The 60,948-nt window shown below is 38.5% G+C and overlaps 1 protein-coding gene and 1 non-coding gene across 2 annotated transcripts; one reads left to right on the forward strand and one right to left on the reverse strand.

Annotated features, from left to right (window-relative positions):
- Positions 1–33,386: 33,386 nt before the first annotated feature.
- On the reverse strand, positions 33,387–34,103 carry LOC138892350 (uncharacterized). The gene has a single exon (XM_070176057.1). The coding sequence runs from the start codon at positions 34,101–34,103 to the stop codon at positions 33,387–33,389; it is 717 nt and encodes a 238-aa protein (XP_070032158.1).
- Positions 34,104–45,722: 11,619 nt separating this feature from the next.
- On the forward strand, positions 45,723–45,829 carry LOC117279511 (small nucleolar RNA R71). The gene has a single exon (XR_004509930.1). It is a non-coding gene; the product is annotated as a small nucleolar RNA R71 (small nucleolar RNA).
- Positions 45,830–60,948: the final 15,119 nt, after the last annotated feature.

Raw genomic sequence — 60,948 nt, forward strand, 5'->3', positions numbered from 1 at the left:
GCATACTTCAGTAATATTTTTTTACATGTAGGTGTGGGCAAGGATGTGGTTTTGAGGCCCTCTTCTACCGAGGAAGAGGCTTCGGCCTCTGTCCCAATGCCGGTCAAAGATAATAAGAGGAAAAGAGCCCCGTCCTCAAAAATCAAAAATTAAAGAAGAGGACGGCTCGTAAGCCGAACAAGAATGCCATTCCTTTGACCGTAGAATCAGTTCTGTGTCTGAGGGATGAAGAAAAAGAAGAAGAAGAAGAAGAAGAAGAAGAAGAAGAAGAAGAAGAAGAAGAAGAAGAAGAAGAAGAAGAAGAAGAAGAAGAAGAAGAAGAAAAGAACGATGGGTCCACTCTAGCGACCCGAACAAAGAAGACCACCGACGTTCCACAGGCAGCTGGATCGATGGTGGTTTATAAGGCTCCGCCTCAAATTGAGGATATATCGGAGAGAGGTTTGGGCAGAGTCCCCGAGTTGCTCGAAATCAAAGATGTTTCCCATCCAAGCCAATGGATGGGGGATATGTCCGAAGGGTCTCTTCCCGAATCTTTTCGAACCGAAGAGAACGCCCCAAATGACTCATTCGGGGCAATAGCAATCGAAGGCACGCCCACCTTCCCTCTTTTTCTGCGAGGCCCAAGCTTTGGGGGCCCTCGAATTAGATAGGCCTCATGATGGAAAGGATCCTTTTCGTGACTTGTTCATCGGCATAGAAGACACTGCTGGTACAAGTGACGCATCTGATCTTTTTCACGGAGTGCAGCAGGCTTTGAATTAGGTAGGCCTTAAATCATATGGCGTTACCTTTAAGTTTGCTTTTCTTTTCTGACTTCATTTCTTCTTTCTTTGCAGGTTGCGGCAGTTCATCAAAAATCATGTTCTCGGTCCCGAACTGAGCTGCGTCGATACAAGGCCGAGCTTCAACGGGCTACGGAGGAGAGGAACTCCTTAAAGCTCCTTTTGGTCCAAATAAGAGAAGAAATAAAAGACCTCCGAGCTGAGCTGGCCAGGGCTCACTAAGATCAGATCGATTTCTCCGAGCAGGTAATAATGCTTTTAAAAGCCTATGGGCTTGATACCGGAATGATGGCTAACCTTTCGGTCTCACAGCTGCAACAGAAAATCGAGATGATCGGAAATCTCCGTGAAGAATTCGATGTGATAAGAGCAGAGTCTTTGAAGTGAAAAGAAGGAATGGACCGCTTTGCTGCAGAGAAAGAAACTGCTCGAGCCCAATTGTCATCGGCTGAAAACCAACTTCAAAAGATGAAGGAGAAAGGCTCCGTCCAAGCAAGAAGGATAGAGGAGCTCGAGGCTCGGTTGGCCTCTATACTTGCCAAGGCCGAATCTGACGCCGAGAAGGCAATGGCCAATGAGGATGCACTTGTGGCCATCTATCGTGCCGATGCTAAAGCTGCCCAGGTCCAAGTAAGAGAGGTGAACGAGACCACCGATACTCGAGCACATTGGGTCGCTGAACTTGCTAAGTGCCAATCTCGGAGGGAGACCCTCGAGGAGATACATGCTCGAGGTTTCGACCTCGCTGAAGAAATAAAAAGGGCCAAAGAACTCAAAGTCGATGCTGAAGCCTTGGTTTCCGATGAAGATTGATGATGACAATGATGATGATGACGGGGGTAAGAGCAGTTCCGAGAATGGGGGGAACCCGATAGAGAAGAGACCCTTGATTTGATTCTAGATCGATGTTGGTTGGTCTCTGAATTATAAGCTCGATAACTTTACTTTGCATCATAGCTCAATCTGGATTCGGGCTCGATAAGGATATCGGCCCCTTGGACCCGAAGCTTGTTTGTACCATCTTCAGAACCCGACTTGAAGTCTCGCTTCGATCGATTATGTTTCGAACTCGATTGATCATACGAAGGCCGAAATCTATTTCGACCGCATACAAGGATAAAATTGGTTCATATTTAATACTCGAATAATAGAGTGACTTCGAGGATGTGTGACTTAATGTTGTATGAAGTTAAAAAGGTCTTTCACCTGATACTGAGGAATGTTAGTTCTTCTCTGTTTCTTCCTGCATAAGTAGAATTCTGCTTCTAAAGAAGGATGAAAGATGTCCTAATAGAGTATAATACATTGATAAGAATTGTGAAATATCTGCTGGTGTATCTTGCCTTGTGTTTTGGCACTATAAAAAAGTATTTTAATTTACAGAACATTGAGATGATGAGAAGATAATATGATTCTTTTCTTTATCTTGTGATTTACTAGAACAAATTTCCTTTGTTAATGTACCTTCTTTTTCTTTCTCTTTGTTTTCATAGAAATATTGAAGCTGAAGAGTCTCACATTGAGACTCAATGCTTCCACACACGGAGTTAATACTGCATCTTCTTTCTCGTCGACCCTTAAAGCTTGTAGAGTGGCGAAATCCTGGAAGCTACACATGTCTATTCGTTCTATCTAGCTTTTTAAAATTTTTTTGCTCATTTGCTGGTGTGACTTAACATTTTTATTTTTAGCTGTGTTATTACTGTTATTTTGTTAACCTTGGAAGTACTATAGTCTATAGCTAAGCCCTGATTAATTATTGAGGATCTTTGCCTTTAGATGATAGTGAAGTACTTAGTTGAAGCACGACTGGTTGCTTCTACTTTAAGGACTTAATTTTTCTCAGTAACTAAATAGCTTTTTTTTGCCTATACACAGTTTACGACGATAAAGAGCAGTACTATCAAACAACTTCTTCGAAATACAAAACTTCTTTTAAAATTCTAAAATCTTCAAGATAATAGTTTTTCTCTTTCAATAGTAGTTACTGAAAAGGGTTTTTTTGGCTAATATACCACTAAGATGTGTGCTTAGTGGTGTATAGGGTAAAATATGTTATGCTACGTAGCCGCTCAAAAGAGAGACATGTGAAACCTACGACGGGGGATAGCCAAAACCAAAGACAACGGTCCCGTCTGTCACCGGAAAGAATAACGCTCACAAGGATGCAATAAATACTCTTCGTCCGGTAGCATTTAATGGAGAATATTTCACAGCATTAAGTACATTGTCCGTTACAAGGAATTTGTCATTTATGCTCACCGTTACATATTCATCAATGGCCCTCATAATTGACATTAAAGAAGGGAACGGTCCTAGGACCTCCTTTTCTAGAAGTAGTTATAAATAGTGAGCTCTGTTATCATTGTAAGGGGACGAATATTCTGGCAAACTAATATTACAATCTACTCAAAGTTCTAATCAATTTTACCTTCTTATTTTTTGTTCTTCTTCTTATTACTATTACGCCCGGAGGCTTCACTACCAGAGTCTTTATTTGTGTCATTTCGTCTTCCTATCAAGGCTAAGTGTTATATATTTCTTAAATTATCTTGTTATTTCAGGATCGAATAAATTTACATGTCGAGATATCACGTATAAATTCAACTATACCACTTTACGGGTAAACAGTTAGGCGCCCACCGTGGGGCCTAGACAGCCGTGCAATTAAGTTGATCCTTGCCTTTTTTACTAACGTGTTTTGATTATTTTATCTTGGAAGAAATCATAAGAAATGGTATATAACGGTGTTAACAACACACACAATCCCGAGGTTCGAAGGGATCAACCTCATTTCGAGGACTCAATCAGTGACACCCACAACGAGGGGAATGACGCCACGCCGGTGCATAACGCGCAATATCCTCGACATGTTTGAAAGACAACTCCCGATGATGCTGAGGAGGAACATGTCGTTGACGCGGTAAGGGTCCTACTAGAACAACGTGCGATCATTCTAGGACATCTCACGCGACAGGATAAGGTTATGACGGAGTTGAAGCAAGCGCTGTCGGGAGATTCGAATAATGCGAATAGACGATATCTAATTTGTCTCGGCGCTCCCATGAATCAAACAAAGCAGAGAGTCGACAACAACACCCCGAGGGGCGAAGTTGGCTCCGATGGGGCTAGGGGGAGTAGATTCGGCCCCAAGAACGAAAACGATCCCTTCAAGAATGAACTCTTACAGTTTATGAGGGAAGTAAACGCCCGCATGGACAAAATCATGGGCGCACCATGGGTGTTGAAAGGTCCAGGCTCAAAGAAGTATACTCAATTGCCATACAATCCAAGTGCGGCACCAGAATTAATCCTGAGGGGAGACTCAGGAGCATATTACCACCTATACAATGGCGGTGAAGGGAAATGATTTACCTCATCATGAAATTGAATCTGTTTTGCTGAAGATATTTCGAGAGACTCTCACGAGGGGATCCTTGATGTGGAATTCACTATTACCCGAGCATTCCATAGACTCCATTAAGATGCTCACGGGCCCTTTCATCAAGGCTCATGCCAGGGCCCAAATAGTACAGGCCCGAAAGACTGACATATTCAGGATTGCTCTAGGACAGTCCGAGTTGCTATGAGAGTTTGTTACCCGATTCCAGAAAGAGATAATGTTGCTCCTAGTTGTCCCGGATAATGGGCGGCTTAAGCATTCACCAAGGGACTGAATTTGAGAAGTTCAGACGCTTCCCGAAAAATGAAGGAAAGCCTGCTTGAGTTTCAAGCAACGACTTGGGCGGATGTTTACAACCGGTACGAATCAAAGATAAGGATCGAAGATGATCAGGTTGGCTTTCCATCGTCGATAAAAGAACGGGAAAAAAACATAGAAAAATCAAAAGACGATTTCGACACGGACGAACGCTTTTTGACAGGCCAGTTTTTGCCCTACGAACGGTCTTCGAGGGGCCAGTTTTTGTCCTTTGAGAGGTCGCGGCAGAGGCTTCCGGTCAGCAGACAAGTTTGCCAGCGACAGAAGGACTGATCGCGGTCAGAACAATAGATCATTGTAGGATAAAGAAGCAACAGGGGCACGGGATCCTTCCTACCCCAAGCTGTCAGAATACAATTTCAATGTTAGTGTAGTGGAGTTAGTGTCAGCCATGAGAAACATCAAAGAAGTATGTTTCCCGAAACCAATGAGATTTGATCCCAGCTAGAGGGATCCCAACTTGTGGTGTGAATACCACGGGATAATGGCCACCGGATAGGGGACTTCTGACACCTCCGGGGAGAAGTGGAAACATTGTTGAAGAATGGTCATCTCAGAGATATCTTGGTTGACCAAGCTAAGAACAATTATGGTCGCAAACGGGACAACGCGGAACCCTCGAAAGCAGTAGAAGATCCACCACGCCAAATTATCAACATGATCTTCGAGGGGAACGAGATCAACGGGGTCACCTTTTCGGCAGCAAAAAAGATAAAATTATCAATAACCCATAGCAAAAGGCTTCAGGAAGTCGCCGAAGATGATATCACTTTCACGGAGGAGGACGCAAACAGATTGCTGCTGCCGCACAACGACGCACTAGTAATTTCTTTAAATGTGCTAGATTTTAAGATTAGACGTGTTCTAATGGATCCAGGAAGTTCGGATAATATCATACAATGGAGAGTATTGGAGCAAACCAAACTCACCTGAAGCATCATTCCAGCCACAAAACTCCTCGCCGAATTCAACCTCGCGAGCGTGACAATTCGAGGAGAGATTTTATTACCCACAAACGCCCGAAAGAGTTTGTGGTGAAGTTTCCAACGCCTGAAAGAGTTAAACGGATAAGGGGTGACCAACCGGCATCAAGGGAGATGAATGCAATTTTGATCTCCAGTAGCAAAGTAAAGAAACATGCGACATAGAAATTATAGGAACAGGTGCTCGCTCCCGAACTAGATGAAGTTAGCCCCGGAGTAGAAACATTAGAATTTATTCAGGTGCCAAGATATTTACAGGTTCTAGAACAGACGGATGAAATGAAATCAATGGCGGAAGAGTTTGAGCAAGTTGCGTTGTTCGAAGAATTATTAGAAAGGAAATTCCACTTGGGGACAGGACTACATCCCGAGCTCAGGTCTCGCTTTATTAAATTTCTTAAGTCTAATGTTGATTGTTTTGCATGGTCGCATGCGGATATGATAAGTATCCCGACGGAGATAGCCATACACAAGTTAAGTTTGGATTTCAACATACCTCCGGTAAGACAAAAGAAATGCCCTATTGCCGAATCCAGGAATAAATTCGTCAAGGAAGAGGTAACTCGCTTACTTAATATCGATTTGATCCAAGAGGTAAAGTATCCAGACTGGCTAGCTAATGTAGTAGTAGTTCCTAAGAAGAAGAATAAATTTCACATGTGTGTAGATTATAAAAATTTGAAGAAGGAGTGCCCGAAAGACTCATTCTGAGTGTCAAATATTGATCAAATGATTGATGCTACGGTTGGGTACGAGTTAATGAGTTTCCTTGATGCTTATTCTAGGTACAATCAAATTCAGATGAAATTTATTGTTCTTCTTCGGGGTCAGCTCTAGTATGTTTCTGGGATTTCTGGTATCGCAAAGGGGAATTGAGGTAAACCCCGATAATATCAAGGCCATCGAAGACATCCTAGCCCAACCGTCAAGCGTGAAGGAAGTCCAAAGTCTCATGGGGAGATTGGAAACTTTGAGCAGGTTCATTTCCCGGTCATCAAAAACATGTCACTGTTTCTTCGCATTGCTCAAAAAGAAAAAAAAATCCGAACGGACCCCGGAGTGCCAGCAGGCTTTGAGAGATTTGAAAAAGTACTTGTCATGCCCTCTATTTCTTTCAAAACCAAAAAAAGGTGAAATGCTATTAGTCTACCTCGCGGTCTCGAAAGTCACAATAAGTGCAGTTTTAGTCCGTGAGGATGAAGGTACGCAATCTCCCATTTATTACGTTAGTAAAATTATAATGGGAGCAGAATCTCACTACCCCCATTTGAAGAAATTGTCCTTAGCTCTTGTAGTCGCCGCTCTGAAGCTGAGGCCCTACTTCCAATGTCATCCAATAGCCATGGTGGCCACTTTCCCTTTGCGAAAAATTCTTCAAAAACCTGAGCTCTTGGGTAGATTGGCCAAATGGACTGTCAAAATGAGTGACTTTGACATAGAATATAAACTAAGGACTGTAATTAAGTCACAAGTATTGGCTGACTTTATGGTTGATTTTAGTCTGAGATTACTGCCTCTGGCAACCAAATAGGCAGTAATGGTGTCGGAATCGACATCGGGGGTTTGGACCTTATTTACGGACATAGTTTCCAACGTAAAAGGGTATGGGCTGGGTATAGTATTAATCACGCCTTCGGGGGAAACCCTAATGGAAGCCATTAGAACGGTTACTTTACCTAACAATAAAGTAGAATATGAGGCTTTAATTGCAGGGCTCGAACTGGCCCAGGGACTTGATTCCGAGGTCATCGAAATCGAATGTGACTCACAGCTGGTGGTAAATAAGGTCTACGGGATATTTGAAACCAAAGAGAAGCGAATGCAACAATATGTGGTAAAGGTCCAAGCTCTATTGGCACAATTTCGGGAGTGGTCGATTAATCATATCTCGAGGGAAGATAACGCATAAGCAGACTCATTGGCTAACCTTGGATCATCAACAAAAATAAAGGGATCGGAGTCCGGGACAGTAGTACAACTGATGAATTTGGTCATGGATACAGATAGCTAATATGAGGTAAATGCGACTAATTTGGTATGGGACTGGAGAAAATCATTGTTTATATCGAGCACGGGAAGTTGCACGAAGACTCCAAAGCGTCCCAGGCGCTGTGCGCCAAAGCAACACGATATAGCTTCAAGAGAGGCCAATTATATAGAACATATTTCCAAGGCCCACTGTCCCGATGCTTGGGGGCATCCGAAGCTAACTATGTTATGCAAGAAGTCCACGAAGGGATATGCGGCAATCATTCGGGCGCAGATTCCTTAGTTCTGAAATTGTTAAGAGCAGTATATTATTGACCCCACATGGAACAAGATTCCAAATACTTCGTACGAAAGTGTGATAAATGCCAACGCTATGTACCACTAGTACATCAACCGGCAGAATCATTGCATTCGGTTCTGTCCCCGTGGACGTTCATGAAACGGGGGATGGACATCTTCAGGTCATTGTCGTCGGCCGCCAGAAAGGTAAGATTGTTTTTGATTTTGACTGACTATTTTTCTATGTGGGTGGAAGCAGGTCCTTATCAGAAGAATGATGAGAGCGAAGTGGTGGATTTCTTGTGGGAAAATATAATTTGCAGGTTCGAAATAAGAAAAGAGATAGCAGGCGATAATGGGCCATAATTTATCGCTGCAAAAATCACAAAGTTCCTCGAATATTTAAAAATAAAGAGAATCACATGTTCACACTACCATCCGAGCGCAAATAGTCAAGCGGAGTCAACGAACAAAGTGATTATACAAAACCTCAAGATAAGGTTGGAAGCGGCTAAACGTGGACCGAGGAAATACCCGAAGATTTATGGGCATACCGAACAACGGCCAAATCGAGCACAGGAGAAACTCCCTTTTCCCTTGTGTACGGGGCAAAAGTTTAATCCCGGTAGAAGTAGGGGAACCCACCTTGAGATATTTCGAAGAAGATAAAGAATCAATCAATAAAGCAACGTTAGTTAACTTGGAGCTACTTGATGAGCGCAGGGACTTGGCGCATGTAAGAGTGGCAGCCCAAAAGCAGAGAATGGAGAGGTATTATAACCGAAGATACAATCTCCGTTATTTCAAAGTATGAGACTTGGTCCTAAGGAAAGTAACTCAAAGCACCCGGGAGCACAACACATGGAAGCTAGGTCCAATATGGGAAGGCCCCTACTGGGTTTCAGCTGTCAACAGGAAAGGTTCATATGAATTAGAAAACCAAGATGGAGAAAAGTTTCCTAGCAACTAGAACGTGGCACACCTCAAAAGATATTATTACTGATGAACATCACCTGAACCGAAAGTATGTGCTGTACTCTTTTTTCCCTCGTCCAGTTTTTGTCCCAGTTGGATTTTTCTGGCAAGGTTTTTAACGAGGCAGCAACAGAAAGCATACTACAAAGAAAGTTCCAACAACAGAAAGCCCCATAGAAACAAGTTGTACAAGTTAGCCACAAGTAACGGCAATTTCCTTTTTCAGCATAACAAATGCTTATGTACTTTTTGAAAATAGAAGGAATAAAATGAAGTCCTTTTTGTTTTTATCTTATTTCTTGTCTAAACGATGAATTAACTTTGTCATTTAAAAGTTAAACAAGTATTTCACATGCTAGTGCTGTATTGAATAGGAGACGTCCTTTTGAAGAGCACCATAAACATAAGAGGGCCCTCTCTTATAAAAACCATCACATTAAAGGGATGATTTCAGAAGAACTCATGCCCAGAATCATAATGCTTTCGGGAAAAATACACCCAAGGCTTCACATAATAAGACGAACAAAGTAAAACTTGCGCAAAACTCTTAAGCAAACAGAAGAGAATGCAAAGATTAAAACTTGCATAAATGTTCAAACGAAGGAAAGACAAACAATAATTGAGCAAAAAGATGTTTTGATTTACAATAACATGCCAAAATGGCACAGATACAATAATTGGAAAAAGAAATGAAAAGCTAAACTGCAGCATCTCCGAAACCCAGAGGAAGAGAAGTGTTCGCGCCCCCAGGGAAAGTGGATAGATCCACCGATTGCTCAACAATTTCGCCAGTTAAGCCTTCAACATCTTCATCTTCTGCTTCCTCCTCAGTTCCCGAAGTTTCGGAACCAAACTGAAAGTACTGGAAGCAGCAGGCTCTACCGGGAGATCATTTTTAGCAGCCAACTCAAGCTCACGGGCCTTAGCAATTTCAGCATCTAAATCAATGATACTAGCTTTGGACTCTTCTAAGGCTTTTATCCTAATGATGTACATAGCATAAGTTTTCTCAACGACAAGGGAAGCCACTCAGCACTAAAGTTCTTTTTTGAGTTGGGTTACTAGGCAGAAAGGCTTTATCGGGCGGATCTAATGGATCTGAGGCTAACATCAAGGTCGCGGATAGTTGAACTAAAGAGCCTATTATGCTTGATGGTTTTCCTGTACTTCTCCTCCAGCTGGGTATGTTTCACCCCCGCACCAGCAAGTTCTTCAGTTTTGTAGTTCAAGGTGACCTCTAAGTTAGTCAATCTTTCAGCGGAACCAGTCTCACGATCGGAGTTACTCTTTGGCTTCTAGTTCTGAGAGGCGAGCGACACTTTTCTCCCGCTATGTCAAAATCTGATCCCGTGCGGAGGTAATTTCTTCCTTCTCATGAATCAACCTCTAAAATCCCTTGGAAGCAAGAAAGGAATGTACCGCTGCAGCATTGTGCATGGTGTTGCTCAATAAACACTCTCCCGAGAGTGCCTTAATCTTTTCCCAATCTTTCTCTGAAGCCAAAGGCTTCAGATAATTAGCAAGCTCCACTGGTCGAGATAGCAAGTTGCATCTAGGAGAGACCAAAAGAGAAACATCCCCTCTCCTTTGTGGATCTTCAGAAGGGGCATCATAATTTTGACCCAAATTCCCATGAACTGGGGACTAGGAAAATAGAACACCTTCTTCTGGTCAGGTGTGACCGATGGAGATGATGTAGCAGTTGCTGGTGGATGAGTGGATGAAGGTGAAAATGATATAGTAGTTGTTGGTGTTGGTGAAGATGGAGATGAAGCTGATAGAGTTGAAGAGTGAGAAGCAGCTGCAGCAAACACAGCGCTGGTTCTTAGTTGCTCATCCGCCAAGGACGGAAGAGACCCAGTACTCAGCCCAAAATATCGGGCGCGGCGACTGGGACACTGAAGTGGGAGTTGGCATTTTCCACCATATCATATTCCCCCAGAGCGCTGAGACATCGCCCTTGGATGGTGTAGCTAACTCGACAGGTTGAGCATTCTGTTGAGATGAAGAGGATCAACGCCTTCTATGTAAAGAAGCCTCCATCACTAGCTTGTCCATCATCGTCGATAATTACAGTGTCTATGACTGGCCTGAAAGGAGGTCAAGTCATTAAAACAATCAGAGATGACTCGGGGGTAATAGTCTTTTCCCTCTTATTATTTTCCCCAGCCGCGGAGGAGCGTCTTCTTTTTGGTTATTTAACCTCCGGCTGGGGACTCCGTAAGGAAACACTTGTGCCCGAAGCAGCACCGTAGACACCTGTTTGAGTAAGCACCTCCTGAAGTAGCCTCACCGCGTAAGGAGGATCAGCCAAAACATCCTCCTCGGGACAACAACACAGCCCCATAGTAGACCTGATTTCAGAGAAAAGATAGAAGGGGTCAATCAATTTATTCACATAAAAAACTAAAACAAGGTGAGTCTGAGTTACCATGGTTTTTGGCATTCCACCTGTATTTAAGGGTCAGTTCTTTCCACGTGTGGGTTTTAGGCTTAGTGGCATCCAAGATCTTCTGTACCCACTAGTCGAAGCTTTCGACCATTGGTGGGACCCATCGAGTTGTTGAAACAGGCAAAAGATGGAGGATCAATACAGGTATAGAAGAATACCTAATAAAAGAAATATTAAACAAGGGGCTTACGAGTGCGGTTCCATGCTTTCAGAAAGGATGAAGCCGTTGTCGGAATGTTGTCGTTGGTGGAAACTACAACAAACTGTTCCATCCACCCATGGTCGTTGTCATCATCCATGCTAGATAACAGAGCATGGTGGCCACGTTTGCTGAAATTTATCATTCCCTTACGGAAGATTTTGGGGGAATAAAGATTCATCATATGAGCTAAAGATAGCTCATCTCCTGTCTCTTGGCACAAGCGCCAAACACAGGCAAACTTCCTCTACACAGAAGGTGTTACATCCTATATTTTCGTACGTCAAAGTACGCCATAAGTAAATTGATATAAGCTCGGAAATGAGATATTACATTCCATATTTTCGTACAATAAAGTTTCTTCATAAGCTAATCACGTAATTTCGGGAATGAGATTATTTAAGGATTATAAGTATTATGTTATTTCAAACAAGTAATAAGTACATTCGTGAAGGTGAGAGGGTGATCGAGTGGAAGAAAACGAGTTACGTCAAAATTTGGCAATTTGGGATAAAATACGGTCCGAGCTATAATACCCAATATTTATGGACTAGTGTCATACAAGGTACCACATGACCATGATAGTAAGATATATAAAGTATGTTAAAGGTGAGTAGTATTTTAAGTAAGTTGAGATAATTCTTAATTATGTGGGTAATTGGTTAACTATTGGATAATGGGATATTACCGAATTAATTAAGGATATATTGGATAGGGATAAAAATGGATTATGTGGCAGCCCCAACTTCACATTAAGTGACTCATGAATTTGGTTGAAAGGTGGCAAACTAACAGTTAAGTAGAAGACACTATATATCTTCCTACGTGTAAAGACAAAAGATTGGCATTTGGACTTTAAATAATTAAGGGAGTGATCTTATGATACTTTCCTATTGCAAAGATTACAAAGCCTACGGTTAGAATATATAAATAGAATCCATAACATTCCAACCAATTCCTATAAGGATGATTATGCATAAGTTAAGAGAAAATTTCACAAGTATAAAAATTGCTTATGGATGAAAGTTTTAACAAAAGTCACGCACAATATTATGATCAAATTCAAAGGAAAGATTCAGCAACTTATTCAAAAAATTAGCAACAGGATTTTGCGATTATAATGGAGTACGGTGCAATCTTTTTCAATAATATCATACGGATTATTTCCTACTCCGATCTTGCCGTTACGTGTTATCGCAATTGACTTGTGTTAGAGGGATTGTCAAGAGAATCGACTCAGGTATGTTAATGCTATCCCTTCTTTCTTTTTGGCATGATTTATATGACACGAATGAAACGAGCAAATGCACAAATTCCATAAATGACTCTATTCATAGAAATACTAGAGATAATTATGTTCTTGATTCCCCATGTATCATATTATTTTATCATCTGTTCATGGGTCTCAGTAAGTTGGTAAAGTTTATTTCATGATATTAATCAGAGACATAATGGTCTTATGAGGTACTGAGAGATTTTATTAACGTATTTCATATGCATTTCATGCATTTATCCATGCACAATGACCCATGACTAGATGGCGTTATATACGTGTATATATATATGTATATATATGTATATGGGATATGGGAAAGGTTATGGCGTTATATACGCACCATCACCTGATCAGCTGGTATACGTTGATGATTTTGCCCACAGTGGCCGAGATGATATGATGGGATACCCTCAGAGGCCTGATGATGTTATGAAACATGTACCTATGCACGACATGACATTCATACGCATATGCACGACACTATAATTATTTCTTGATTAACAGAGTTATCCAGACTTACTGGTTGAGTCATTTATTCTATATTTCTTCCATGTCTATTATGTACTTATTTATGTGCCTTACATACTCGGTACATTATTCGTACTGACGTCCCTTTTACCTGGGGACGCTGCGTTTCATGCCCGCAGGTCCTGATAGACAGGTCGAGAGTCCTCCAAGTAGGCTATCAGTTTAGCAGAAGGTGTTGGTGCGCTCCATTTGCTCCGAAGTTGCTTATGTGGTCACTATGATTAGGACATGTACTGATTAGTATGGCGGGGCACTGTCCCGGACATTATGACATTTATGTACTCTTAGAGGCTTGTAGACATTTGTCATGTACGTGAAAGATTGTACGGCCTTGTCGGCCTATGTTTTGAGTTTATAAATAATCATGTTGGCCTATTAGGCACGTATGTCACATGTATATGATGAAGTAATAAGAAAGATACGTTACGTTGGTACTCGGTTGAGTAAGATACCGCGTGCCCGTCGCGGCCCATCGGTTTGGGTCGTGACAGAAGGACTTACTTTGTCAAAGATACCTGATAGCGGAGGCAGAACTGTGCAATAACTGAGTCAAGATCTCCACTAAAAGAGAATTCACCCAAAGTAAATGGATACATGTAAGAATATGTAAAATCCTCCTTAGGAAGGGCCACTCGCTCCGATAGATAAGGTGCAACAATATTGAAATCATGGCAGCAGCAGTCTTCTTTCACAACTGGAATACTGGAAGAATGGATGAAAGAAGGATAACTACCAACAGTCCATGTGCGAGGGAGAGCCGAAGGAAATTTTCTCTTCGAAGTCCTTTGTTGTAACAAGACTTCTAGGAATGATGGAGTCCACCGTTTGAGGAGAAGCATCCTCAGCTTTGTTCTTGCCTTTTGAAGAGCTAATGTTCTTTGAAGAAGAAGCCATTTGGATGACATAAAAGCTTTTTTGTTTGAAGGGAGTTAAAGAAAGGTTTATTAACAGCAAGAAAGGTTTTAGAAAACTTGGAAAATTATGGAGTATGAAGGGAGAAGGTTGATGCGTATAAGTAAAAGTTTTGGAGGCTATACTCGTGGCCATTATTACCTCGATAATCAGCAAAAGTTGTGCTGAATCGTGGGATGACGCGTGTTTGGGTCATTAAATGCGGAGAGACATACGTCTAATCAATCGTTAGAAGCCTTCAGAGGGGATCATAGTAACTCCCGCGAAAAGAGTGTTTCTACTAACTTTCCGATGACACAAAGTTATGTCACCGAAAAGTAGGGGGACTATCTGTATATGGTAAAATATGCTATGGTACGTGGCCGCCCAAAAGAGGGACACGTGGAACCTAAGACAGGGGATAGCCAAAACCGAAGGCAACAGTCCCGTCTATCACCGGAAAGAATAACGCTCAAAAGGATGAATAAATACTCTTTGCCCTGTAGCATTTAATGGAGAACATTCCACAACATTAAGGGTGTATTTGGTATAACGAAAATTTCTTGTTAAACCAGTAATCTTACTCATTTCTTAGTGTTTGATACGCAAATTAAGGAAAATAACTTCTCAAGAGTATTCATAAATTTTAATTTAGATACAATAAACATGAAGCCATAAACTTTAAAACCAACAACCTTCCGAACCCATAAATTTCATAAACTTCTGAACCGCTAAACTTTCGAACCCGCAAACTTTCGAACAACTCTATAATTTCTAAACCCGCAAACTTCCAAACACATAAACCTCTGAACTCATAACTTTGTAACTCGTAAAATTTCGAACCTGTAAAATGAAAAAAAAAACATAACTTAAAATATAAAAAAAAATTACCGTTGGGTTGCCCATTGAGGGGGGAGGGGGAGGGTTGGTGGGTTGTGCAGAAAAATGAAAAAACAAAAAATCGAAAATACAAAAAAAAGTAAGAAAAGTTTTTTTTACGGGGATGGGGTGGGTGGTTCAGAAAAACGAAAAAACAAAAAATTAAAAATAGAAAATAAAATTATGTGTGTATGTGGGGGGGCGGGGGGGGGGAGGGGGGGGTTGCATAGAAAAACAAAAAAAATAAAAAATTGAAGTTGGAGGGGGTTAGGGTTAGATGTGAGGATAGTTGGAGTTTTTGGAAAATGTTTCCTAACTTTTTCTATGGAAGTCATGTTCTTCCAATTTTTGAAAAATGTGATGTCTAGGAAAATATTTTTCAAACTATTTTGTGCAACCAAACAGTAGAAAATGGGAAAATATTTTCCGAAAAATATTTTCCGTCGTAGCAAACACACCCTAAGTACGTTGCCCATTACAAGGAATTTGACACTTATGCTCACTGTTACATCTTCATCAATGGCCCTCATAATTGACATTAAATAAGGGTTCGATCCTAGGACCTCCTTTCCTAGACGTAGCTATATATAGTGAGCTCTGTTATCATTGTAAGGTGACGAATATTCTGGCAAACTAATACTACAATCTACGCAAAGCTCTAATCAATTTTACCTTCTTATTTTCTGTTCTTGTTCTTATTACTATTGCGTCTGGAGGCTTCACTACCAGAGTCATTATTTCTGTCATTTCGTCTTCCTATCAAGGCTAAGTGTTATATGTTTCTTCAATTATCTTGTTATTTCAGGATCGAATTAATTAACTTGTCTAGAAACCACGTAACAATTTTCTCCTGAGTTACAACTTTAGTTTCTAAAGTAGTATCCTCTAAATGTGGTTTGTCACTCACGGGTGCAACAATTTCCAAAGGGGCAACCTCAATAGCAGAAACTACAACATCAAGCATTGATGGAGGTGATTTTACTTGATCAGACGTGACAAATGTTGATTCCCCCGGAACCACAGATTCCTTAACTATTGTTTCCCCCTTGACAACAACATGAATCACCACCTTGTCACGCTTAACTGATTTTCTTGAAGTAGCCTTGATCTTAGTAGGTATGGAGGTGATTTTAGGAACATGTACAGGTGCATAAGCAGTTGGTTTTAGGGATGAAAGTCTAGTAGGGGTGGAAATTTCATGTGCAACAGTAGTAAGGGACGATGGTGTATGTACAGTAGAGGGTATGTGTGGAGATACAACAGGTGTGGGTTCAGATTTACTGTTTGATTTTGCACTTTTCTTAGGCTTGGGCTTCATAATTTTGGGTTTTGCTTCAGACTTAGATGAAGATTTTGCCTTAGAGGGAGTTTAGCTTGAATTTGTCATGGTGATGAGAGAATGAGGGAATTTTCTTTGGTACTTTCCTAGGGTTTGAGAGGAAAAGTGAGGTCTGAGAGATGTATCACAAGAGGGTTTTTAAAGAGGGCAGTCCTGATTTGACTAGAAGAAAAAAGGTAACTGAATTTGAGTTCTAATGGGACTCTAATAACGGTTTCAATGAACCTCATTGTTCACTGTTTGATTTTGCACCTTTCTTAGGCTTGGGCTTCATAATTTTGGGTTTTGCTTCAGACTTAGATGAAGATTTTGCCTTAGAAGGAGTTTAGCTTGACTTTGTCATGGTGATGAGAGAACGAGGGAATTTTCTTTGGTTCTTGCCTAGGGTTTGAGAGGAACAGTGAGGTCTGAGAGATGTATCACAAGAGGGGCTTTAAAGAGGGTAGTCCTGATTTGAGTAGAAGAAAGAAGGTAATTGAATTTGAGTTCTAACGGGACTCTAATAACGATTACTTTTGACTGCTTGACTTTTAAAAGTAATTAGACTCTAATTGCTCTAGGATTCCCCCTTGATCCTCGACTTTGATAACAATTAGGAGTGATGCTAATAGGATTAGAGAGTCTGAGTATAGCAGTAATTTAAGTTATTAAGTCCTAATAATTTAAGACCAGATGTCACGTACCTAAGTCAAAGAACCAACTCCTTAGCAACTCCTTAGTCATTTATGCAGTAAAGCTTTAGCACAATAGTTTAGTATCATAAGTGTCACGCCCCAAACTTGGTAAGCGCGACCGGCGCTCAACCGAGTAAACCCGGCTGAGCAAGCCTGTTAGATTTCATTCTACCCAAATTTATCCCTAAATAAAGAGGAGATATACTCCGTTAAGCAAATACTGAAAAGATTTCATTAACAAATTCCATTTGATTCCCATTAACAACATCAATCAATATTTCCAAAATAGTACGAGTTTATAGATTTAATGAAAATATGTTGCCAAATACCAACAGTTCTAATTAAATTCCCAACATTAAACACCACCCACAACCTGTCTACAGAGCCTCTATGTACAACTGAAGAGTAATTTGGAAATACCGGCAACAAGGCCCTGGCTATACATCAAAACACAGTACATGAGAAACAAAAGATATATTACCCCAAAATGAAGGGGGCTCACTAAGTCAGCTGAAGATAGTGTACCGCTATCACAGATCAATACCGCCTGTTGTGGAACCACCTGCATCCATTAAAGATGCAGCGCCCCCGGCATAAGGGACGTTAGTACTGTTGAATAGTACTAGTATGTAAAGCTAAAAGTCCTTTTTCAAAATAGAATGACCATATAAGAAAAGGAAAATCATAGAAACAACAAGTCACAATCAACTATAACCAAATGCCCAATTGAAACATAACAATTTTAAATATACAAAAATAATATATATTTTTGATTGGGAGATCATTAGCACCGATATACCACCGTCTTTGTTAGCACGAAGTCCGTTCACGCCCGATCGGCTAGGCCATCTCCCCACGAACAATGTGGTTTGACATGTGATGTGAAAGAAAGTTGTTACCAAGAGCAGTACCACCATGTGTGCAACATGGCGTCTGATCTCCACCCGATCAGCTAGGCCGCCTTCCTACATATGCCGCGTGGGTTGACTTTGCCAATTTATAGCTATTACCAGTTTCATCCTAATTAAGGGGAATAATCACAATTTCACCAATATTTCAATTCCATCCCAAATAAGGAGAATAATCACAATCCACCCCTACATCGGCACGTATAGTTTCAGGTGTGGGCTTTATGACCCACCCTTCCTCGGTTTTGCTAATGATACTCCAAAAAATATTTTTATTATTTGATTTGCACACAAAGGTAACATAAATACAATTGTACTCACCTCAACCTCTTTCACATTGTATAAATTGTCGTTAATATTTCCAGTCACTCACAACAACAATATTTCCTTGGCTCATTTGGCCATTCATAAGATTCTTATTCGTGGCACGGTGGCCGTATTTCATGTTCCACACTTTCACCTCTTTTATTGTCAAGGACCACCATAAAATATCAATATACAGAATGTTTCAGAAATCATATACTTCAAATTCATTTGTAATGGGAACTTTAAACACAAATGGTTTCTTCCCAAAGAATGGGGCATACCAACCAGCAATAGAAACACTCATAAAAATCAAAAACAATCAATACACCATGTATTCTTGCAATACTCTTCCCCAGAAATGACAATGTAAAATTCCAACACACGAGTATGTAAGAACTCGAATCATACTGGATATATTTATAAACCAAAGCATTAATTAAAGCAACCACTTATGGGCATGAATTGAGTACAAAATCTTTTAGGCAATTCTATTTTCTATATCATTTTAAAAAAATTGAGTCAAGGCTCATTTCGTATTCTTTATCGCATCCTCTCATTTCATTTGCACTACTAGCCACAATCATAACTTAAATTTTTGGCACGTTGGCCACACTCTATATCCGCAATTCACTTATTTTATTTTCAAGCATCTTTATAGAAACAAGATATTTTCAATCAAGATTTTGGTACAAATATGAGCAATTTAGGGTCTTAAGCATATCGAGTTTTTCTCACCCAATTGGTATACTAGTTTTCAATTAAAACACGACTCAAAGTCAGAACATTTTAATACGCAAACCATACTTTGAATATATATCTTTCGACATAAGGTTCATTCGGAATAGTCAAGTTTATAGGAGATAACCCGAAACATAGAAATTAGAAATCTTGAGCCAACCATACTTTAACTTACGTGAATATTATGGAATTCTATTCTAAGAGAGAAAGTTTAGTCAACATACATTGTCTGAACTTTTCTTAAGTTACTACAATGCCCCAATACTTCTAGCAATAATAATCTATAGGAAGATAGTGAAAATTGGTTAATAATTAGAAGGATTTCCATGATGTAACTCTCTTAGGAATTTTGTCAAACACCTAACATGCGAAATAGACCACAAGGATCTACAATAGAGATCCTTTCATCCCTCGACCAATTTCAATAAGAAACTACCCAAAATGGTTCATTAACCCCACATACTACAACTTTGTGTCACATGCATGGCCTATTTCCAACCCCACAATATATTTGAACTCATAACCTCTTGTATGAAAGCTTAGAAGTAGGACTTACCCAGATGAAGGATAATCTAGTGATTGACTTTCTTGATTCTTGAAGATTGGTGCAAGATTGAATGATAGGAAGGTTAGGTTATCTCCTTCTCTCTCTAAAATTGTCTTACCTCTCTCTAAACTCACCAGAAAATCGTCCCAAATAAAGCCCAAAAGGATATTTATTAAAATGGGGTCGGATTGTAAAAAATCCTAAATTTGTATAGCCACGCCACATGGGGCGCGGCGCAGCGCGGTACTGAAAAATGTGCCTAGAAACAAGATTTTGAAGTGTTCTGGAAATCCCCACAGGCGCACCGTATGGGGCGCCGCATGGGAAGGCGTGGTAGTGTCACATTCTGTCAGTGTTTGTTAATTGGGTCATAACTTCTCGTAGGAATGTCCAAATGATGAACGGCTCGAAGCGTTAGAAACTAGACTCGAAGATCTTTCATTTAATAGGTTTTATATATATATATATACATATATATATGTAGATATGCTCGTCCAACATTTGGTTGTAACACCCCAAAAAATATTGAAGTAGTTAAGTGTAAAGACCAGTAAAATTTGCAAAGAAAATAATATTTCATGGTGTCGGACTAGGCTTACGTGTTTGGAATTTTTGGGTTCAACAATACAATGGAAAGTAAAGGAAACCTTTTGGCGGAAAAGTGCATTTCTACGGTGCATTACGCGATCGCAGAACCACTCTGCGGAGCGCATAATGGCCGCAGAGTGAGGCAGTTAATTGGGTCAGTTGGAAGAAACTATGCGGTCGTCTATGCGACCGCATAACTGTTATGCGGTGCATTATGCGACCGCATGACAGTTATGCGGACCTCATAGTGACCGCATACACAGACAATTCTTTTGGCTATTTTGTAACCAATTATGCGACCGATATGCGGTCCGCATATCGGTTATGCAATCGCATACCTTATTCCAGAGCTCCATTTTGGATTTTTAAAACCCCACCCTATTTTGCTAAATACACCCTTTGGGCCATTTTTGAGACAGAATCCGATATTCTAGAGTGAGAGAGAGCCCTAGAGTGAAAAGGAGTTCTTCAATAATTTTTCTTCAATTCTTGCTCAAGTTTTGGAAGATTAAGAAGGGAAGCTTACTAGGTCTTCATCCTAGAGTTAAGATTCTATACCCTAAACCCTAATTTCGAAAATTTCTGAAAATGGGTAACTAGCAAGATAATTTTGGGCGTGAGAGTTGTTTATTTTACATGCATGTGTTATCAAAGGGTATAGGAAGATTGTTGAGCTAAAAATGATAAAGATTGGATTGTGGGATGATGGAATTCTCCATAAAAGGACCTTGGAACCTTAATGCACACTCAGTGTTTGATAAAATGCTCAAATGAGCTCGAACCATGATCACCTTCCTAATTTTGATTCAATTTGTTATATTTCTACAATAGATTGAAGTTGCTAAGAATTTCGGAATATTTAGAGTGTAAGGAAGCTCAAGTGAGATATGTTGGCTAAACTCTTCTCTTAGAATTGAATCCCACGACATTCATGTAAATTATGTAAGTCCCGAGTGATTCATTATGAAACTGACTATTCCGAGTAAGATTAGGTTGAAAGATATATGTTCAACAAGCATCCCAAACGTTTTATTCATGTTATGTTACCAATTGAGGATGTGTTAAAATATAGGTTGTGCATTAATAATGATTCGACTGTAAGTCAAGTTCAAATGAAGGCTATTACGCCAAGTTTTGTGAAATATCTCTATGTGCCTTAGACTCTAAATTGCTCACATGTGTACTAAACACCTTGATTTAAATTGTATTTATTTTTGATGATGATAATGATATTTGAAATTGATAAGGTGAGCATGAAATACTGAATATGGCCAACGTGCCAAGAATTATCTTATAATTATGGACATTAGTGCCAATGAAATGAAAAGATGTGAAAGTATTATGAAATGTGATGATTGATATAAAAAGGTTGATGTCTCAAATAAGAAAGCCTAGCCGGTCGGGTCGTGATCGGACACCATGCCGCACACATAGTGGTGATTGTGCTGGAAATTGTAATTGAAATGGTAATTGTGGTTAATGTCCCTAATGGATAGCCTAGCCGATCGGGTCGTGATGGGACTCCATGTTAAAGACGGTGGTATTGATATTGAGAGAAATTGTGGTTTATGTCTCTAATGAGATGGCCTAGCCGATCGGGTCGTGATCGGACTGCGTGCTAAGAGTACGGTGGTATTGGTTTTGTAAATAATGATATACTGAATAATGGTATTGTGGACAATGGTATATCGATACTAAAAATCTCCCAATATGAGATATGAAAATTAATTTGAACACTGTCTTGATCCTAAATTGAGCTTTGATATTGATTAAGGCTTTCATTGATATTATGATAATCTTGTTTGTATTATTTGTCATTCTATTGAGAGGGTGTTTAGTTATACATACTAGTGCTATTCAACGGTACTAACGTCTCTTTTGCCGGGGGCGCTGCATCTTTAAATGGATGCAGGTGGTTCCACAGCAGGAGATATTGATCAGTGATAGCAGTGCACCTTCTTCCCAGCTGACTTGGTGAGCACCACTTAATTTTGGGGTCATGAATCTTTTGTACTTTGTGTATTCTGTTTGAGATATAGTCGGGGCCTTATTGCCGGCATTATCATTGTACTCTTCTTTATCTATAGAGGCTCCGTAGACATAGTGTGGGTTGTATATTGGTGCTGGGGAAAGACAAACTATATCATGTTGTGGTTGTATTACTTGTCCATTTGAGACTTTAAAAATGATGAAACTATTGGAAATGAATTGGTATTGTAGACATGAACACATTTTCGTCTAATTAATGAAAATATGTATTATCTCCATTTGTGGATGAGTTTGGGTAGAAGGAAATCAAACAGGCTTGCTCGGTCGGGTTCACTCGGTTGAGCGCCGGTCGCGCTCCTTAGTTTTGGGGCGTGACAAACTTGGTATCAGAGCCTAAGGTTTTAAAGTGTCCTAGGATGTCTCGGAGCCATGTTTAGTAGAGTCCTTATTATCGGTGTGTTGTCGACCACATCTATAATTAGGATGCTACATGGGCATTTAGGAATAATACCCTTCTTTTATGTTCTTGATCGTGCGATAAAGCTTGTTGTAAGATTGTTCCTCCTTTAACTCCTGAGTTGCTCTAATTTTCAGTACATGGCACCTAAGAAGAAGGCAAGAACTAGCCAAAGAGTCAATGTCACCCCAGGAGTGACAGTTGATCGTATAATTGATGATGCGGGTGAGAACCCGAGCAGTGAGAATATTCCTCCAGTTACTATACTGCCTGACTCTACTACAACTGATCAGACCGCACCTATCCCTACACCTACTGAAGGTGCAACAGTTTCTCCAACTGATATACCAGTTCCACCTCCAGTTCCAGCTTTCGATTCTGGTATTTCTGATGTTTTAGGAGAGCCATACAGATGTTGGCTCAAATAGTGGCTTCCCAGACCCAGAGGTCAAATGTTGCACCCACTTCTTCCAGTCAGCCAAGGGATTCTACTGGTTCCAGGGTGAACAGGTTTCTAAAGTTGGATCCTCCAGTGTTTACGGTTACTAACACAGAGGAAGATCCCCAGGATTTCATTGTTGAGATGCACAAGACTCTTAGAGTTATGCGTGCTACTAAAATAGAGGCAGTGGAATTGGCCTCGTACCGCCTGAAAGAGGTGGAATGTTCTTGGTTTGAACTATGGGAGCTCTCCGGTGAGGTGGAGTGTGTTTGCCGATGCCTTCATTGATCATTTCTTTCCTGTCGAGACTAAGGTAGCCCATGCTGCTGAGTTTGAGAACTTGAGGAAAGGTAGCCTGAGTGTGTTGTATTACCATATGAGATTCGCGTACCTATCTAAATATTCTATTTACATGCTGCCCACTATGGAGGCTAGAGTTCGCTGATTTGTACAAGGCCTTAGTCCCTTGGTAATTAATGAGGCCGCTACAGAAGCCTTGAATTCTGATATGATCTATGGAAGGATGGTGGCATTCGCTCAAACCATAGAGACCCCCAAATTAAGGAACAGAATGGAGCGAGAGGGTAGTAAAAAGGCTCGGTCTACGGGCAACTTTGGTGGCTCTTCAGGTGGTGGCAAGTCAACATAGAGAGGAGGGTCGTCAGGGGCATTACAGTCCTTTTCTCAGTATTCAGCTAGTGCACTGCCATCATGGCCTAGTCAGCAGCATCAGTGGAGCCGTTTCAGGCCCAGTCAGGGCAACAGGGGATCCAATCAGCATGGTCGTTATGGTGGTAGATTCCAGCAGCAGAGGAAGCCCTCATGCCCTTGGTGTGGAAAGATGCACCTAGGAATATGCTACATGGACTAACCCATATGCTATGGATGCGGATTGAGGGGTCATATTCAAAGGGATTGTCGTTCGTCCCGCCAGGGTGCAGGCAGGGGCATGGCACAACCAGCCAGTTCTGCAGCTATTACATCTGCAGCACCTCCTCCAGCTTGAGGCACTCCAACACCTGCAGGGCGTGGTGCAGCTAGGGGTGGATCACAGAGTTCGGGAGGATCCAGCCGTTTCTATGCTATGAGGGGTCGCCAGAATTCAAAGGCTTCTCCAGATGTTGTCACAGGTATATTGACTGTCCAATCTCATTATGTATATGCTCTTATTGATCCCGGTTCTACTTTGTCATATGACACACCTTATGTTGCTATGGAATTTGGGATAGAACCAGAACAGCTTTATGAGCCGTTCTTTGTATCTACTATGGTTGATGAGTCTATTTTGGCCGTGCGGGTTTATAGAGATTGTGTTGTCACGCTGCGTAGTCGGGACACCGTGGCTGATCTTATTGAATTGAGAATGGTCGATTTTGATGCTATAGTAGGGATGGATTGGCTTTATTCATGTTTTGCCAAGATTGATTGCTGAACCAGAACTATTATGTTCGAATTTCCAAATGAGCCAGTTATTGAGTGGAAGGGTGATGATGTAGTGCCGAAGGGTAGGTTTATTTATTACCTTAAGGCCACAAAGATGATCAACAACGGATGTATTTACTATTTGTTCCGGGTTACGGACACCAATGCTGAGGTACCTATACTTGAGTTTGTGCCTGTTGTGAATGAATTTTCGGGTGTCTTTCCGGATGAGCTCCTTGGGATCCCACCAGACAAGGAGATCGATGTGACGCCAAACACGCATCCTATACCCTACAGAATGGCATCAGTGGAATTGAAGGAGCTAAAGAAACAATTAAGAGATTTGTTAGAAAAGGGTTTCATCCGGCCGAGTGTGTCACCTTGGGGCACACCGGTCCTTTTTGTACGAAAGAAAGATGGGTCACTAAGAATGTGTATTGACTATTGGCAGCTTAATAAGGTAACAGTCAAAAATAAGTACCCACTGCCAAGGATAGATGACTTGTTTGACCAATTGTAAGGTGCTAGGTACTTCTCCAAAATTGATTTAAGATCCGGGTATCACCAATTGAAGATCAGGGAGCGGGATATTTTGAAAATAGCTTTTAGGACCCGGTATGGGCATTTTGAATTTCTGGTGATGTCTTTTGGGCTAACAAATGCCCCAGCAACCTTCATGGATCTTATGAATAGCGTTTTTAAGCCATTCCTCGACTGTTTTGTGATAGTGTTCATTGACGATATTCTTGTATATTCACGAAGTCAGGAGGACCATGCTGACCATCTCAGGGTAGTTCTACAAACCCTGCATCAACACAAATTATATGCAAAGTTTTCAAAGTGTGAATTTTGGTTTGAATTAGTCATATTCTTGGGTCATGTAGTTTCTAGTGAGGGAATTAAGGTTGATCCTCAGAAAATTTCAGCTGTGAAGAATTGCCCGAGGCCTACAACTCCAACAGAGATTCGCAGTTTCTTAGGCTTAGCTGGATATTACAGAAAGTTTGTGGAGGGGTTTTCTACTCCTGCCTCTCCATTGACTAAATTGACGCTGAAGGCAATAAAGTTCCAATGGTCAGATGCTTGTGAAAAGAGTTTCCAGGAATTGAAAGCAATATTGACTACGGCACCAGTGTTGACTCTACCAGAGGGTATAGATGGATTTGTGGTATATTGTGATGCTTCAATAATCGGGCTTAGGTGTGTATTAATGCAACGTGGGAAGGTGATAGCTTATGCTTCTAGGCAACTAAAGAATCATGAAAAGAACTATCCAACACATGAATTAGAACTTGCGGCGGTGGTATTTGCATTGAAAATTTGGCGTCATTATTTATATGGGGTCCATGTGGATATATTCACTGACCATAAGAGCCTTCAATATATTTTCAAATAGAAAGAATTGAATCTGAGGCAGAGAAGACGGCTTCAATTACTCAAGGATTATGACATTGATATTTTATACCATCCGAGGAAGGCTAATGTTGTGGCGGATGCTCTTAGCCAAACATCTATGGGTAGCTTAGCACACTTGGAGGCATATCAAAGGCCAGTGGACAAAGAAGTTCACCGATTGGCTAGTTTGGGAGTTGGTCTTGCGGACTCTAGTGAAGGAGGGGTAATTATGCAAAATAGGGCTGAATCATCGCTTGTTATGGAAGTCAAAGAGAAGCAATATAACGATCCATTGTTGGTTAAATTGAAAGAGAAGATTCATAAACATAAGACCATGGCCTTTTCTCTTACCATGAATGATGGTACACTAAGGTACTAAGGGCGACTCTGTGTTCCAAATGTGGATGGTCTCCGGGGAATAATTATGACTGAAGCTCACACTTCTAGGTATTTCGTGCATCTAGGTTCTACAAAAATGTATCATGATCTTAAGGAAGTCTATTGGAGGAATGATATGAAGAGGAATGTGGCGGACTTTGTAGCAAGATGTCCGAATTGTCAGCAAGTGAAGGCCGAACACCAAAGGCCTGGTGTGTTGGCACAAAACATAGAAATTCCAATGTGGAAGTGGAAAATGATTAATATGGACTTTGTGGTAAGATTACCGCGCACTTCGCGCACATTTGACTCAATTTGGGTGATTGTGGATCGGCTCACGGAGTCATCACACTTTTTGCCGGTTAAGTCTACCAACACAGCGGAGCAGTATGCTTAGCTGTATATCAAAGAAATAGTCAGGTTGCATGGCACCCCAGTTTCTATCATTTCTGATCAGGGGGCACAATTTACTGCTAATTTTTGGAAGAAATTTTAGCAAGGTTTGGGTACGCAGATGAATCTTAGTGCAACCTTTCACCTGCAGACTGATAGGCAAGCAGAGCGGACTATTCAGACGCTTGAGGATATGTTATGCGCTTATGTTATAGACTTCAAAGGTAGCTAGTATGATCATTTACCACTCATAGAATTTGCATATAACAATAGCTAACATGCTAGTATTCACATGGCACCGTTCAAGGCTTTATATAGTAGGAGATGTAGATCTCCCATTGAGTGGTTTAAAATTGGGGAAGCAGAGTTGATAGGGCCAGACCTCGTGCATCAGGCCATGAAAAAATTTAAAATCATTAAGGAGCGGTTGAAGACTGCTTAGAGTCATCAGAAATCCTATTCGGATGTTCGTCGTAGGGATTTGGAGTTCAAAGAAGATGATTGGGTATTCTTGAAAGTTTTCCCCATAAAAGGGGTAATGCGATTTGGTAAGAAAGGGAAATTGAGTTTGAGGTATGTTGGACCGTACAAAATCATTCAGAGAATCGGTGAGATGGCGTACAAGGTTGATCTGCCACCTGAGATGTCATTATTACACCCGGTGTTTCATGTGTCTATGTTGAAGAAAGTAGTTGGAGATCCGACACTCATTATTCCGGTTGAGACCATTGAGGTAAATGAGAAATTGACTTACAGAGAGATTCCAATTTCTATTATTGATCGGCAAGTCCAAAAATTGAGAAATAAAGAAATTGCCTCCGTAAAAGTGTTGTGGCGAAACCAACAGGTTGAAGAGGGTACTTGGGAGGCCGAGGAAGAAATGAAGAAAAAGTATCCTTATTTGTTTTAATGACCATGTATTTAAAATTGTGATCTAGGAAAAAACAATTATAAGACTTACTTTTTATGAATTTTATATCATGTGAACAATTGGCATTAAGGGTCCTCCTTTCTGGATATATATTGTTTATGAGACCGCATTTGGTGTTTTTTTGTATTATGTTACGTCGTTGTAATACTTATATGTTTTTAGGATGTGTTTCAAGGGCTCTCTGACAGGTGGATAGACCTAATTACAAGGGAAACTCTGACGAAATGTTTGAAAATTTTGGGAGTTAGTCAAATTTGGGGCTGCTCGAAAGTGGTATGAAACATTGCAAAAGATGCTAATGACGGATTTTTACCCTCATTCGAGGACGAATGATCCTAAGCGGGGGAGAATGTAACACCCCAGAAAATTTTGAAGTACTTAAGTGTAAAGACCGGTAAAATTTGCAAAGAAAATAATATCGGTTATGCGATCGCATACCTTGTTCCGGAGCTCCATTATTGGGTTTTTAAAACCCGACCCTATTTCGTTAAATACACACTTTAGGCCATTTTTGAGATAGAATCTGATATTCTAGAGTGAGAGAGAGTGCCCTAGAGTGAGAAGGTTTTCTTCAATTCTTGCTCAAGTTTTGGAAGATTAAGAAGGGAAGCTCACTAGGTCTTCATCCTAGAGGTAAGATTCTACACCCTAAACTCTAATTTCGAAAATTTTTGAAAATGGGTAACTAGCAAGATAATTTTGGGCGTGAGAGTTGTTTATTTTACATGCATGTGTTATCAAAGGGTGTAGGAAGATTGTTGAGCTAAAAATGGTAAAGATTGGGTTGTGGGATGATGGAATTCTCCATAAAAGGACCTTGGAACCTTAATACACACTCAGTGTTTGATAAAATGCTCAAATGAGCTCGAACCATGATCACCTTCCTAATTTTGATTCAATTTATTATATTTCTACAATAGATTGAAGTTGCTAAGAATTCCGGAATATTTAGAGTGTAAGGAAGCTCAATTGAGGTATGTTGGCTAAACTCTTCTCTTAGAATTGAATCCCACGATATTCATGTAAATTATGTAAGTCCTGAGTGATTCATTATGAAACTTGCTATTCCGAGTAAGATTAGGTTGAAAGATATATGTTCAACAAGCATCCCAAATGCTTTATTCATATTATGTTACCAATTGAGGATGTGTTAAAATATGGGCTATGCATTAATAATATTTAGACTTTAAGTCAAGTTCAAATGAAGGCTATTACGCCAAGTTTTGTGAAATATCTCTATGTGCCTTAGACTCTAAATTGCTCACATGTGTACTACACCCATTGATTTGAATTGTATTTATTGTTGATGATGATAATGATATTTGAAATTGATAAGGTGATCATGAAATATTGAATACGGCCAACGTGCCAAGAATGATCTTATAATTATGGCCATTAGTGCCAATGAAATGAAAAGATGTGAAAGTATTATAAAATGCGATAATTGATATAAAAAGGTTGATGCCTAAAATAAGGCAGCCTAGCCGGTCGAGTCGTGATCGGACACTATGCCGCACACATGGTGGTGATTGTGCTGGAAATTATAATTGAAATGGTAATTGTGGTTGATGTCCCTAATGAATAGCGTAGCCGATCGGGTCGTGATCGGACTCTGTGTTAAAGACGGTGGTATTTATATTGAGAAAAATTGTGGTTGATGTCTCTAATGAGATGGCCTAGCCGATCGGGTCGTGATCGGACTCCGTGCAAAGAGTACGGTGGTATTGGTTTTGTGAATAATGGTATTGTGAATAATGGTATTGTGGACAATGGTATATCGATACTAAAAATCTCCCAATGTGAGATATGGAAATTAATTTGAACACTCTCTTGATCCTAAATTGAGGTTTGATGTTGATTAAGGCTTTCATTGATATTATAATAATCTTGTTTGTATTATTTGTCATTCTATTGAGAGGGAGCTTAGTTATACATACTAGTGCTATTTGACTGTACTAACGTCCCTTTTGCCGGGGGCGCTGCATCTTTAAATGGATGCAGGTGGTTCCACAGCAGGAGATATTGATCAGTGATAGCAGTGAACCTTCTTCCCATCTGACTTGGTGAGCCCCACTTCATTTCGGGGTCATGAATCTTTTGTACTTTGTGAATTCTGTTTGTGGTATAGTCGGGGCCTTGTTGCCAGCATTATCATTGTACTCTTCTTTATCTATAGAGGCTCCGTAGACATAGTGTGGATTGTGTATTGGTGCTAGGGAAAGACAAACTATGTCATGTTGTGGTTGTATTACTTGTCCATTTGAGACTTTTAAAATGATGAAACTATTGGAAATGAATTGGTATTGTAGACATGAACACATTTTTGTCTAATTAATGAAAATATGTATTATCTCCATTAGTGGATGAGTTTGGGTAGAAGGAAATCAAACAGGCTTGCTCGGTCGGGTTCACTCGGTTGAGCGCCGGTTGCGCCCCTTGGTTTTGGGGCGTGACATTGGTCTTGTTCGTACTCATTTGGAACTTTAGTCTATCTTGTAATATTCCAACTTGGCTTAGACTTAAGCCTCTCCTTAGACCCCACATCACTTATAATATGCCTCGTACACCTATTGTCATATCCAGTTGACATCCATCATATTAATAACCCTCGTCTACACACAAAATAACATAATTAACACACATTAACTTTCTTAATAGCACTTAAGAACTTCAAAATTTTTGGGGGTGCTAAATTCTCCCGCACTTAGGATCATTCGTCCTCGAATTAGGAGTAGAGTCGATCCCAACACTGAACATAACTTAACTATTTTCTCACACGCCTCAAGTTCCCAAAATTTTGACTAACTCCCAAATATTCCAAAAATTTCGGCAGAGTTTCCTTTGTAATTGAGCCTATCCACCTGCCAGAGAATCACGAAAACCATTCTAACAACACATCCACAACCCGACAAAGTATCACAATGTATATCAACAATACTAATCTCAACATTACAAGCATTATATTAACAAAATTGATACGTGGACATGAGTTGCACCTATTTAAATCATAACACATAAAAAATACCTTTCGACCCACAGTTATTTCACTATAAAAGCAAGTGGGAACATTTTCTTTCCCTAATAATTTCGGCCTTCGATGTGGGCTCCTCGACTCACAGACTTCGCCATAACACATTCACGGAGGAAATCTCAACTCCCAGACTTATCTAACAAGGATGACAATTAAGTACCTCTCATAAGCCAATTATCCATTTACTTCACCTCCACTAGCTTTCACCGGAACTGTAGACCAAGAATTCCAACTACCTTCTTAGACACAGTCATATGAAACACCAGGTACATGGAGGACAATAATAGGGAAACATCATACTCATAGCTTGGCATATTTCCTATAGGATTTCATAAGGCCTAATGTGACTGCACATACTTTACCCTTATTAGAAATTCACATAACATCCTTATGGAGAAAATATTGATAATAACCCGTTCACTTTCTTCAAGATGTGCTAGCATGAATATGACGATAAAATTTCATATCCCATATATTTGATCACAGGATGATAATTCTTCTTTGACATGCTTGAACCTTCAATCCCTATAGATTTAATACAAGGAGGAACAATAGGGTTCGAGGTTTGGCTGGAATTATTTAAGAATCCATCAATGGGCTGAGCAGAGTATTTCATGAGGTTATATATCCTAAAAGACATGAAGCTTACTACTGATAACGCTGACAAGATTAATCATAGTGATGACATCATTGATTCAACAAATGAGGCATAGAGTTAACTAGTATATCGGCAATAGAAATCCTTAAGGAGGAATAGTCAAGTACGTGAAACCAGTCACCTACTTGAGTGTACGGAAATATTGTTTAATTTGAAATGAGAATATTTTTGAACCTTGAATGTGATATGGATTTCAAAATACATGAATTTGCATTATGTTCTTAACAGTAACTAGCACAAGGAATCTATGCCACAAGCCTACAAGGATGAAAAAGAAATTGAACACTTGTGAGATTATTATCATTATGACAGCTTAACCCCTTTCCGATAGTTGATCCTATATGAGAGAACTAGAGATGTGACAAACTTGTCTTTCAAATCAATATACTCATGATATATGCCAAAATCTGGAAGCGTTTAATTTCAACCTTTCACGAGTGAAACCACAGAGTTGGGACATCTAAATATTTGGGATGAAATCATGTATTGGTTAGAGAAAATGAACACTTTTCTATGACATAGACATGTTTGTGCCATAATAATTCTCAAGTTGCAATCCCATGCCACTTCATGGGCACTTATTATACTAGGAACAAAGTGAGCTACTTACTATGAGACTATGCTCTCATCTTACTAGACAGTGGAAAGGTTCCATGATAATACTCACAAAGGAGTAGAGTGACTGTTCAAGCCATATGAGCCACGAATACCAGAGAGAGAAAGAGTGGCCTAAGAAGGATCTCAACACTAGGCTGCCTTACATTGGATTTGATACCACATAGGTAAACTTTATGATGGTGCATGAATAAGCACAAGTTAGAAGATTTTATCCATTTGATTGAAAAGGTTCTGTACGAAATTCATCAAGTATAGTCCCTTGTTGAGAAGTTTAGGGAGGAAAGTGGGAAGTATTTCCCTAGGATTGTGACTTAATTAAAAGATATTATTATAAAACTCAATTCCTCAAGAGGTCGTAAATAAGAGAATTGTGATCAAGAGGCTTCATGAATACTGCATCTCGTTCAAAGAGTAGGTACATGCAATGTTTTGTGATTCAGCATTTTGCTTAAGACCACATTTTTGTAGGCCCCTTCAATGCCCCAACACTTCAAGCAATAACAATCTATTGGAAGATAGTGAAAATCGGTTAATAATTAGAAGGATTTCCATGATGTAACTCTCTTAGGAATTTTGTCAAACACCTAACATGTGAAATAGACCACAAGGCTCTACAATGGAGATCCTTTCTTCCCTCAACCAATTTCAACAAGAAACTACCCAAAATGGTTCATTAACCCCACATACTACAACTTTGTGTCACATGCATGGCCTATTTCCATCCCAACAATATATTTGAACTCATAACCTCTTGTATGAAAGCTTAGAAATAGGACTTACCCGGATGAAGGATAATCTAGTCATTGACTTCCTTGATTCTTGAAGATTGGTGCAAGATTGGATGATTGGGAAGTTATGTTTTCTCCTTCTCTCTCTAAAATGCTCTCGCCTTTTTCTAAACACACCAGAAAATCGTCCCAAATAAAGACCCAAAGGCTATTTATTAAAATGGGGTCGGGTTGTAAAAACCCCAAAATTTGTACAGCCAAGGGAGTGAAAAATGTGCCTAGAAACGATTCGCTCATGGCCATCATCCCTATTACTTTATCTTCTGTTTGGCTTTCTTCAATTGCCTTTAGAGCAACATCAATATTTTCATTTCCAAAATCAGCCTCCAATGTTCTCCATATATCATTAGTAGAAATGCAAGAGGACACCTTATTGAGAACACTCCTTTGTAAACTCCTATAGAGAAAATCTTTTGCCTTAGCATTTTTCTAAATCATCTGAGGATCCTCAACATCATAATCCTCATCTCTCTTGATATTTTTGTTTTCATCACTATCCACTTTAGTTGGGATAATTGGTCCATGATTGATAATTATCCATAGGTCAATGTTAGTGGCCTGAAGGAATATTTCCATATGCATTTTCCATTCATCATAATGGTGTCCATCAAACAGAGGAGATCTTCCAATGTGCATTCCTAGCTGTACCGGGGGGTTAGTCTCCACTACCTGGTGTGCATCTACCACAACATAAAGACTTATAGCCTCGTCTTCCTTCTCTTCCTCTTTATCACTTTCACTGTCCTCATATACTGCTAGAAATGCTTGTTTCATGGATTTAGTGAATCCTTTGCCTAGGATTTTGCCTTTGTTTAGGCCCTTCTCTTTCATTTTTCCCTTTTCTCTTTTTCAACTCTTTCTTTTTTCCATTCAGTTTCCCACATTGGGTAGTCTTTGACCATGTGGTCTAGCTTGTTGCACTTGTAGCACCCATCGTATGAATCTTTGTCAATCTGCTTGGGCTTCCCACCGTTATTTCTCTTAGATGAATTTATGGAATTCTTCATGAACCTCTTGAACTTAGAAAACATTGCTAGGTTGAGTTTATCATTTTCAGATTCATATTCTTCAGATGCCCTAAGAGCCAGGACCTTATCCCTCTTCGATTCCTCCTTGCGCAGTTCCAACTTTCTAATCTCATGAGTCTTTAAGTTTCCAACTAGCTCATCCGGTGAAATCTTATCCAACTCATTTGCTTCTTGGATGATAGTGACTTTTAATTCCCATGAAGCTGGGAGGATCCTTACTTCCTTGCTGACCAACTCATCAGAAGTGAATACCTTTCTAAGTAATTTCAGTTTATTTGTTATTATGGTAAACCTGGTCATCATCTCCTGGATAAGTTCAGACTCCTTTATGTAGAAGAGCTCATAGCTCCTCATAAACAGTTCAATCCTTGATCTATTCACTAGTTGTTTTCCTTCATGAGCAGTTTGAAGTGCATCCCCGATCTCCTTTGCATTAGAGCATACAGATGTCCTGTTGTACTCATCAGGGCCAAGTCCATAGATGAGGATCTTCTTGGCCTTTGCATTCTTCTCCATCATTCTGAAATATGCTGCCACAAATTTAGATGGGTCTTTGGGAACAATTTCATTTTGCCCATTTTGTTTAGCGGGAGTTGGTGGACCTTGATTCTTTATTGTTCATAGTTCATAGTCTTCAGCCGTCAAGAAATCTTCCATTCTTTCCTTCCACCAACTATAGTATTTTCCATAAACAGAGGTGGTCTAGTAGTTGACTATTCTTCGTTAATACTAGGTGGTCCACTCATTTAGCTTCCAAGATCTCTCTAGGTGTTAACCACGTGTGAGGGCACCCGTTTTGATACCAATTGTTAGTTTGGGTTCCTTTCGAAATTACCAAAAAACTTGGTTCTTTACCTTACTCCTTAAGCGTAAACGAAATAAACAATTAAACGAACACATAAATTTTTACGCGGAAAATCACCCGGCTCAAAGGTGCAAAAACCATGGCCTACCACATAGGATTTTAACTTAAACTACACTAAAACAAATGAGCCAAGTGTATCGATTGCAAGACCTGTAAATCAATACCCACCAGTTCTCCTACATCAACTATTTGACTTACTAGTTACTCTAAGTTGAAAACTTAAATAATTACTTCTAACTCAAAGATTATTTATGACACTTTGATTATAACTCGATTTCCTAAAACACATTCACTAACTGACTCAAGAAGAACACTAAGACTAGTAATCGACTTAAGTGCTGAAAATGTAGCTCCATAGTTGATGTGCAAAAGGATAAGTGTCCTCAGTCCATCAAGAAGGTATTTAAGTTAGCTGGGCTCCGAGATCTTTTAGGAATTCTATGCATAGTCAACTTTTCATTTGATAGGACTCCAATAGTTCCAAGGACTCCACAAATCTTGTGACTCTTGTCTATCACTTATGCAGCCTTATCTTCTTAGACAATAACCCTTATCACATTAACAGTCTTTTTTTAACAAACTCGGACTCAAGTAACTTTGGCAAAAAGTTATTGCCTTATAAGAACCTTCAACAACGACCTTGAGGACCTAGTTTTTAGAATACTTCATCAGCTACCTTGAGGACCTGGTTCTTAGCACACATTCTCTGGAAAAACTTTTTTATGCATCAAAACTCCAATACTAAACAAAGTAGATTTTTGAGAGATAGGAAACCCAAAGGAATTGATCCTTGGAATGAACCTTAATTGATTCCTTCGAAGAATAAGGTTGGAACTTTGCTATACTTGGACCTTGAAGCTCGGCGTGATATGTATTGCATCCTTGATTGGAGTAACTTGTATACTTTGCAAAGCTTCTATATAAGGCGTATGGTGTGATTGCCCTTGACTTTCGTGATTGAGAATCGAGGTTGGATATTGATCTTCCTTGATACACGTGATTGATAATCACGAGTTAGATTGATTGTTATCCTTCCTTCTTTGGATAGCTTATGGATCCTTTGTTGGCGCTTATTTCCTTCTTCTATTTTAGCCGTCCTTCTTCGGATAGCTTCCTGATCCTTGACTACCTGCAATAGGAATAAGTTATTTTTCATCATTAAAATATGGATCTAACAATCTCCCTATTTTTTATGATGACAAAAATAACTTAATTCATTTTAGTTCCCTGTTTATTCTGTCTTGCAGCCGACTCTCCCTCAACTTACTATCAGATCTTCTTGTTTTGTAGCTGACTTATGAGTCAACTCCCCATTAACTTATTATCATTTCCTATGAGTTAGTTTATCGACTCCCCCTTTCTAGTTGACTTGAGGATGTATTACCCCTATATATTATTAGTAATCATTTCTCCCCCTTTGGCATCAATCTAAAAGAGGGCTAAACATGTTATATTACTAGCAGTTTGAAATATTCTTATAATTAGAGTCATCCAAAACAACAAAAGATAAAAATCCAAACATCCAAAAAATATCAGTGGAGAGTTAAAATGCTCTAAAACAACCTATAATCATATGATCGACGAAGAAAGTAGGTAATAGTTTTGCAGATGGCTTCCTTGAGACGATTAGAGCTGGCATTCATAATGACTCAGATCCCATCAATACGATCATAAACTTCTTGGAATGTTTTCACTTCCTTTTCTGCAATCATCTTTACCATTAATCGTAGTTGGGACACATCGGGGCCTTTCTCTTTAGAGATTTCGTAGATATATCCAACGGTGGATTGAGTGGCCAAGAGGAGGTCCTTGATGACAGTCAGCTTTTCATCAATTGCGATAATCTTCTCAAGCAAGTCTGGGTTGTTCATAGCAGTCTGGGGAGCATAAGCTTTTACCTTAAAGCTAGTGGGAACCACCTTAGCTTATTGTCCTGCTTCTTTATCCAAGAACCATCCACAACAACATAACCCATGATGACAAAGGCTCTAGTATTGTAACATCTGGAGACCGAGACATATGAATAGTTTGAGAGGGAAATGTTTTAGGCTTCCAGAAGACGAGTGACCACCATACTATAGGGAAACCTCGATGGTTAATCAGAGTATCCAATCATAAAACTGATTACCCATGAGGACAACTTCACTTAATGTTTTGTATGGATATAGTAGAGCAAAAAATTGTCTCTTTGAGATAAAGTGGTGTAGGATCATGTTCTAGGGAGTAGTGTGGTAGCAACAATGTGAGCGAAGATACGAGTTTCAAAGTTAATATTACTGGGCCCTAATTGGTTGGGTAAGGGGTCAAATAGAGATTCAACAAGGTATCTTTTGGCTTTGTCAAACTATACTGCAAAGTCTTTAGGCCAGTAATTTTTGAATATGGCAGAGTAACCAGAGCTTTGGCATTGAAAAATAGAATCAAAGGTAGAATAGTCTAGAACAATACGCTGACCTAGAACTAAAGACTCAATCTTGTCATATTTGGGGGAACAAAGGTTTGCATAAAACATTCTAACAAGATCTTCATAAACTTTTGGAGGGATTAGAACAAAAAATTGTACCCTTCCCTGAATGTCAAAAAACGCTTTTACCTTGCAATTTTGGATTTCCATATTATCCAGATTGATGATTCTTCCATTAGTGATCGATTTGGGTTTATCTCAAAAATTGACTTCGGACACCAGCAGACTATCTAGGTCCATCTTCACTTTCTTTGGAGTGATGGCTTCAAACTCTTCTTTCATGGGGTGCATCCCTAGGGCTTTTTCGGTAAGGCTACGAGCATCGCCGGAAAAGTCCGCCCTTAAAGATGAGAAATTCCCAGAGTGATCAGACCCAATAGTGACAGGAACTGATGGCTGAGAAGAGATGTTCCCTATAAAATGGATAAATTTGCGAGTTGAGGAAGGGGGTTCTTTGAAGCTTTAGCCATCATAAAATGGTTGAAGATTACAATGTGAAATAGTGAAGAATATTAAGTCTTACAGAGCGATAGAGAGAGAAGGAAGTGAAAAGGTATGACCGAACTGATGTGACTGATGGATGCTGAGAAATGGAAAAGGCATAAGTGATTGATTTTGTTTCCTTCTCGAGATACGAAAAAGGTGTCAAGAAAGTCTAAGAATGGAGGCGTCTAATTAATGCGTCTTGCGGGAGAAATAAAAGTGAAAAGATATGTCAGTAAGAAAAGATTTTTACCATAATTACTTACACACAAGGCCTTTAAAAGAATACAGAATATTAGAAAACCTATGAAGAGAATGCGATAATACCAAGTAAGTCCCTAAGGTTTTGAAATATATCCTCTATAAACGGCTTAGTAAAAATATCGGCTAATTGATAATTAGTGCTAACAAAAGATATTTTAATATCACCCTTAAGAACATGATCTCTAATAAAGTGATGCGTAATATCTATATGTTTTGCCCTAGAATGATGCACATAATTTTTTGACAAACAAATTACACTAGAATTATCATAGAAAATTTGAACAAGTTTAAAAGAAAGATCATAATCACTTAGTTGACGTGTCATCCAGAGTAGTTGAGCGCAATATTTTTCAGTAGCAATGTATTTCACCTCTGTTGTGAATAGTGTGACTCATCCATGCTTCTTGCTATTCCAGGAGATGAGTGATTTTCCTAGCAGTTGGCATGTTTCACTTGTGCTCTTTCTATCATCTTTATCTCCTTCAAGATCTGCATTTGAAAAACCTTCAAGCTTAAAATTGTTAAGTCGTGGATACCATAGACCATGTGATATGTTTCCAATAACATATCTCATAATTCATTTAAACGCAGTTAAATGAGATTCTTTAGGAGCTGACTGGAACTTTGCACATTTACACACACTAAACATGATGACAGGTCAATTGACAGTTAGGTAGTGTAGCGACCCGATCATACCACGATATTTTGATTCATCCATTGGCTTTCATTCCTCATCTTTGCCAATGGTGGTAGATGGGCTCATAGGAGTTCCAAGGGCCTTTGCATTGCCCATTCCAAAATTTTAGATCAGTTCTTCTGTGTACTTCGTCTGACATGTGAAAATGCCTTTGTCTTGATTGGTGAATTTGAAGTCCTAGGAAGAATGTTAGTTCTCCCATCATGCTCATTTCATACTCACTTTGCATGAGATGACAAAATTCCTTGCATAAATTAGAGTTAGCACTTCCGAAAATGATATCATCAATATAAATTTGAATAATGAGATTACTTGATGCTGATCTTTTGATAAAAACAAGTGGTATCGATCTTACCTCTTGAAAAACCATGGTCAATAAGAAATGAACTCATGCTTTCATACCGAGATCTAGGTGCTTGTTTGTGTCCATAAAGGGCCTTAGTCAACTTAAATACATGATAGGGAAACTGTGAGTTTTCAAATCCAAGAGGTTGTTTTACATAGACCTCCTAATCAATAAAACCATTTAAACAATCACTTTTAACACCATTTGAAATAATTTAAAACCTTTAAAACACGTATATGCAAGCAGTATACATATTGATTCTAACTGAGCTACTGGAGAAAAGGTTTCGTTATTGTCGGCTCCTTCCTGTTACGAGTAACGTTGTGCGACTAGTCTTGCTTTGTTTCGAATGACTTTGCCTTCTTCGTTTATCTAATTTATGAATACCCATTAGTTTTAATAATTGCTGCATTTGCTGGCTTGGGTAGAAGTGTCCATACTTGATTTCTGTCGAACTAATCAAGTTCTTCTTGCATAGCTTGTACCCGACTAGAGTCTTTCAGGGCTTCGTCGTCTTTCTTTGGCTCTATTTGAGGTATGAGTGAAATGTTGACCTTTTTCATTAGAGCTTGTCTAATTTTCATCTCGCCATTTGGATTTCCTATAATAAACTTCTATGGATACTCAGGTTTACATTAGAGCTTGTTTAGTAGGCGACTCCTTCTGAGATTCAGCATTCTTGTCAGCAGCTTCGTTCATTGACTTTTGAGTTTTCATTGCTGCTGTGAATTGGTTCTTTTTGGTTCAGGTGATTCTTTGATCATAGAATTATCCTTCTTAATATATTCATCACATGCAATGACTCATTTCTTGGCCATAAAGTTATTATCATCAAAAAAAGCATGAACTGATTCCTCTACACACAAGGTACATTTATTATAAACTCTAAAAGATTTATTGTTATTAGAGTAACCAAGAAATATACCTTCATCCCTTCTTGGATTAAACTTGCCAAGATTGTCCTTACCATTGTTATGGACAAAATATTTGCTTCCAAAAGGGTGAATGTAGCCAATGTTTGGTCTTTTGTCTTTCCATAGTTCATATCGAGTCTTCTTCGGAATGGGTTGAATAAGACATATATTCGGTATATGACAAGTTGTGCTGACTGCTTCTGCCTAAAAGTGGTTTGGTAGAGAATGCTCCAATACAATTATTCTGGCCATGTCTTGCAGAGTTCGATTTTTGCGTTCCACTACTCCATTCTACTGGCGTGATCTAGATGCTGAGAAATTTTGAGTATATCCTTGTTCATTGAAGAATACTTCAAATGATCTGCTCTCAAATTCTCCTCCATGATCACTTTCTATAGTTGAAATAAGGTTCCCCTTTTCTCATTTTATCTTTTTGCATAAAATTTCAAAATTCTTTAGAGTTTCATCTTTTGGGTTAGAAATATTACCCATGTAAAACGTGAGTAGTTATCAACAAGAACAAATTTATATCATTTTCCTCATATGCTAGCAGTTCTAGCAGATCCAAATAGATCCATATGCAATAGCTAAAGAGTTTTGGTTGTGGAGACAACATCATTGGGTTAGAAAGATGTTCTATTCTGCTTACCTAGTTCACATGCATCGCACACTTGATTTCTAAAAAAGTTGAGTTTGGGAAGACCAATGACTAGTTCATGTCTGGATAGTTTTTCAATCAAATGCATGCTTGAATGACCAAGTTTCTTAAGCCAATGCTATGGATCATTAGATATGGATGCTAGACAAATGTGGATATCAAGGTTTTCAATGTAGTTCGGAATATAAACATTTGCATACTTTTTCCCGAAGAAGAATGATTTTACCTGATTCATCTTCAATAGCAAAACCAGTTTTCTTGGAATTCACGTCATATCCAGAGTCACATAGTTGACTTATGCTTAGCAAGTTGTAATTAAGTCCATCTATAAGATAAACTTATGTGATATCACAGTTGTTATTGAATAGGACTGTTCCAGTGCCAACAATTTTGCCTTGTGAATCATCACTGAACTTGACATTTTCTCAATTTATCTTTGTGACTTCTTTGAATAATTTTTTATCGTCTATCATGTGACTGGAACACGCACTGTCGAGATACCACTTTCCTTTTCGACTTTTTCTGTGGTGTTCCTGTAAAGAAAGATTATTGCCTTCTTTTAGGTACACAAGCTTTCTTAGGTCCTTTTTGGTTAGTTCTATTAATAATAGGACTAGTTTTTTATCTTCCAGATCCATCCAGTAGTATTTGAGTTACGAAATTTCCAAAAGGAATATTTATGACCAATTCTATTACAGTAGTGACATATAGTGATGGATCTTTCACCATATCTACTAGTGGTGTCATTGCTAGTAGTTTCATTTCCAACAGGTTTTTTCCAGTTGACTTATAAGTTGCTTGGTTATGACGAGCTCGAAACATACACTTAAATTATTCTCGCTAGTCAAATATAGTATAGTATAATATTGTATCTACATAGATTAGATTTAAATAATATTCTTTTAGTTTCTAGCTTGATTGCTATCCAAGATAATAAACAATTGAGATTTCTATCATTTCTAACTACAATTAACTAAGAATCTAAAGCAATTGACTAATGACAATCGCAACAAAGGTAAGCAAGAAAGTTATCAATGGGAGAAAGTAGGGGTTGATAGGATAGGTACAAGATAATTGTTGGGATCTAACTTTAGATAATTCACTTCTAATGTTTAAGTGAGTCTCTCGAATTCACTCAATTAATAATTCAAACGTTCAGCAAAAACTCCTCTCTTGATTAAGTTTTAACCTCACAAGATGAACCAATATAAGCACGTGAAGATGTGCAAGAATGTGTAGTGGATTGGTCTTTAGGAAACTCTCTCTCGATTATCCTCCAAACAAGGTTTAATCAATAATTCAACTAGCCTCTTTCGATTACAAAGAAGAATTAATGAACTCAACCAACAACATAATGCAGAGATATCACAAGTTATGCCTCTCTCGATTACATGAACAACTAAATATAGATGCAACAATTAAATCATCCAAAAACCCTTCAATACATAAAACTAAAGTTATAATCCACAAACAATCATTAATATACCAAATCCATCAAACCCTAAAGAGAACTATTCCATAGATATGGAGCAATTCATCACAAATAAAATTAAAGTATAGGAAAACATAAATTCTATCCAAACTCATGTCTTGAGTGAGGAAGGAATGATGCAATCATTGTGCTTTTGCTCCTCCCACTCTTCCTTAGCTTCCTTCGGTCTAAAGTATGTCAAAAAAGTCTAGAAAATAACGTTTTCCCATGTATTTATATCATGTAGGGTCGGCCCCAGATGAAACCTCCTTCTCCTAGCCGAAATAGGAAAATCACTCTGTAAAAATTGCACAGGCACGCCTCATGGGGAGACGCGCCATGCGGGGCATTAGTGGGGAAATTCAGATAGCTAAGTTCTGATAGACAGTAGGAAATTTCACAAGAACAGCGCCCCACGCGCCGCCCCACATGTTGTGGCAGTGGAGATTTCTTAGAGTAATGATAAAATCTCAATTTTTGATGTCTAGACTTGGTCCTCGACCCCCGAACACGATTCTGGCTTAATCCCTTGGGCTCCAAATAGCTCGAATTCATTCCATAACATCTACATAGCTCGGAATCACTTCTACAAGGTATAAAACACACAATAGGTGCAAAACACTATCAATTAAATCTCAAACATGAATAAAGTGTACTGAACTAGAGTGCAATAAGTGACTAAAACACATACTTATAGCCTACCATCAACACCCCACACTTAAACCATTGCTCGTCCTCGAGCAATCAAACTACACTTCATATAGACACGTCTTTTTTCAACAACTCTCCTAACTCATCACACCAAGAATATTTAAAATACACTAAGCACAATACTGTAACATCATCGCCTCAAGATTTGACTCAAAAGCACCACACGATTTTATAACCCGCTCACTTACTCTAACACATAGGCCAAGAATTACCTTTCCTTACGAACAATCAGGAACTCAAGATAGAAAAAATTCATTCACTCTCAGAAACAACATTCATATACCACAAAAGGCGTACCACGGACTTGCCCGTAGTGTACTACTCTACTAATTGAGCTTATTCAGCCAAGAATCAAGTAGGACTTTCGTTGGTTATAATGTAGGCTATGGGATGAGTAGGATACATTTGGATATAAGAGTGACTACACCTCCCTAAGAACTTTAATACATACAATTTATTGTTCAAAACTCCACATTTATGTCAAACAATAACCCTAGCTTCATATCAATATACATTAACTCCCTACTCCTTTAAGCATAATTACATCAAGTTACCACTATCAAGGAACATTTTCCATACTCATACTCTGATTTTTATGATTTTTCAATTTCAAGTGGCTCGAATTTTTTCAAAATCACGCACCTTTCTCCTTATTTCAATAGTTCACTCAAAAGCCAACCCAATCACCCCACACTTCAACTTTTACAAAGTTCATAATAAATTCAAGTGTTGACGAGTGGTAAAGGTTTGAATAGATGGTCAATTTAAACAAATGGTAAGGGCTTGTAATGTGGTTGCCAAAGAAACAAGATTACAGGCTCAGAGAGGTTAACTATGATACATAACGATTAGGTGGGTAAAAGCATATATCTGGCTAAACAAAGAATTGCCTATATCACTTCCTAGACTGAATGAATTACTATTTCTCTTTGCAAACACACGTTCTAGACATCAAATGCAATGCATAGAATAAAACAAGACCTCACACACACACGGTACATAACTCACTCAGGATTGGACTATCACGATACTCTTGTCAAAGCAGTTAAGCAAAATTAAGATCATACAATTTAAGGTACTTATACAAGAGCCAAAACCTGAGTCGAAACTTCACAATTAAAGTACTCACTATTCTCAAGGTAAAATAAAGTCAAGAGATATTGCCTTCAATTCAAATCACAGCACAAGGTTTCCTACTCCTAACAAAAATAAAAACTAACTACACCCGGTTCAAACAAAACCGTTGGAAAAGAATCGCGGCTCGAAGAAAAACCAAGGGGGAATTGTTACACTACCTAACAAAAGAAAATATTTTTGTCTTTTTCTTTCGACTTTAATCCTTCGAGAAACCCGTCAAATGATATCCATCGTCGGGAAAAATCGAAATGTTTTTCAAATTTTTATGGTTTTTTCAATTTTCCAAACTAATACAACTTACAAAACTAACATATATACATACAACATACAACTATCCCCCAACACCATACTTTAAGTTGTGGCATGTCCCAATAACACACAATTAAAAAGCATAAGGTAAAAGGAAACTTTTCTGAACATCTAGCCGGGGTCTGAGTCGAAGTCGAGCTCCATCCTTCGCTCTCGAACTAATGCACACATCTATGTAGACAGCTTCTGCTCGACCTTTTTGGGGTACACCCCACACTTATCTTTCTCACTCAGTGCAACCTTCTCTTTCGAGCCCTTCACTTTCCACTCAACACTAGTAGCTGGTTTTTCTTTTTGTGCTCCCTTTGCTACATTCATCTCAAAAGTAACAGTCTCCTCACCCACTCTAAGCATGAGTTTTCTCTTGTGTATATCCAATATAGATCTACCTGTTGCTAAGAATGGTCTTCTTAGGATAAGGGGAACCTCCTTGTTCTCCTCTATATTCACCACTATAAAATTCACAGGAAATACGAACTTATTCACCCGATTTAACATATCTTCCACTATCCCCTCAGGTATTATAGTCGTTTGGTCTGCCAGCTGCAAAGATATTGACACTGACCTTATATCTCCAATCTCTTTCACAAGTTTCCTATAAATAGATAGAGGCATTAAATTAATCGAGGCATCAGAATCACATAATGATTTATCAAAATAAATAGTTCCTACACAGGAAGGTATAGTAAAACTCCCTGGATCTCAACACTTTTGTGGGAGTTTATTTTCCAATATCGCGCTGCAATGCTCTGTGAGCTTCACCATTGAGGTTTCTTCTATCTTCCTCTTCTTTGTAAGGATCTCCTTCAAGAATTTGGCATAAGCAAGCATTTGTGAGAGCAATTCTATGAATGGTAAGTTAACATGAACCTATTTCAGCACATCCAGAAATCTCCCAAACTGCTTGTCCAACTTTTCTCTACTTTGCTTTTGGGGGAAAGGTAAAGCAGACATATGCTCGCTCTCATCATGTTCCTCCCTTCTCGATTTTTATTCCTTCTTGTTTTTCTCTGCTTTGATCATGCCTTTCTTCTTTTTATCAACATCATTCTTCAGCTTCTCCCCACTTTCTTTTTCAAGTTTCACATCATTTTGGATCGGGGTGAGATCTATCAACACTTGCTCACTTCTCAGAGTTACAACATTCACTGTTTCTTTATGATTCTCTCAGTATTAGCTGGGAGATTTCCTGGAGCCCTTTCAAATAATATTGTTGCAATTTATCCCACTTGTCTCTCCAGGTTTTGAAACCCACTTCCAAGTTCTTTGATAGTTGCTCTATGGGCGTCCAGCCTCTCATCTGTCTTGATAATGAAGGCCTTCATTAGATCCTCTAGACCAGGCTGAATGGGTTGTTGGGGCTGAAATTCTTGCCTCTGATGATTTTGGTATGTTGGAGCTGTTTGTCCCTCGGGTCTAGAGTTATTTTATTGCCAAGCATTTACAGTACTTCCAGGTAAACTACATGAAAAACCGGGGTGCCTGTGAACCATTGCATTATAGTTTCCCACATAATTCACTTCCTCAGCTGAGGCTTGACACTCATGAGTAGGCTTGACACTCATGAGTAGGGTTTCCTCTTCCACATATATCACAAACAGCATGGGGCTCATTTTATATCGAAGCTAAGGTCAACTTTCGTATTTCTTTAGCCATAGTATCAAGTTGTACCTGCACATATGTAGTAGCATCAACTTGGTAAACATCACTTGATTTTCTTCTTTCAGCACTCTCAGAGGGCCACAGATTGCTCAATGTTCTACGCGATGCCGGTGTCAATCCTTCCCAAAAATCCTGGAGTTGCATCCAAAGTACAATTCCGCTATGTTGACACCTTCTAACAATCTCCTTAAACCTCTCCCATGCTTCAAAAATAGTTTCAGTCTCTTTCTGGCAAAAAATATGGATTTCTCTTCTAAACTTGCCCGTTTTAGCTGAGGAGAAATATTTATCAAGGAATTTTTTGGTCATCTCCTCCAAGTTCTAATTGATCCACTGGGCAAACTCCAAAGACACTCCTTAGTATCATCTTTAAGTAAAAAGGGGAATGCCCTTAAGTACACTGCATATTATGACACCCCATTGTATTGAAAGGTGTTCATAATCTCCTCGAAGTCCATTACATGTGTGTTTGGATTTTCGTTTGGCTTCCCTCTAAAGACACATCAATTTTGAAGGGTTTGAAGCAACCTTTACTTCAACTTGAAATTGTTTGTTGCAACTGGAGGTGGTCTAAAACTGGATAATCCTTAATTGTAGACTGGTCTAGCATAATCTCCCAGTGGTCTCCCAAGAAAGGGTTGATGTTGATTAAGTTTGAGACCCCTCTCTTCTTCGTATATATTCTATGCATCTCTCATAGCTGCTTCCTCTGCATCCCGTGCAGCTTTTCCGCGTTGTTGGGCTACCTCTCTTGCAGTCAAATCTACATTATCATCACCATTTCCGGACATAGTCTCTTGGGTTGGGGATTGCCCAACCTTTCCTAGCTTCTCAATGAGATCTTTTTCCTTCCTCAGTTGTCGTAGTTTTGTTTCTAACTCTGGCTCGTATGATAGCACTATTGTCGCAGAAGCTTGAGTCATGTACCGACCTTAACCTGTAACCTGCACACAACAAAAGAACACCAAATGTAAAAAGGGAAAAAATAAAATAAAAAGAAAATTTTTTGAATTAGCACTACAAACTATTTCAAACATTATTGATTACCAATCCCCGGCAACGGCGCAAAAATTTGACGAGCTCGAAACACACACTTAAGTTATGACCGCTAGTTAAATATAGTATAGTATAATATTGTATCCACAGATATTGGATTTAAACAGCATTCTTGTAGTTTGTAGCTTGATTGCTATCCAAGATGATCAACAATTGAGATTTCTATGATTTCTAACTACAATTAACTAAGAATCTAACGCTATTGACTAATGACAATCGCAACAAAGGTAAGCAAGGATGTTATCAATGGGAGAAAGTAGGGATTGATAGGATAGGTGAAAGATCATTGTTGGGTTAACTATAAATAATTCACTTCTAATGTTTAAGTGAGTCTCTCGAATTCACTCAATTATTAGTTCAAACGTTCTGCAAAAATGCCTCTCTCGATTATGTTTTAACCTCGCAAGATGAATCAATTTAAGCACGTGAAGATATGCAAGAATGCGTGGATTGGTCTTCAGGAAAACCTCTCCCGATAATCCTCCTAATTAGGTTTAATCAATGATTCAACTAGCCTTTTTCGATTACTAAGAAGAATTAATGAACTCAACCAACAACATAATGCAAAGACATCACAAGTTATACCTCTCTCGATTACATGAATAAGTGAATATAAATGCTAAAATTAAATTATCCAAAAATGGTTCAATACATAAAACTAGAGTTATAATCCTCAAACAATCATCAATACACCAAATCCATCAAACCCTAAAGAGAACTACTCTATAGATATGGAGCAATTCATCACAAATAAAATTAAAGTATAGGAAAACATAAATTCAATCCAAACTAGTATCTTGAGTGAGAAAGGAATGATGAAATCCATGTGGTTTTGCTCCTCCCACCTCCTTAGCTTCCTTCAGTCTAAAGTATGTCAAAAAAGTCTAGAAAATTGTAATTTCTAAACTTCTTCCTGGTAGATTTGCGCATGCTATTGAGATGCAATTGCAATTCCTAAACTTCTTCCTGAAGAACATCTCTTTTGATATCACATGCTTCAAGGTTAAGTTCCCAGTTTTCCTTTTCCCTATTTAGTCTCTTTAATTAATTTAGAATTTTGTGAGACTCTTTTTTGGTGAGATCAAGAATATCTTGTAATTCATTGCATCTTTCACAATAATAAGGTCTTACCACACTAGTTTCACGGCGTGCCATGAAACAGTTTTCTATTGCTTCCTTGCTGCCATCATCTGGTATGTCTTCATCTGTCCAGCAACCTGAGTATTTGTTCATCTCATTTTCGAATATAGTCATGAAATATAGGTTAGTTATTTCTTCATGTTCTGACTTGTCTTAGTCACTCCAACTTCCAAAGAATTTGTTTTTTTTTGAAATCCTCTAGAATATTTTCTTTTGAGATCTGGGCATTCAGCTTGTACATGACCATACTTTCTGCAATCAAAGCATTTCCCATCGGTTTTGTCTTGTTCATTATATTTTCTGGTTCTTCTAGATGACATTCTTCCCTTTTTAGTATTCATATATCTTCTCATTGATCCATTCATATTTCTCAAGACCATAGCAATTTCTTCGTCTAGAGCTTCTACTTTATCGTCTTCAGATCCTTCAATTTAAGTTTTGAAGGTAACAATTTTCTTTTTCTCTTCTTGACGTCATTTTTTGAGATGATTTTCTCAAAGGCGATGAGGTCTCCATGCAGTTCATCATACCACAGTTTGTCCAGGTCTTGAGATTCAAGTGCAACTACTTTTGTTTGCCATGTAGTAGGCTGACTTCATAAAATGTTTCTAACTTGCTAGTCACTCGATTATGATCAGCCAAAAGCTTTTGGATCCCCAATAATTTTACAGAATGGATCGAACATTTCTTCAATGGATTCACCCTCTTTTATTTGAAAGAGTTCATAGTTATGGATCAACATATTTATCCTTGTTTCCTTTACTTTACTCGTTTCTTCATAGGTAACTTCCATCTTATCCCACATTTCCTTGGCCGTATCATAGCTTTAAAATGTTCTAAAATTCTTCTCCACTTATAGCATTGTATAGAAGATTTTGTGCCTTGGCATTGACTGGAATTACTGCCATTTGCTCATCAGAGTAGTCATCTATATCTACTAGATTAGTAGATGTTTGTCCATTTATTTTCTTATCGAACTTTGCTGTTGGAATTGGGTAATCTTCCTTTTTTATCACATGCCATACTTTAACGACTGTAACGACATGACACGGCCGATTATTTTATGTAATTACACCTCGTTTTTCCTTTTGATGCTTTACACATGTGTGTTTATGATTTTATGACTTGCAGGGTTGGTTAGTTTCGTTCCGGGAAGATTTTGGGTTGTTTTGGACCCTTTGATTCTTGGCTTAGAAGCCTAAGTTAGAAATGTTGACCAAACTTTGACTTTTATGAAAAAGTGCCCGGAATAATGTTTTGATGGCTCTGATAACTCCATATCGTGATTTTTAACTTGGGCATATGCTCAGAATTGAATTCGAAAACCCGTACATAGATTTGTGTTGTTTAACCAAAATTTGGTAATTTAAAATTGAAAAGTTTGACGGTAGATTGACTTTTAGCCATCGAGTTCGGAATTTGATTTTGGGAATCGGAATAGGTCTGTTATGCTATTTATAACTTATCTGCAAATTTTGGTATTATTTGGTGTTTGTTTGAAAGGATTCAGACGTTCAGTTGTAATTTTAGAGATTTTTGAACTTTACTTCGAAATTCATGCGTGTTCAATTCGTAGTTTTAGATTTTTTTTTTTTGTTTTGATCGCGGGTGAGTTCGTATGATGTTATTAGATTTGTGTGGATATTTGGTTTGGAGTCTCGTGGGCTCGAATGAGTTTCAGACATGTTTCGGTATAGATTGAAATGAAAATGAATTGCTGGTGTTGCCGGTGCCTGTTATCACAATTGTGAGCACCCGCCTCGCAATTGCGAAGGTGACACTGGGGGCTCTGATGTCACAATTGTGACTGCCCCTTCGCAATTGCGAAGTTAGCAGGAATTGGGTTTAGTTCGCTTTTGTGAATAAATGTTCGCTTTTGTGACAGATCCAGCTTTGCAATTGCAAAGCCTATGTCGCAATTGCAATAATCATTGAGGCTGTAAGGGTTCGCAAATGCAATCCCTCGTTCATAATTGTGAGGGTTCACATTTATGTCACAAATGCGGCATCAACAGCTGGTAATAAGGGCTAGGGGACGGGATTTTTCAACATATTCTCTCATTTTAGAACCCCAAATTTGATAGGAGGCGATTCGGAGAGGGAATTTTCATCTATAAACTTTGGGTAGGTGATTCTAATCTATTTCAAACTATATTCCATCAATATATCTTACATTTAACATATAAATCATGTGAATTCAAGTGAAAATTTGTGAAACTTTGTCAAGTTTTTGAAAAATAAGAATTTGAGTTTTGAGAGTCGATTTGGACTCGAATTTTGAAACTAATCATATATATGAACTCGTGGGGTTATGGGTAGTCAGAATCTACCCTTGGACTCGGGTTTTGATTGGGCAAGCCCCAGTTTGACTTTTGTTGACTTTTTTGAGAAAAGTATAAAGAACATAGCTTTATCTATAGTAATTGATTTTCCTTGCATTGTTTGATGATATTAAGTAGATTTTGGTTAGATTTGAGTCGTACGGAGCCAAATTTTAGGGGAAAAGCCATTTTCGATGGTTAAGCTGGTCTTGTTGGAGTAAGTATCTTGCCTAACTGTGTGTGGAGGAACTATCCCTTAGGATTTGGGATTGATTGTGTCATTTGTGTTATGTGAAAACTGTGTACGCAAGGTGACGAGTGGGTACACGAATTATATGTAGTATTTGACCGATTTAGGTGACTTAGACTATTTCCATGCTTTAACTGAATTGTCATATCATGTTCTAAATTCTCATAGTCAATCTACTCTTACTTGTGTTAGTCTATCCTTACATGCCTTAAATGACTTTGTTAACACTTGTTCTACATCTTACTTGCTATTTTGCTCTTATACATTAGTCGAACTTGTTGCCTCTTTTATTGTTACATGTTATCTCTCCCATTTTTGATTTATCATTATTTGAAGTTATTTGTTACATGTTATCTCTTTCATTGTTGATTATCATTATTTGAAGTTATTGTTACATGTTATCTCTTTCATTGTTGATTATCTTTATTTGAAGTCATCGGTATATGTTATCTCTTCCATTGTGAGTTATTCTTATTTAGTATCATGGTTATACATTATCTTTCTCATTGTTGAGTTGTTGGCTTTGAAGTTGTGAAAGCCGTTATCACATTGAGGCAACGTGTTTATGTTAAGATATCTTTCTTGTTGAGAAATTTACATTCATTATTATTATTGATATTCTTATACACATTGCGGTTGAGCCATGGGCTATTGTTGTGGAAATATTGATATTGTTGATTATTGGCAAGTTGTGACATATGGGCACTTATGGTGCGAGTTGTTATTGTGATGTGATATTGATGCGCATGCGACGGTATAAGGATAAGGGTTAATGTGCATGTGGCAGCCTAAGGTAGGACTTATGTACGTGTTTCTTGTAAGGGAATTACTTGAAGCCACAAAATGTCATAAGGTGGGCTAAAGTGCATGTAGCTATTTCAGGAAAAATATTTTCAATTCTATTTAAATATAAGGCTCACGCGGCGGAATAAGGAAAGATTGTGATTGAAATTGAGAAATGTGAATACGAGGCGATACCTCGGTTGTGATTCTTGTTGTATACGAGCTGGTACCTTGGTTGTGATTCTTGTTGTGTACGAGGCGGTATCTCATCCGTGATTCTTGTTGTTTATCTCATGTTGTAAAGAGTTATTGGTGAAATACTCCTTGTTGCTTTTATTCTTCCTTGTCTTATTAGTTTGCATCCGCATTGGACTTTGGTGGTTCCCTTTAACTGTTTCCATTATGTTATATTTATGCTTACAAATTCTGGTATTACTTTATGTTATTAACTTATTTCGTATCAGTTATTTCTCTACCTTCCATTATTTATTATTTCTCTGCCTTCCATTATTTATCGTTATTATGTTTTCATACTGTTTATTATGTCCTAGTATGTGTCTTGTCCTGGCCTCGTCACTACTCTACCGAGGTTAGGCTTGATACTTACTGGGTACCGTTGTGGTATACTCATACTACGCTTCTGCAAATCTTTATGTGCAGATTAAGGTACGTCTGCCCGTGCCGGACGCTAGGGGTTGATTGAGTAGCTGCCTTTGGAGACTTAAATGTATATCTGCTCAACATCCTCAGGCTTAGAGTCCACTTCTGTTTTAGACATTCTACTGTTTACTTCTTGCTTCAAACATCATAGTATATCGATACTATTACTACTTTCTTGTAGAGCTTACAACCCGTCCCTCCAGGTTTTGGGGAGACTGTTGGCTATTGTACTGTTGAGCTTATTATTATAGTGTGAAGGTTTTATTTGAAGCTTTAGTAGTATTTTTACTATTTCTCTATGCATGTTAGGCTTACCTAATCATAGAGACTAGGTGCCATCACGACATCCTAAGGAGGGAAATTGAGGTCATGACACTTACCTATGATGTTCATTCTTGAAATAGTGCCCCCACAATTACATGGTTTGACATGATCTTTTCTGACTAATTGTTAAGCAAAAGAGTGGAAGTGTGAAACCTGCTCTAGTACCAATTGAAAATATAAGAGGGGGTGAATTATTATGTGTTCTTTTCGCAACTGAGTAGTTGACTGATTTCCTAGTTAGTCAACTAGAGCTAGATGCAAAGTAGATGCAAAGTAAACATAGAAAGTAAATTGCATAAAGTAGATGACACCAGATGTTTTATACTGGTTCGGATTCAATGTGAATTTTAGTCTAGTCCCATTGGGTTGCAATAGGGTTCTCTCTTTAAGTTCCTTGAATTCTTTCGGTACAAGGATGTTGTGGAACATACACCAACAACTTCTCAAAGTATAAGTATCTTTCTATGTTTTGATACAATATCTCTCCAGTGATTTTTCTCTCTTTCCTCTCTCCACTTATTACACAGTAAATCTAGAATAGACTACAATGTTGGTTTGGCATAGAACAAAAAGCTTGATGTTTGTTCTATAAAAGTATATTTCTTCCGTTGGACCTTTGATTGTATATATATGACTTGAGTAAAGATATTCTTGATTGGAGGAGTTCTTTGAGAGATAGGTAACCCAAAGGAATTAATCCATAGAATGAACCATAATTGATTCTTTCCAAGAATAAGGTTGAAACTTTTCTATAGTTGGACCTTGAAACTCGGCATGATAGGCATTGTTTCCTTGATTTGCGTAACTGGTATGCTTTGCAAATCTTCAATATAATGCGTCCGGTGTAATTGTGTCACGCCCCAAACTCAGGGAGCGCGACCGGCGCTTAACCGAGAGAACCCGGCCGAGCAAGCCTGTTAGATTTCCTTCTACCCATACTCATCAATGAATAAAGAGGAGATGTACTCCATTAATCAAACACTGAAAAGATTTTATTAACAACTTCCTTTTCATTCTCATTAGCAGCTTCATTCATAATTTTCAAAATATTACGAATTTCTATAATTAATGAAAAAATATGATTTCCACATACCAACATTTCTAGTCAATTACCAACATCAACCACAACCTACAACCTGTCTACGGAACCTCTAAGTACAATAGAAGAGTAATATGGAAATGCCTGCAATAAGGCTCCTGCTATACCTCAAAATACAGTACATGAGAAACAAAAGATACATGACCCCAAAATGAAGTGGGGCTCACCAAATCAGCTGAAAAGAGTGTACTGCTATCACTGATCATTGTCGCCTGTTGTAGAACCACCTGCATCCATTAAAGATGCAGCGCCCCGGGCAAAAGGGACGTTCGTACTGTCGAATAGCACTAGTATGTATAGCCAACAGTCCTCTTTCAAAATAGAATGCCCATATAAGAAAAGGAAACACATAGAAACAGCAAGTCAGAATCAACAATATCCAAATGTCCAGTTAAAACATAATAATTTTCAAACTATGAACCTCATATACAATTTTTGTTGGCAGATCATTAGCACTGATATACCACCGTCTTTGTTAGCACGGAGTCTGATCATGCCCGATCGGCTAGGCCATCTCCCCACGAACAATGTGGTTTGACATGTGATACGAAAGAAAGTTGTTACCAAGAGTAGTACCACTATGTGCACAACATGATGTCAGATCTCTACCCGATCAGCTAGGCCGCCTCCCCACATATGCCGTGTGGGTTGACTTTTCCAATCCATAATTGTTACCAGTTTTATCCCAATTAAGGGGAATAATATCGCAATTTCTCCAATATTTCAATCTAATACCAAATAAGGGGAATAATCACAATCCACCCCTACACCAGCACGTGTAATTTCAGGCGTGGGCCTTATGACACACCCTTTCTCGGTTTTGCTAATGATGCTCCCAAAACATTTTTTGATTTGATTTGAATACAGAGATAACATAAATACAATTGTACTCACCTCAACATCTTTCACGTTGTATAAATTCTCATTAGTATTTCTAGGCATTCACAACGATAATATTTCCTTGGCTCATTTGGCCATTCACAAGATTCTTTATTCCTGGCACGATGGACGTATTTGATATTCCACACTTTCACCTCTTTCAATTTTAAAGATCACCATCAAATACCAACATATAAAATATTTCAGAAATCATATACTTCAAATCCATTTGTAATGGGAACTTTAAACACAAATGGTTTCTTCCCAAAGAATGGGGCATACCAACCAGCAATAGAAGCACTCATAAAAATCAAAAACAATCAATACACCATTTATTCTTGCAATACTCTTCCACAGAAATGACAATGTATAATTTCAACACATGAGTATGTAAGAACTCGAATCACACTGGATATATTTATAAAGTAAAGCATTAGTTAAAGCAGCCACTTATGGGCATGAATTGAGTACAATAGCTCTTAGGCAATTTTATTTTCGAAGTCATTTTAAACAATTGAGTCGAGGAACATTTCATATTCTTTATTGCATCCTCTCAAATAATTTGCACTACTAGCCACAATCATAACTTAAATTCTTGGTACGTTGGCTACACTCTATAAACTCAATTCACGTATCTCACTTCCAACCATCTTTATAGATTATCAACAATAAGACATTTCCAATCAAGACTTTAGGTACATATATGAGCAGCTAAGAGTCTTAAGATCATTGAGATTTTCACACACAATTTGGCATCATAACCTTTATTTGGAAAACGACTCAAAGACATAGCATTTTAATACACATGTCATTCTTGAACACATTCCCAAAGGATAACATAATGTGATAGGAATATTCGAAACAAGTTTTGATTACACAATTCTCATCACTCTGCTTATTCGGGACAATCGTATTTATTGAGCACAACTCGAAACATAGAATAAGGAACTTGGTACAATCATACTTTGAACTTACGGGAATATCATGGAATTCAATTCTAAGAGATAAAGTTTAGCCAACATACCTCGCTTTGAGCTTTCCTTAAATTACTATAATGTTCCAAAAATTCAAGCAATCCCAATTTATTTTGAGACATAACAAAATTGAACCATAATTAGGAAGATATTCATGGTCTCAGCTTATTTGAGCATTTTATCAAACACTATGTGTGCTAATTTAACTACAAGGTTCTTCTACAAGATTTCATTCACTCCACAACCCAATCTTCACTTATTTGAGCTCAACAATCTTCCCACAAACCTTATTAGTACAAGCATATATAAATAATACTCTTACACCCAAGAATAATACTCCCAATCACCCATCTTTTACCCCAAACTCGAAATTGAAGACTAGGGGTTTGAATCTTACCTCTTAGATAAAGATCTTGTGAGACTTCCTTGTTGGATTTCAAAGCTTGGGCAAGATCTTAATGAACAAAATACTTTATCTACTTCCTATCTATAGAACACTCTCACTTCTCTCTAAAAAACCTCTGATAATTTTCCAAAAATAAGCCCCAAAAGCTATTTATAAAAATGGGGTCGGGTTTTGAAATTAGAAAAATTAACCCTCCGAAAGCAGGGCTGCAGTCGCATAATGGACTGTAGAATGGGTATGCGGGTCGCAAAATGCACCACAAAATCGATGCCCAGAAATGGGCTTCACTGGACAGGTCTGCGACCATTTTTCGAGCGCATAACTACTTCTGTGATCGCATAATGGTTCTACGATCGCAGAATTGGTCGCAGAATCGCATTTTTCCAGCCTTTGGTAATTTTGTCATAACTTCTTGTAGGAATGTCCAAATGATGAACGGTTTGAAGCGTTAGAAACTAGACTCGAAGATCTTTCATTTGATAGGTATATCATCACATAACTCCATATATATATATATATATATATATATATATATATATATATGTAGATATTCGTGGTTAAAGTTGGGTCTTGTGCGTACCCATTTGAAACTTTAGTCTATCATGAAATTTCCAACTTGACTTGGACTTAGGGCTCATCTTGGACCATAAACCATTCTTAATACACCTCATATATATATATATTATCATGATCAGTTGATATCATTCATATAATAGTCCTTGTCTACATAAAAAATAATAGAATTAGCGCACATCAACTTTCTTAATAGCGCTTAATTACATCGAACTTTTGCGGGGTGTTACATTCTCCCCCACTTAAGAACATTCGTCCTCGAATGTTTCACAAGTCACTTCTAATAATAGAGTTACCATCCTTTTACCTCCAGCCATTATACATAGGCGCTTATGACTACATGGGTCTTATACTTCCTTTCCAAAATCTCAACTTACTTATGGCCCTTAAAATTTGGCTATCTTTACAAACTCTTAAAAATTTCGGCAGAGTTTCCCCTGTAACTGGGCCTATCCACCTATTAGATAATCACCAAAATCAACCTATAAAGACATACACAACTTGACAAAGCATCACCATGTATATCAACATCACAAATCTCATAATTACAGGTATTATATTATCAAGAGTGATATCTGGACATGAGCTGCACATATTTAAATCATAACACATAGAAAATACCTTTCAAATCACAATCATTTAACTATAAACTCAAGTGAGAACATTTTATTTCCTTAACACTTTTGGCCCTCAAGGTGGCCTCCTCAACTTATCGACTTCGCCATAACACATTAACAGAGGCAATCTCAACTCCCGAACTTTTCTAACAAGGATAGCAAATAGTTGCTCCTCATAATCCAATTACCTATTAACTTCACCTTCTTAGACATAGACACATGAAACACCGGGTACACAGAGAACAATAAAAGGGAAACATCATACTCATAGTTTGGCCTATTTCCTTCGAGATTTTGTAAGGCCTAATGTGACTACACATACTTTACCTTTATTAACAATTCACATAGCATCCTCATGGAGAAAATATTGAGAATAACCCGTTCACTTTCTTCAACTCTAAATCTCTATGCCGAATACCCAAACTAAACCTTTGGTGACCTCCAATAATTAGTCTAAGATGTGCTAGCTTGAATATGACCATAAGATTTTCTATCCAATATATTTGATCACGGAATGACGCTTCTTATTTGACATGTGACTTATGGGAGGCATAATCGGAAGGATAAAGACATTAGCGTCAGTTATTCTTGGAAGACCATGAGTCATGAAAAGGACAACAACAATTGTTTTATTCCATATGTGTCTTGTTTGGCAATAGTAAGCCTCAAAGAGAAATGGCCAAGTACATGACACCAGTCGCCTCCTGGAGTGTACAGAAAATCATTTCAACTCGAAATGAGAATATTTTGGCACCCCGAATGTGATATGGGTTTCAAAAGGCATGAAATTGCATTACGGTCTTAACATCAACTGACACAAGGAATCTATGTCACAAGCCCATGGGGATGAAAAAGAAGTTGAACACTTGTGAGATTATTATCATTCTCACAACTTAACCTTTGCCCATAGTTGGTCCTATATGAGAGGACCGGAGACATGACAAATTTGTCTTTCAATTTAATATGCTCATCATAAGGCTGCTTAACTTTCAACCTCACACAAGTGAAATCATGTAGCTAGGACATCTTAATGTTGGCATGAAGTCATGTATTGGTTAGAGAGAATGAACACTTTGCTGTGAGCTAGGCATGTTTTGCCATAACAACTCTCAAGCTCCAATACTAGGCCACTTCATGGGAAACTACAATGTTAGGAACAATGTGAGTTACTCACTGAGGCATGATCTAGGTGGACATAAAAGTCATACTGAGATGGGCGAACAAAAATATCTTCTTGTGACAAATTCATGAAAACCTCAACTTCCTGAGAAACGTTATACATACAAGTGACCATTTCAATTGACATGTACACATATAATAGGTGTTGAGATATGCCCTCATGTTACTAGATAGTGAAAAAGATTCATGATACTATTCATAAAGGAGTAAAGTGACTGTTCCAACCATAGGAGCCACATACACAGAAGAGAAAGAATTGCTCGACAATGATCTCAACACTAGGTTGTCTTACATTGGATTTGATACCAGATAGGTAAACTTTATGACTTTGCATGCATAAGCACAAGTGAGCAGATGTTATCCATTTGAATCAAAACGTTCTCTAAGAAATTCATCAGGCATAGCCCCTTGTTGAGAATTTAGGAAAGCAAGTGGGAAGTATTAATCCTAGAGTTATAACTCAATTTCAAGGACATAATTGTAGAGCTCAATTCCGCAGGAGGTTGTAAATAAGAGAATTTATGATAGATTGGCTTCACGAATAATGCGTCTCGTTAAGAAAGTATGCAATGTTTTGTGATTCAACATTTTGGTTAAGACCATATTTATGTAGGCCTCTTCAATATGGATGTACATATACAACAAGGAAAATAATGTGGTGTTCATAATGATGTACTAAGGAGTGACTTACTTGATGACTTTAGATTGACAGGGCAGTACCTTAATTGATGCCCCTCTACTCCACATCCAAAATATACATTAGTACCATACTGACATACCCCCGAGTGACATCTCATACACTTCACACGACGAGGATGGGGTCCGCTGAACAGACTCGCCCCACTTACCTGACATTTACCCTTTTTGCATACATCATAAGCATTCCTCTTAGTCTTCCTCCAAGCCTTCATGGTGGGAGTAACAATCTCTGTAACAGCTCGTTGTATGGACTTTTGGAATTGCCCAAATCTACCACCCCTAACACGCTTCTGAGCATGCTCACAACATGATGCAAAATATTTTCGCCCGCATTTTCGGCAGACCTAGATGGATACCTAAGGGAATTGGTTCTTCTTGTGCCCCCTCTTTACACAACCATAACATGTTTTAAGAATCATCTAACAAAAACCCTAGTGGCTATTATTTCATATGAAACATTCCGGCTTATTGGTACAAACAATCCTCTTCCGTTTCTTACGTTCTCTCACCACATGATCTAGTGTCGTGGTGACATTAATAGGAACATGGACATTTTCCCTAGCAACTGGATCTTTCATTTCCTTCTTGTTGTCTCGAACCCGTGGGTTACTCATATGAAAAATGAGACATGACGAGGAAATTGGCTTCCTATCTTGAGTTCTATCGCACGATCTGGAGTATCAAAGAAGTGTGAATTTCCTAAATGTCCAAGTAGCCTTCTCATTATAGATGTGGTCGACAGCACACCGACAAGAATGACTCTACTAGACACGGCTCCGAGACATCCTAGGATACTTTAAAACCTTAGGCTCTGATACCACGTTTTTTACGCCCCAAACTCGGGGAACACGACCGACGCTCAACCGAGAGAACCACGCCGAGCAAGCCTGTTAGATTTCCTTCTACCCAGACTTATCCATTAATAAAGAGGAGATGTACTCCATTAATCAAATACTGAAAAGATTTTATTAACAACTTCATTTTCATTCTCATTAGCAACTTCATTCATAATTTCTAAAATATTACGAGTTTATAGAATTAATTAAAAAATATAATTTCCAAATACCAACATTTCTAGTCAATTCCCAATATCAACTACAACCCACAACCTGTCTACGGAGCCTCAAAGTACAATATAAGAGTAATATGGAAATGCCGGAAATAAGGCCCCGGCTATACCATAAAACACAGTACATAAAAAAAAAGGATACATGACCCAGAAATGAAGTGGTGCTCACCAAATCAGCTGAAAAGAGTGTACTGCTATCATTGATCAATGCCGCCTGTTGTAGAACCACCTGCATCTATTAAAAATGCAGCGCCCCCGGCAAAAGGGATGTTAGTACTGTCGAATAGCTCTAGTACGTATAGCAAAAAGTCGTCTTTCAAAATAGAATGACCATATAAGAAAAGACAACACATAGAAATAGCAAGTCACAATCAACAATATCCAAATGCCCAGTTAAAATATAATAATTTTCAAAATATGAACTTTATATATAATTTTGGTTGGGAGATCATTAGCACCGATATACCACCGTCTTTGTTAGCGCGGAGTCCGATCATGCCCGATCGGCTGGGCCATCTCCCCATGAATAATGTGGTTTGACATGTGATGCGAATGAAAGTTGTTACCAAGAGTAGTACCACTATGTGCGCAACATGGAATCCGATCTCCACCCGATCAGCTAGGCCGCCTCCCCACATATGCCGTGTGGGTTGACTTTTCAAATCCACAATTGTTACTAGTCTCATCCCAATTAAGGGAAATAATATCTTGATTTCTCCAATATTTCAATTTCATCCCAAATAAGGGGAATAATCACAATCTATCCCTACACCGGCATGTGTAGTTCCAGGTGTGGGCCTTATGACCCACCCTTCCTCGGCTTTGCTAATGATGCTCCCAAAAATATTTTTGATTTGATTTGTACACAGAGATAACATAAATACAATTGTACTCACTTCAACAACTTTCACATTGTATAAATTCTCATTAGTATTTTCAATCATTCACAACGACAATATTTTCTTGGCTCATTTGGCCATTCACAAGATTCTTTATTCCTGGCATGATGGCCGTATTTGATATTCCACACTTTCACCTCTTTCAATTTCAAAGATCACCATCAAATACTAACATATAGAATATTTTAGAAATCATATACTTCAAATCCATTTGTAATGGGAACTTTAAACACAAATAGTTTCTTTTCAAAGAATGGGGCATACGAACCAGCAATAGAAACACTGATAAAAATAAAAACAATCAATACATCATTTATTCTTATAATACTCTTCCCCAGAAATGACAGTATACAATTTTAACTCATGAGTATGTAACAACTCGAATCACACTGGATATATTTATAAAGCAAAGCATTAGTTAAAGCAGCCACTTATGGGCATGAATTGAGTAC

Source organism: Nicotiana tomentosiformis, chromosome 5 (assembly GCF_000390325.3).
Source record: "Nicotiana tomentosiformis chromosome 5, ASM39032v3, whole genome shotgun sequence".
NCBI classification, from domain to species: Eukaryota; Viridiplantae; Streptophyta; class Magnoliopsida; order Solanales; family Solanaceae; genus Nicotiana; species Nicotiana tomentosiformis.

Bases quoted from the DNA above. Each gene is read 5' to 3' on its own strand.
- LOC138892350 (XM_070176057.1), bottom strand. From the start codon at position 34,103: ATGGAGAAGAATGCAAAGGCCAAGAAGATCCTCATCTATGGACTTGGC.